Source organism: Choloepus didactylus, chromosome 2 (assembly GCF_015220235.1).
Source record: "Choloepus didactylus isolate mChoDid1 chromosome 2, mChoDid1.pri, whole genome shotgun sequence".
Taxonomy (NCBI): Eukaryota; Metazoa; Chordata; class Mammalia; order Pilosa; family Megalonychidae; genus Choloepus; species Choloepus didactylus.
In genome coordinates, this window is record NC_051308.1 from 153,774,495 (window position 1) to 153,846,583 (window position 72,089).

At 37.6% G+C, this 72,089-nt stretch overlaps 1 protein-coding gene and 2 pseudogenes across 1 annotated transcript; 2 read left to right on the forward strand and 1 right to left on the reverse strand.

Moving 5' to 3' along the window:
- The first annotated feature begins 1,826 nt into the window (after positions 1–1,826).
- Positions 1,827–26,919, forward strand: LOC119527061 (guanylate-binding protein 2-like). Its single transcript, XM_037826696.1, has 11 exons — positions 1,827–2,001; positions 12,885–13,093; positions 13,617–13,744; positions 14,638–14,747; positions 16,955–17,151; positions 17,490–17,732; positions 22,625–22,905; positions 24,262–24,474; positions 24,967–25,069; positions 25,373–25,566; positions 26,557–26,919. The coding sequence occupies exons 2-11, from the start codon at positions 12,904–12,906 to the stop codon at positions 26,665–26,667; spliced, it is 1,770 nt and encodes a 589-aa protein (XP_037682624.1). The 5' UTR covers positions 1,827–2,001; positions 12,885–12,903; the 3' UTR covers positions 26,668–26,919.
- LOC119527066 lies at positions 3,453–4,485 on the reverse strand (annotated as a pseudogene).
- Positions 26,920–47,183: 20,264 nt separating the features above from the next.
- LOC119513654 lies at positions 47,184–65,168 on the forward strand (annotated as a pseudogene).
- Positions 65,169–72,089: the final 6,921 nt, after the last annotated feature.

Genomic DNA, 72,089 nt, shown 5'->3' on the forward strand with positions numbered 1-72,089 from the left:
ACATTTCCAAATTTGTCTACAGACCATAGCTTTAGTTTATCTGAAAAGGGCTGGAGGGTATGTAGGAAATTCAGTTCTTTCAAAGTCAATCCTTTCCACAACACAGAAAAGAAAGAAAACTATTTTATTGATTAAGCAGAACCAAATACATATATGTAAGTAGTCTGCAAGTGACTATATTTATACATCCAAACTCATACAATCCAGTTACACTGCACCATTTTTACCTCATATGGTACATGTTTCTTCAGGATTAACAGTATCCTGCTTTCCCATTAGAGAACTCAGCAACGCCATTGGGAGTTACATCCTAAACTTGGCTGCACATCCGTTCATATAGCTCATCCTGTTCACTTAGAAATTGAGGTTGCCATTTGTTCAGTGAATTGCCTTCATCCCAAAGTATAATAAAACATCTCTCATCCCTGGACCAGTCAATGGCTACAGCCAGGATAGACACCGACCTAGGTGAAGCTTCCAAGAAGGTAGAGCTCTACCTTCCCAGCTGTTTACATTTCAAAAGGAATGGATGGAATTCAGACCTTTGGGGACCTCTCTGGATTGTAAAATTGGCAGTGGTTTTACTTAGCCCCTGGAGAGTTTTATTTACATTCAGAAGTTTAGAGAAATGGTTCAGGCTTACTTATCTCAGAAGAAACACTCCAGAAAGGAGAGAGGTGAAATGGGCTCTTCATAGGCAGAGGAAATTCACTCTTATTAATCCTTACATAATACACAGATCTCAAAAAAATCAAAAACCCTTGGCACAATTTTTGAGTTGTCTGATATAAGCAACAGACTCTATGAGTCAGAAGGAAAAGCAACTGATTTCCTGACAGTTGTCCATTTCCAAGCAGCCCTGCCTTACTTTCACTTTCAGAACTGTGACAAGCGTGATCAGTTAGTTCAAGGCATGTTTGTTTTCTTTTGCTTTGTTTTGAGACAAAGCATTTGTAATTATAGACTTCAAGTGGGGTTTTTACTTCTACAGGAATTTCTGCCAGGGTTTACTTTAACTTTTTAATTAAAGTATAACATAGGAATTGAAAAGGACTCAGCTCAAAAGTATACAGTCAATGAAACATCACAATATGAACACTTCCCTGTAATTATTATCAAGTCAAGGAAAAGAGCATTAACAACAAACAGAAGCTCTCTGGTGCTCTCTTCCAGTCAAAAACCCCTCCCTCCACCTCAAAGATAATCACTCCTGACATTGAACATCAGAGGTTAAATTGCCTGTTTGTGATCATTATATAAATGGAATTGAACAATATTCATTTTATTGTGCATGGTTCGTTTTGCTCAGCATCATAAATGCAAGATGCATCCATGTTATTGGGTACACCTATAGTTTCTTCATTTTCATGTTATGTCATTACCATTGTACAAATATACCACAATTTACTTCTCCATTCTATCATTATTATTTATCATTTAAGTGATAAGTGTCAAGACCTGGGTTATGTACTGAGAATTCCTAAGGGTATAAGACATTCCCTTGGGGTACTTATGATCCTTACTATACACCACTAACCAGGTCCATTGTAAATGGGTCTAATATTCCACAAAATTGTACCTAGAAGAATATTATGTTAAGCTTTCTCACCCCATGCTTCTCAAACTAGCCTCCAAATCTGAGAAAGATGTCATTACATTTTAAATTATCCAATGGACCTTTTTAAATTTTTATTTTTGAAAACAGTCTCTGAGATCTCTTCCAATTATAAAATGTGGAAGTTCTAGTAAAGAAATCAAGGTGGAGCCCTACACCCACCCCTAGCACAGCTACCAGCAATTCCTCTCATATTTACCAAGTCACTGCCTTCTAATCAGTGCTTTCAGTTTCATAACAAAACTATTATATACAGTCACCGGCTCTCTGAAGAAAATCTAGAAAGCCCCTGGACATTGGATGAGTAAGATAAAAGCCAAAAGTTCCAGTGAGGGCATAAAGTAACAGAAACCAGTGCAGCTGAACTCAGCCAAAGAGGAAACAAGGTAGGTACTCTTATAACTTTCTTATTGAAGCTGCTTTCTTTCCATCTCTAAAGGATCTCTTTTCTGGGTAAGACTTGAGCAGGATAGGAGAAGATTTATAAGGGACAGGAAGTTTTCTCTAAAATGGCAAATCCTCAAGACCGGCTGCTGCCGAGCCTGATTAGGACACCAGTTGAGATGGGATCCTGGCATTAGCAGGCCGGCAGCATGTCTAAGTGCCCACTGCTGGTGCTCTGTGTTGAATTAGGCACCAACAGACTTAGAGCCTAAACTAAGAGTTGGAAATGTTTTAAGATTGTCATTTCTTTCTTGACACCTTTGTAAAATGATCTTTGTCTTTTTTTATTATTCAAATACATAATCCAACAGTCATGGGATTTACTTTATGGCATAGAGAAGAAGAAAATTCCAAGTCTTCCTCTGACTGAATAAAGAAATCTTATAATAATTTCTATTTCTCAGAAAACTGAGTTGCCAATTTAAATATTAATTCCAGGACAACAAATTAAATAAAACAATCATGATAGTAAACTTTTAAGGGTTATCAGCAACATTTCTCAGAATATAGCAATCTCTGATAGATGTTTGCCTTGGAAGTCATCTTCTATAACAGATTATAGAACCATTATCAGTTCAATTTCACCTAGTCACCACATTGGACACAGTGATATCCCTATGAAAGTTTTCAATCTACCACTATATCAGAAACAGTTTTATGATGCAGAAGAACCTTTGCTTTTCTGAAGCTATGGGGAAAAGGGAAAAAATTTCTCCTTCTAAGATTTCTGGTTTCTTTTACCAGAAATTGCAAGGGCCTATAATTTCAAGACTCACCATTGGGATTTTGTTAGTTAGCACTGAAAGGGAGAAAAAAAATGTCATGAGAACATGAAAATTTTGTTTACAGGAAGCAAGCAGGCAAAAGAAAATTGTAATGAATTATTAGGTGTGTCATGTTTTTCATATGCATATTTGTTTTTATTACAAAAGAAATGGACTAAACTAAAATAGACGTTCCAGGAAGACTGTGTTTATTCTTTAGCTTCAAGTACCACCAGTTTTGTATGTATCCCAACCACAGACCAGTTGAATCTTTGGTTTGTAGGTTGTTCCCTCCATATGCTGATCCCCCTTCATCTGAAGTGGCGGCAGCCTTAGACTAAACTGAGAAACCATAGAATTTTGACCTTCTTTCCTTATCCCATTCTGAGCTAAAGTCATTCCCTTAACATCCTGCTCATTGGGTAAAAACAGCACCTTTTCCCTTTCTACTGATCCTTAACACTTACTGCCTGTACTATACAACTTAAATTGAGAGTTTATGCAATTTCTGGTTTTATTTTGTAACATATTCCCCTGAAATGTATCAGGATCAAGTGATATGATAGACACAGTATTTTTTTTTTTTTTTTTTTGCCTTTTTCACCTCATCTTTATTCAAAATAAGGTGTCCAATATAATTTGACTTTCATGGAATAAGCAATTTAAACAGCAGGCTTCTTCTCTTCTGTGGTAGGTTTCTTTTCTGCTGGCTTCTTGGTAGCTGCAGCCTTCCTTCCCACCAAAAGCTTCTGCTTCTGTGGCTTCTTAACACCAATAGCCTTCTTTCCTTTCTTCCCCACTACAGGCTTCTTGCCTGGAACCCCCTTCTCATCTGATTTGCCCTCTAGTGCTGCTGCAGTTTTATCCATCCTGAGTTTGTGATTCCTAGCCTGGCGAAGAATGGTGTTTCGGCGCATAGTCTTTGCATAGGGATTCAGTTTCAACATGATTCTCAGGTTTTTCAGTGGATTCTTCTTTAGAACTCGGCGATGAATCTTCTTGCGTGGTGCTCAGAGGGCTCGTTGGATCTCTGGGCTTTTCAAGATTCTGCTAAGGTCTGTATTCATCATCTTGTGCATGGGAAGGCTGTAGTTACTCTTGAGGAAAGCAGCTTTATGCCACGTGCCATACAGTTCACCTAACTTGCAGAAAGCACTTTCAATCCAAATGCAGAAATGTCCCACATGCCCACCAGGAGCAAGTTTCAAAATATTCAGCTTGCTTACATTAAGCAGAGTAATTCCAGGGATATTTCTGAAGGCCTTGATGATACTATTGTCCTCATTATAGATGATGCATGGTCCCTTGCACTGTAGGCGACGACGGTTTCTCATTTTGCCCTTGCCAGCTCTCATTCGCTGAGAGGCATAGACCTTTTTGATATCATTCCAGGCCTTAAGTTTCTTAAGAAGCAAAACAGCCTCCTTGGTCTTCTTGTAGCCTTCAACTTTATCTTCCACCACCAAAGGAAGTTCAGGAACTTCCTCAATGCAATGACCTTTAGACATGACCAGCACTGGTAAGGCTGAGGCAGCCAGGGCAGAGCAGATGGCATATCGCTTCTGTGTTGTGTTTACTCTACGGTGCCATAGACGCCATGTTTTGGTTGGTGCAAACATGCGACCTCCACGACACATATTTCCAAAAGCACCCTGGCCAGATCAGTGAGTCCCACCACCTCAAACTCTGGGGATTCAAGCCACAGCTCTGCCAGTGCCCCAAGACTCCACTGGTTTGATGACCTGCTAACTCACTGACAGCATAGGGCTGTCTGTTGTCTTTGCGCAAGTTGGTGTGAACGAAGTTCACAATATCCGGTCTAATGGGAGCCTTGAACACAGCAGGCAAAGTAACATTTTTGCCAGATGACTCTCCCTTTTCAGAGTACACTGATATCAATGGACAAGCACATGCCACGCTGGGGAGAGGAGAAGGCCATGCTCCTCTCTAGACACAGTATTTTAAAGCTATACAAATGTAAAGTATTTTTACTCCACTAATCAGCCTCATAAGATTTAAGCTAGGAATTTTAAGGGTTTTACGTATATATATATATATATATATATATGTATATATATATATATATATAAATACACACACATATATATTTATATATATGCACATATATTTGAAGTTATTAAAAACAATTTTTATTTCCAAAAAGATAAACACATTGATCATATTCTATAGATTATTAGGAATATTTATCAGGAGTCAAACAGAAGTATACCAGGCATTTTCATTATCCAGCAATCAGTAATATGATAAACTATAATATCTTTGGCAAACTTTTCCTCAAACTCTGCATATTTTATCCACATCTTGTCAGTTTATTTTTTTACTTTTTTTCATTTTTTTCCTCTAATGCAATTTTTTAGATATATTCACACACCATACAATCCATCCAAAATAGACAATCAGTAGTTCACAGTACCATCACATAGCTGTACATTCAACACCACAATCAATTTTCAAACATTTTCATTACTCCAGGAAGCAAAAAAAAAAAAAGAGAGAGAGAAAGAGAGAAACCCCAAAACATCCTGTGCCCCTTATCCATCCCCATCATTGATCCCTAGCATTGGTACAGTATATTTGTCACTCTTGATGAAAGAATATTAAGATATTACTGTTAACAATAGTCCATAGTTTGGAGCAGGTGCATTTTTTCCCATTTACCATTCTATTATTAAATTCTTGTAATAGTTTCCTACATTTGTTCTAGTCCATGGAGGAAATTTTTACATTTGTACTGTTAATCACAGTCACCATCCACTACAAGATTTACTAAGTTATAGATTCTCAGGTTTTAACTTCTGGCTTTACATCTATGACTCTAAATTTCCCCTATCAATTACATTCACACACAATTCTGCACTATTAATTATACTCACAATAACACGCTACCATCATGTCTATCTAGTTCCACTCATTTTAATTCAGCCTAGTTTAAAATTCTGCACATCTTAAGAAACAGTTCCCCATTTGCTAGCCTCATTCTATCTCCTGGTAATCAATATTCTAGATTCTATGTCCATATGTTTACATATTCTAATTCGTCCATATTAGTGAGATTGTACAATATTTGTCCTTTTGTGTCTGAATTATTACACTCAACATACTGTCCTCAAGGTTCATCCATGTCGCATGACTCAGGACTTCATTCCTTCTTACTACTATAAGACTACATCGTATGCATATACCACATATTCTTTTTCCGTTCATCACTTGATGGACAGCTGGATTGTTTCCATTTTTGGCAATTGTTAATAATGCTGTGAACATCGGTGTGCAAATGTCTGTTCACGTCCCTGCTTTCAGTGCTTCTCAGTATATACCAAGTATGGAATTGCCAGGTTGTAGGGCAATTCTATAGTGTTTTCTGTACTGCCTTCCACAGAGACTGTGCCATTTTACATTCCCACCAGCTGGTCCTCTCCAACACTTGTAGTATCCTGTTCGCTTAATAGTGACCATTCTAGTAGGTGTGAAATGATATCTCATTGTGGTTTTGATTTGCATTTCCCTAATAGTTAGTGAAGATGAGCATCTTTTCATTTGCTTTTTAGTCATTGGTATTTCCTCATTGGAAAAATATCTATTCATGTCTTTTACCCATTTTTAATTTTCTTAAAAAGAGATATTTGTCTTTTTATTGTAGACTTGTAGGATTTCTTTGTATATTCTGGATATCAAACCCTCATCTGATATGTGTTTTCCAAATATTTTCTCCCATTGAGTCAGCTGCCTTTTCACTCTTCTGACAAAGTCCTTTGAAGCACAGAGGTATTCAATTTGAGGAGCTCCTATTTATCTATTTTTTCTTTTGTAGCTTGGGCTTTGGGTGTAAAGTCTAGGAAACTACTGTCTATCACTAGATATATAAAAAATACATAAAGATGTTTCCCTATATTTTCTTCTAGGAGTTTTATGGCACTGGCTCTTATATTTATGTCTTTGATCCATTTTGAGTTAATTTTTGTATAGGGAGTGAGATAGGGGTCTTTTTTTTATTATTATTCTTTTGGATATGGATATTCAGTTCTCCCAGCATCATTTATTGAAGACACTGTTTTGTACCAGTTGAGTGGATCTGGGACCCTTGTCAAATATCAATTGACCAAGTATTACCACAAATAGCAACTGTTAAACAAGCTGAAAAAGAGTCCAGACTTCAATTAGAGATGTGAATGAAGTAGATCTGGTTAGGACTAAGGGAAATCAGGCCAAAGGGTAATGGATGACATTGACTGTGTTTTAAAACTTCAACTTCCATGTGAGACCAAGGGAAGAGATGTTTATTTGGTGTGAGATATATATTCTCTGCAGCACACTAAATAATTTAACTTGTACAGTCAGTTTATTCAAACACCATAATTACATGGAACTTTGAATAGGAAGTGAGATCTGGTAGGTTTGTATAGGTTAGTTTGAAATATTGTTACATCCCAAAGTAATTTGGGCAGAGAATAAAAATATTTTTGCAGGGCCCCCATGAGGAACTGCGGAAAAATGTGAAAATGTTGGATGTCCCCATCTGAGTTAATACTGATATTCTCACAAACATTTAGGACTAACAATTTAGTAGGCAGAGCCCTTGATCTTGGGGCTTGCCCTCATGAAGCTTGTTACTGCAAAGGAGAGGCTAAGCCTACTTATAATTGTGCCTAGAGTCTCCCCCAGAGAATCTCTTTGCTGCTTCATGTGGCCTTTCTCTCTCTCTCTAAGCCCATTAGGCAGGTGAACTCACTGCCCTCCCCCCTACATGGGACATGACTCCCAGGGTTGTAAATCTCCCTGGCAATGTGGGCCATGATTCCTGGGGATGAGCCTGGACCTGACATCATGGGATTGAGAAAATCTTCTTGACCAAAAGGGGGAAGTGAAATGAAACAAAATAAAGTTTCAGCGGCTGAGAGATTTCAAATGGAGTCAAGAGATCACTCTGGAGGGCATTCTTATGTGCTATACAGATATCCCTTTTTAGGTTATAGTGTATTGGAATAGCTAGAAGGAAATACCTGAAACTGTCAAACTGCAACCAAGTAGACTTGATTCTTGAATATGATTGTATAACTATGTAGATTACATGGTGTGATGGTGTGATTGTGAAAACCTTGTGGCTCACACTCCCTTTATCCAGGGTATGGACAGATGAGTAGAAAAATGGCAACAAAAACTAAATGAAAAATAGGGTAGGATGGGGGAGATGGAATGATTTGGGTGTTCTTTTTGACCTTTATCTTTTATTCTTATTTTCATTCTTTTTGGAGTAATGAAAATGTTCAAAAATTGATTGTGGTGATGAATGCACAACTATGTGATGGTACACCACAGATGACTGTATGGTATGTGAATATAGCTCAATAAAATTGGATTTTTAAAAAAAATCAGTTGACCATAGACCTGATGCTCTGTTTCTGAACTCTCAATTCAATTCCATCAATCAAAATGCCTATGTTTATGCCAGTACCGTGCTATTTTGACCACTGTGGCTTTATAATACACTTTAAAGCCAGGAAGCATAAGTTCTAACAGTTCATTCTTCTTTTTTAAGATGTTTTTGGCAATTTGCGGCCCCTTTGCCTTTCAAATAAATTTGATAATTAGCTTTTTCATTTCTGCAAATAGGCTGTCAGAATTTTGAATGGTATTCATCGATTCTGTAGATCATTTTGAGCAGAATTGACATCTTAATGTCATTTAGCCTTTCAATCCATGAACATGGAATGTCTTTTCATTTGTGGAGGTCTTCCTTGATTTCTTTTAGCAACATTTTGTAGTTTTCTGTATGCAGGTCCTTTACATCCTTGGTTAAGTTTACTCCTGGATATTTGAACCATTTAGTTGCTATTGTAAATGGAATTTTTTTCTGGATTACCTCCTCAGATAGCTCATGACTAGGAAATAGAAACACTATTGATTTTTGCATATTCATCTTGTATCCCACCACTTTGCTGAACTCATTTATTAGCTCCAGTAGCTTTGTCATAGTTTTGTTGGGGCTTTCTAAATGCAGGATTGTGTCATCTGCAAATAGTGAAAGTTTTACTTCTTCCTTTCTGGTTTGGATGCTTTTTATTTCTTTTTCTTGCCTAATTTCTCTAGCTATAACCTCTAGCACAATGTTGAATAGCAGTGGTGACAATAAGTATCCTTGTCTTATTCCCAATTTTAGAGGGAAAGCTTTCAGTCTCTCACCATTGAATATGATGTTAGCTGTGGTGGACTTTGTCAAATGCCTTTTCTGAATCAGTCACATTGATCATGTGGTTTTTCCCTTTTTAGTTGTTAATGTGGTGTTATTCATTAATTGATTTTCTTGTACTGAAGCCCTTGCATAACTTGGATAAAACCCATTTGGTCATGGTGCTTGATTCTTTTAATGTGCTGTCGAATTTGATTTTGCAAGTATTTTGTTGAGGATTTTTGCATCTATATTCATTAGAGAGATTGGTGTATAATGTTCTTTCCTGTAGCGTCTTTATACGGCTTTGGTATTAGCATGATGTTGGCTTCACAGAATGAGTTAGGTAGTATTCCCTTTTCTTCAAGTTTTTGGAAGAGTTTGGTTAATTGGTATTAATTCTTCTTTGAATGCTTGGTAAAATTCACCTGTGAAGCCATCTGGTCCTAGGCTTTTCTTTGTTGGGAAGTTTTTGATGACAATTTCAATCTCTTTACTTGTGATTGGTTTAATGAGGACTTCTATTTCTTCTTAAGTTAGTGTAAGTTGTTCATGTGTTTCTAGGAAATTGTCCATTTCATCAAAGTTGTCTAGTTTGTTAGTGTACAGTTGTTCACAGTATTCTCCTATGATCTTTTTATTTCTTCAGAGTCCATGGTAATGACCCCCTCTCATTTCTGATTTTATTTATTTGCATCTTCTCTCTTTTTTGTCTTTGTTAGTCTAGCTAAGGGTTTGTTAACTTTATTGATCTTCTTAAAGAACCAACTTTTGGTTTTGTAGATTCTCTCAATTGTGGTTTTGTTTTTTTTTTTCCTCCATTTTATTTATTTCCATCTTATCTTCTTTCTTTCCTTCTGCTTGTTTTCGGAAGTGTTTGCTGTTCTTTCTCTACTTTCTTAAGGTGTTCAGTTAGGTCTTTGATTTTAGCTGTTTCTTCCTTTTTAATGTAGGTGATTAGGGCTGTAAATTTCCCTCCAGCACTGCCTTCAGTGCATCCCATAAAAGTTTTGTGATGTCGTGTTCTCATTTTCATTCATCTTGAGATATTTGCTTATTTCTCTTGCAATTTCTTCTTTGACCCACTTAATTGTTTAATAATGTGTTGTTTAACCTCCATATATTCATGAATTTTGCAGTTCTCTGGCTGTTATTGATTTCCACCTTCATCCCATTATGATCAGAGAAAGTGCTTTGTATAATATCAAACTTTTTAGATTTATTAAGACCTGTTTTTTGCCCCAGCTTGTGGTCTATCCTGGAGAATGCTCCATGAGCACTTGAGAAGAATGTATATACTGCTGTTTTGGAGTGCAATATTCTATATATGTCTTTTAGGTCTTGTGGATTTATCATATTATTTAGGTTCTCTGTTTCCTCTGTTTAGGTGGTCTATCTATTGAAGATAGTTATGTGTTGAAGTCTCCCACTATTATTGTATTGACGTCTATTTCTCCCTTCAATTTTGCCAGTGTTTGCCTCATGTACTTTGGGACACCTTGATTAGGTGCAAAAATATTTATGATTATTATTTCTTCTTGGTTAATTGCTCCTCTTATTAATATATAGTGTCCTTCTTCATCTCTTACTTCATTTTTGCATTTAAAGTCTATTTTGTCTGATATTAGTATAGCTACCCTAGCTTTTTTGTTTGTTTGTTTGTTTGTTTGTTTGGTTACTGCTTGCAAAGAGTATTTTTTCCATCCATTCACTTACAACCTATTTGTATCTTTGGGTCTAAAATGTGTCTCTTGTAAACAGCATATCGATGTATCATATTTTTTTAATCCATTCTACTGATTGGAGAATTTAATCCATTAACATTCAATGTTATTATTGTAAAAGCAGTCCTTACTTCTACCATTTTATCCTTCAGCTTTTATTTGTCATATATATTTTTTCTCTCTTTATTCTTTTAGTTACCCTTACTGATAATCTTCATTTCTACACTCTCCTCCAAGATCTCTCTCTTGTCTTTTTTTTTTTTTTAACTAGCAGAACTCCCTTTAGTATTTCTTGCCTGGCAGGTCTCATTAAAGAACTCTCTCAGCTTCTGTTTATCTATGAATATTTTAAACTCCCCCTCATTTTTGAAGGACAGCTTTATTGGATAAAGATTTTGGTGGGAAATTTTTCTCTTTCAGTATCTCTAGGTGTTTTGGGTGGAGGAGTGAATTCTGTCTCTCCTTATTCCACCATCTTCCCAGAAGTTTTGTCTTTGACAAAACCTGCTTAAAGCTCAGATTCCATCTCTTGCCTTTTTTTTTTTTTTTTTTTTTACCAACTTTTATAATTCTAGGTAAATAGAAGGCAGGCAACTTAAGATCTGCAAAAAGAGGAAACATTATACAATAACTTGAAAGTCATTGCAGTTTAAGAGCTTATGAAATATTTGTGCAGCCACTTTTACTGAGTAAGTCGTTGGTTAATTCCCATTTTATTGTGGGATGCCTCATGATATAAACTCAAATCGATAATCAGAGGCCAGCAATATCTGTGGGCCAATATTGTAAGAGCAAATGGGTCCTGATAATGGAAAAAAAAGGTTTTGGCCATCTTCCACTGAAGAGACAGGAAGTCCAGTTGGCTTTACCCATAAAAGCAAGTGCTCACTATCCAATAAAACAACCAGGGCTTCCTAGAGAAATGGTCAATTTTAGGGCTGAAGAAGGGAAAATGTAAGAGAGGCTTGGAACATATCAGTGTGCCAGAGAGTAAGGAAGTGCTCAAAATATTATGCGGCATGTCATAAGAACATGGGAGTCAGTGAGAAGGAGCTCCCAATGATCAAATCTTGGACAAGCTGAACAATAAAATAAATAGTGGTTGTAAAGTATTATAACCCATAGAATATAAGTATGTAGAAGTACATATAGGTATAAATAAATAGATAGATAGATAAACAGATAGATAGATAAAAGGGCTGCTCTTCCTTTTAGTAGAATTCCAATTTATAAATGTAGAATAAATGATGTTTATTGAAAATCACTACCTTTTGGCAAAGATAATAGTAATTTTTGCAAGCAAAACTCATGAATGCTAAATCCAGTGCCAAAAGTATGATATGAGAGTGTGGTGAGACTTTATCTGTATAGTCTCAATAGCATCTTCCTAGATTATACTTTTTCATTACAGATGGGTAAAAATAACTTTACATTGGTGAAAACTGGTAGACACCACTTTTATCAAGTGATCAAAGTTAACGTCACCAGTAATAAATCATATTGACATCATGAATCCCTTGGTATGGATGCACTGAGATTAGCAGACCATCCCTTCTGTGACAATCTAGTCATGTCGAAACATCGGGCAAATGCAAATTGAGGGATATTCTACAAAATGACTGACCAGTCTTCTAAAGTGTCAGGGTCATGAAAGACAAATAAGGACTGAGGAACTGTCTAAAATGAGAGGAAATCAAGGAAACATAATAAATAAAAACAATGTGGGATGCTGGATTAGCTCCTGGACCAGAAAAAAAGGACATTAATGGGAAAACTGGTAAAATGCAAGTAAGGTGTACTATTTAGTTAATAGTATTGTGTTGATGTTAAAATGCTGGTTGCAAAAAATTGTTCTATGGTTACATAAGGTATTAACATTAGAGGAAGCTGGAGAAGTGGTATATTGGAACTCTCCAGATCCTTTGTGCAACTTTTCTATTAGTCTAAAACTATTTCAAAATAAAAAGTTATGAAAAAAAGGAACCAGTGGACTAATCTATAGGACAATCCTAAAGAACCACAAGGCTTTGTGAAACTGGTAAAGGGAGCAAAATTCAAGGACAAAAAATAAAAGTGTAGTCAACATTGTGAAGTTCTATCTCAGCTAACAGACCGGAAATTTCAGTTCATCCCATCTCTTCCCCTTGCAGATAAAGTAACACCCTGGACATGGCCTCAGAGATCCACATGCCAGGCCCAGTGTGCCTCATTGAGAACATTAAAGGGCAACTGAAGGTTAATCAGGAAGCCCTGAAGATCCTGTCTGCCATCAACCAGCCTCTTGTTGTGGTGGCTATTGTGGGCCTGTACCGCACAGGCAAATCCTACCTGATGAACAAGCTGGCTGGGAAGAAAAAGGGTAAGTGGCATCAGCAAAGCTTAGATGAATCCCTTCTGTCTACCCACACTGCACATCACTCCGTGATATAAGGAGCATAATTCTGGAGATAGAGATAAATATTGAAGGCTAATCTTCAGTCGTAGTTGGGATTTTTATCTTCACTGATCTGGAGGATAAGGGTCAGCTCACTCTCCCTTCCCTCTTTGCTTAACTTTCCCTTTTTAGATGTGTAAATGTTATTTTCCTAGATAGAATAAGGCAGTATTAAAGATCATAAATGTACATAACAATAAATTAAACGATATCAACTAGTATCTTCATGTAATAACAGCAAGCTTCCACTGATCTTTATGGTAAAAAAAAATGTTTCAATCTGTACTGGATGTTTCTGCTTCCCTATTTCTATGATTGCAATTAACATCATTAGTGGTTGTGGCTTCAATTCCCTCTCTTAACCTTGATTTACCTCAACTCATAGGTCAATTCCCTGAACCATCTGCTATTAAAACTCTATCTCCTCATGTCCCCACTCCCTTTGCAGGCTTCGCTCTGGGCTCCACGGTGCAGTCTCACACCAAGGGAATCTGGATGTGGTGTGTGCCTCATCCCAAGAAAACAAACCACACCCTAGTCCTGCTTGACACTGAGGGCTTGGGAGATGTTGAGAAGGTAAAAAATAAGTCTTTTAAATTCTACTTATGTCAGATCATCTTTGCACTAACCATCCTCCACCACCCTGCACTATAGTTGCTCATATTAATGTATTATTCTTTTTCTTTACTAGGTAGTAGTCAAGGTTTGATGGATCCAATTCAACCAAAGTGTGCACAAAGAGCTGATTAGGGAGTCACTGCAATCTGTAAACCCTGAACCCCACCTGACCATCCAGCATAAGCATAGAGAGGATAGTAAGGCCAATTTATTAGGTTTTGCAGACCAGGAAATAATGATAACGATGTTATTTTAGCCATTTTTCTCTCATATTATATCAAAGTGTATTATTGAAGTGCTGAAGGTACCTCTAAACCTGACTAGATATTTTACAAACATACATGACTTTTCACAACAGTGACCCAGGGAGATGGTAAGAACAGTCTCACCCACAGCAGCATTACTCATAAGATAAGTCAGAGTGTAATGACATCTTTCTTCATAAGCATCATATATTATTTTCTCACAAGCCTTGGGCCTAGAAAACTCTTACTGAAGGAGCTTATTTTAACTACCATGATGAATCACAGGAATGCAATGGGATCACAATCCCAGTTCAGGAGATGTATTTGAATTTTAGTAGCTGATCATAATTGCTACTACTTTCAAATGCTTAGGCTCGTAAAATTCTGAGATGCATTTATATAGAAAGTTTTATTTAAGTTTCAACGCACTATAAATTGAATGTTAAACTCATTGTATGGATGGAAAAAATAATAATCCATAGGAAAGTGAGTTACCTAAGTTTTCACATCTAAAAGAGGTGGATCTGAGATTCTGATTCAGTCTCTCAGAATGAAAAGCATGTGTTCTTAGTCACTCTTCAATGTGGACTCTACGATGACTTCCAGGGTGACAACCAGAATGACTCCTGGATCTTTGCCCTGGCAGTCCTCCTGAGCAGCACCTTCGTGTACAACAGCATGGGAACCATCAACCAGCAGGCCATGGACCAACTGCAGTATCCTTGTCCAGAACAGCCATAAATTTAGAAAAAAAAAACACTTCTATTTTTTTCACCAGGTGTAGAAGCGGCCAACTTGGGAAGAATTCATCAAGTCCCTTCCATAATGAATCCCATTTTTCTCAACACCCCAGCTTACTTCAATAGTCCCTAGAAGTCCAAGCCTCCTAGGTCACACATAGAACTCAGGCACCTAGCTACACAAGATTCTGTATATCCCTTATTTGACTTAATCTCCCCTCCATCTTCAAACCTTTGGTATCCTCTAATACTCCTCTTTTCCCTTCAGCAAAATCCATATATCCCTTATTATCTTCTCTAAATGTTCTCTTCTAATTGAAATCTGGCTATCCCGTGAGGACATTCTTTCCCCTACAGACCTCTCAAGTGGTCCTAAGTAGTGACTGTCTTTTTTTCTCCCACACCTTACATGTTACAGATCCCAGAGAAGAGTTAGGTATCCTCCTTATTCCTTATTAAGGCTTCTAGATACTTTCTCATTCCTCTCCCCTTAAAAAGAGAAGCTCTGTTAAAGCACATGACCTCAGACTAACCACCCTTCTTTACTGCAGTCATCTACCAACTTCCCAGTAAACACACCCATTCATTTGTTAAAAACTTTAGCATCAACTTCACTGCCTTTTTTGAGACTTCAGCAACCAATAGATACCCATCCTACACTCTGGTGTCTCAGTTCCAAAACCTTCTCATATCTTTTACATCCATTCTCCTGCATTACCTATTCTTGGTCATTATCCACAACTTTCCCGTCTCCACAAACTCACTCATAAGCGTTGCACTGAATTAGCTTTCATTGAGGTCACTTTCATGTTCCTGTATGTAATGGTCAGTCTCAGTTTTCATCTTATTTGATCTCTCAGCAGTATATGATGCAGTTGATTTCCTCCTCCTTTCTGATACACTTGGTTCTTTTGTTGTCCGGAATACCATGCATTCTTAATTTTCCACCTTCCTCATTGGCTATACATTTTTAGTTTATTTGGCTGTATGGTCTTCTTCCTTACGGCTTCTAAGTAGTATAGCTCTTTAGTTCTTGGGCTTCTTCTTTTCTCTATCTACTCTATGTCCCTAAGTGATCTCATCCAGGCTCAAGGTTTTTGGTACCATCTATATGTCAATAATCACCAAATTTATATCCCCAATTATGATCTCTGCTCTCAGCTTCCAACTTGTACATCTAGCCACATACTAAACACCTTCACTGAGATGTGTAAGAGGCACTTCAAAATCAACATGTACAAAAACAGACTCTTAATTTTCCTGTCCAGATCCAGTCCTTCCCATTCTTCCTATTTCTGTAAATTCCCACAAAATTCACACCAGTGCTCAGATCAAAAATACAGGAATCATCTTCCTTCCCTCATACCCTAGAAACTATTAGTCAGCACATCCTGTCAGCTCCCCTCCCTGAAGTATTTCCCGAGTCTGACCAAGTCTAATCACCACCTCTATGGTAACTCTGGTCTAAGTCCCCATCCCTGCTTACACTCTTGCCTCTTACCAGCCAAAATGACATTTTAAACATAAATATCAGGTCATATCCTTTCTCAGCTCAAGCCAACTTTCCCCAATAGTTTTCAGGTACATTTAGATTCAAATTCAAACTCCTTATCATGACTTACAGGGCCTAAATGGTCTGGCCCTTATCTCTTTTTGAACTTCTGTCCTGGCCACAATGTCCTTGTTGCTGTTTGCTACTTAAGAAGTTGCTGGTGCCGTTACCTCTGCCCTCTAACAGATTTCTGTATGGCAGGCTCTGTCGACCTTCCCCAAGATTTCTGTTCACCTATTACCTTAGAGAGGACTTCCCAGAACAACTATATAAAGTACCACAGAATACAGATGCACACACGGTTGTTTTCTAACCCTTAGCCTGGTTCATTTTTCTTTAAGATAATTGTTAATACCTGAGATTTTATTTTTTGTTGCGGTTGCTTCATTTTTTGTTGTCTGATTCCCTCTCTAGAATGTAAGCTCCATAGTGGTAGCCTTGTCTCATTCATTTCAATATTCTTAGCCCCTAGAACATGGTCTGGCTTGTAGTAGATGCTTAATAACTATTTATGGAATGAATGAGTGAATGAGTTAATGAAGAGAAATTCATTTTAGGTAAACATTGGAAGAAAATATAGCATAAAAAGTGCTATCATTTTTTCTGAAGTTTTCCTAAGTTAGCATCTCAGCTATGTGACAGAACTGACGGATCGAATCAGGGCAAAATCCTCACCTGATGATAGTGGGATCGATGACTCAGCTGACTTTATGAGCTTCTTCCCAGCCTTTGTGTGGACTCTGAGAGATTTCTCCCTGGAGCTGGTAGCAAATGGACAACCCATCACTGCTGATGAGTACCTGGAGCTTTCACTGAAACTAAAACAAGGTACTTGAGTCTGATGATTAGGTAACAGAAAACAGTATCAGTAATGGTTATTTCTGTGTAGGTGCTAAAACTTTACAATTCCCTAACTCTGTTCCCCTGGCTGTTCTGTTAAAGGAAATTAAAACATTGCTTGGATGAATCAATTGTATTCAGTTTTAAATTGCAGTACATCCTTTCCTTGGAGAAAGAATTTTCGTTCTCTAATCCCTTTCCTATGCTTTCATCCTGATCCATAGTTGATTTTTATCTCCTTACATAGCCTTCACGAAAATTATGATGATGAGGGGTCAATTATTTATGGTAATTCGTTCTACCACCTCTAATTTTCCTTCCTCCAGGTAATGATCAAAAAAGTAAAAACTTTAATCAGCCTCGGTTGTGCATCCGAAAGTTCTTCCCACAGAAGAAGTGCTTCATCTTTGACCGACCTGCTCAGAGGAAATTCCTTGTCCGCCTCGAGCAGCTACTTGAGGAAGAGCTAAACTCTGAATTTGTAGAACAAGTTGCAGACTTCTGCTCCTACATCTTCAATCACTCCAAGGTCAAGACTCTCCCAGGCAACATCATGGTCAATGGGCCTCGTAAGTCTCTCTCGCCACTTCTTACCTGAACTTTATTTTGTCTTTTTTAGAGGATAAATGATAGGGGCATGAGGATCACTTCTGATAAATGTATAGTCTATTGAAGCCAAAATGCAACACAAGGATTGCGTTTATGAACTTTACTTGGAAACTGAATCTATTTCCAGTGTCATCCAATATTCATAATAGAAAAATTAAAAAGGAAAAGAACTAAAATTCAATTCCGATATACAGGCTTACCTTGTTTGATTGTGCTTCACTTTACTGTGCTTCACAGATATGGCATTTTTTACAAATTGATGGTTTGGGGCAACCATTCACCAAGCAAGTCTGTCAGTGCCATTTTTCCAACATCATGTTCTCTCTGTCACATTTTGGTAATTCTCACAATATTTCAAAGTTTTTCATTATTATTATATCTGTTATGGTGATCTGTGATCGGTGATCTTAGATGTTCCTGTTGTAATTGTTTTGGGGCCCCACAAACCATGCCAATATAAAATGTCAAATTTAATCCATAAAGGTTACATGTGATCTGACTGCTCCACCAACAGGCCATTCCCATCTCTCTCCCTCTCTTTGGGCCTCCCTAGTCCCTGGGACACAACAACATTGAAATTAGGCCAATTAATAGCCCCCCAGTGGACTCTTTAGTGTTCAAGTGAAAGGCAGAGTCATATTCTCTCACTTTAAATCAAAAGCTGGAAATGATTAAACGTAGTGAGGGACGGCATGTTGAAAGCTGAGACAGGTTGAAAGCTCGGCCTCTCACATCAAACAGTTAGGGAAGTTGTGAATGCAAAGCACATGTTCTTGGAGTGCTACTCCAATGAGAACACAAATGATAACAAAGCAAAGTAGCCTTATTGCTGCTTTGGAGAAAGTTGCAGTGATCTGGATAGATCAAACCAGCCAGAACATTCCCTGAAACCAAAGCCTATTCCAGAGAAACGCCCTAACTTTCTTCAAGTCTATGAAGGCTGAGGGAGGTGAGAAAGCTGCAGAAAAATTCTGACACTAGCAGAAGTTGGTTCAGGAGATTTAAGGAGAAAAAGCCATCTACCTAACATAAAAGTACAAGGTGAAACAGTAAGTGCTGATGTAGAAGCTGCAGCAAGTTATCCAGAAGATCTAGCTAAGGAATTGATGACGGTGGCTATACTACACTAAGCAACAGATTTTCAATGTAGATGAAACAGCCTTCTATTGGAAGAAAATGCCACCTAGGACTTTCATCACTAGAGAAGAGAAGTCAATGTCTGGCTTCAAAGCTTCAAAGAACAGGCTGACTCTCTTGTTAGGGCCTTGTGATGGTTTGGAACTGTGTGTACCCCAGAAGATCATGTTCTTAAACTAACCCATTCCTGAGGGTATAAATCCCATTGTAAGTAAGATCTTTTGATGAGGCTACTTCAGTTAAGGTATGATCCACCTTAATCTGAAAGGATCTTAATCCTCTTACTGGAGTCCTTTATAAGAGAATGAAATTCAGACAAAGGGAGAGAAAGCCATGGAAACAAAAAGCTGGAAGTAAAATGCAGAAGAGAAGGGAACAACCAGCAGACACCACCATGAACCTTGCCATGTGGCCGAGGATCCAGGGACTGCTAGCAGCTGGTTTTGGAGAAGAAATCATCACCTTGATGATGCCTTGATTTGGACATGTTCATGGCCTAAAACTGTAAGCTTGTAAGCTAAGAAGTTCCCACTGTTTAAGCTGAAACCATTTCATGGTATCTGCTTTGAGCAGCCTAGGAAACTAAAAAAGGGCTAATGCAGCTGGTGACTTAATTGAAATCAATGCTCACTTACCATTCTGAAAATCCTATGGCCCTTAAGAATAATGCTAAATCTACTCTTCCGATGCCTTATAAATGGAAGAACAAAGCCTCAATGACAACACATCTGTTTATAATATGGTTTCCTGAATATTTTTAACCCACTGTTGAGACCTACTGCTCAGAAAAAAAAGATTCCTTTCAAAATATTCCTGCTCATTGAAAATGCACCTGCTCAATCAAAAGCTCTGATGGAGAGGTAGGAGGAGACTAATGTTGTTTTCCTGACTGCTAACACAACATCCATTCTGCAACCCATGAATCAAGGAGCAATTCTGAGTTTCAAGGCTTATTATTGAAGAAATGCATTTTCTAAAACTATAGTTGTCATAGATTATGATTCTTCTGATGGATCTGGACAAAGCCAAATGAAAACCTTCTGGAATGGATTCAATATTCTAAACGCCATGAAGAACCTCACGGGAAGAGGTCAAAATATCAACATTAATTGGAGTTTGGAAGAAGTTAATTCCCACACTCAAGGGTTACTTTGAGGGGTTTAAGATTTCAGTGTAGGAAGTAGCTTCAGATGTAGTGGAAATGGCAAGAGGACTAGAATTAACAGTGGAGCCTGAAGATGTGACTGAGTTGCTGCAAATATCGTGATAAAACCTGAATGGATAAGGAGTTGCTTCTTATGGATGAGCAAAGAAAGTGGTTTCTTGAGATGGAATCTATTCCTATTGAAGATGCTATAAACATTGTTGAAATGACAACAAAGAATTTGGAATATTACATCAACTTAGTTCATACAGCAGCAGCAGAGTTTGAGAGGACTGACTCCAATTTTTACAGAAGTTCTACTGTGGGTAAAATGCTATCAAACAGTCCTGCATGCCAAAGACAAATCTTTCGTGAAAGGATAAGTCAATCCATGTGGCAAACTTCATTATTGTCTTACTTTAAGAAATTGCCACAGCCACCCCAACCTTCAGCAACCACCACCCTGATCAATCGGCGCCATCAACATCAAGGCAAGACCCTCCACCAGCCAAAAGATTGCAACTTGCTGAGGGCTCAGATGATGGTTGCATTTTTTAGCAGTAAAATATTTTAAATTAAAGCATGTACATTGATTTCTTAGACATAATACTATTACACACTTAATAGACTACAATATAGTGTAAACATACCTTGTATATACACTGGGAAACCAAAAAAATTCATGTGGCTTGCTTTATTATCATATTCGCTTTCTTGTGGTGGCCTGAAACCAAACCCACAATATCTCCAGGGTATGCCTGCAGTACCCATCTCCACAAACTTCTCAAGTCCCCATTTATAAAAGATCCCTCCAGAAGATTTATGTAAAATGACAGTCAGGAAAAGGCAAAGATTTTTGTGTATATGAGGTTTTTCCACTAACCTTAGCGCATTTCTCTGGTTCATCAATTAAAAAAATTTAGTGAATGCCTGCAATGTAACAACCACTGTGTTCCAACACTGGGTATAAAGACGGATAAAAGGGATGTCATTTCTATCCTCTTTCTAGCATAGTAGAAGTAAAAACAGTAAAAAAAAAAAAAAAATCTATAATGATAAGCCCAAGAAATAAAAAAAAAAAAAAAAATAAGCTGGTTGGAGAGACTAAGTGTGCTAGGCAGTTGAATACAGTTTAGACTAAAGGATAGAGAATAGTGGCCTGTGAAAGTGAGGTTTAATGTGAGAATTTAAAAATGAGTAGTAATGAACCAGAAGAAGAACAAGAGGAATAGCTTTGCAGACCAAGGGAATATCTTATTGGAAAGCCGTGAAGCAGGAAAGAACTTTACAACTTCAGGAAAACAAAAGAAAGACAGTGGGATTGGAACAAGAGTAGAGCGAGGATGAGTGGTGCCCTGGAGACTTCAGGAGATTGCTTCAAGGAGTTTAGTGTTTATTTGAAGCTCAGTGGAAGGATATTGAAGGACTTTAGGAAGAGAGGTGAAGTCATCTAGTTTATATAAACTATCTTTCTGAGTATTTTGTAGATAATGTTTTGGAGGGGACTAATGGAAGAAATTATCCAGCAATCAATGGGAATGAGTTACGCTAAGGTTATGGTGGTAGAGATGGCCAACATAGCCAGGGCCCACCTATACTTTGGATGTCAAATCTATTATAAGTTTGATGGTGGATGCAATGGAGGGAATAAGAAGGAAGAACCGAACCTGTCCCCCAGGTTTCAAGCTTAAGAAACTGCTTGAATGGACGTGTTATTTACCCAGATAGGAACACCTGGGGAATAGTTTTTTCAGAATGGATGAAGTTGTTTCGATTTGGATTGTTGAATATTGAGGTTCCTCCAATATACACAAGAAGGGATATTATGCAGGCATTTAAATATACAAATATGAAGCTTAAAAATGAAGTCAGAGCAGGAAATAAAATGTGGAAGTTATGCATCCAGATGACACTTAAAATTATACAAAAGGGTGAAAATGTGGTATAAGAAGAGAAGGTCCAGGAGGAGTCCCAAAGAACTGCTATATGTAGAGTGATCAACCATTCCCATTTGCCTGAGACTGGTTTTACCCAGGATTTGGGACTTTCACTGCTAAAACTAGCAAAGCCCTGGGCAAACTGAGATGTGCTGGTCATGCTACATCTAACTCTGATACGAGAAGATACAGGAACACCCACCTACTTAGGCCAGACAAGATTAGTGGCTTGCACAACAAAAAGATAGCTAAGTATTTTTCTTGACGCTTTTCACAAAATAAAAATGAGGAAGCAGTGTGTGTGTGTGGGGGGGTGGATAGAGGCAGAGAGAAGGCGGCTAAGAAAAGATAAATATCTAACATCTTGGACCCCAAAATATCTTTATCCTGACCATTCATTATAACATCTTCATTTTGAATGGAGAGGGTAGGAAAGAGAATCTTTAAACTCCAGCAGACCTAGAAGCTAACAGAAAATCCTTAAAACTATTATTTGTGCCTCTTGAAAAGCATACAGAACACTCTGCAGTTGATTCAAAAATAATTAAATCAACATTCTTGGGTCTGAACAGAATCAAATTTGTTCCCCTCCCTCGCACCAGCTGACAAGTCACTAGTTTTCTCCCTTCTGTAGGACTAGAGAACTTGGTGCTGACCTACCTCAATGCCATCAGCAGTGGGGATCTGCCCTGCATGGAAAACGCAGTCATGGCCTTGGCCCAGATAGAGAACTCGGCTGCAGTGCGAAAGGCCATCGCCCACTATGACAAGCAGATGGGCCAGAAGGTGCAGCTGCCCACAGAAACCCTCCAGCAGCTGCTGGACCTGCACAGGGCCAGTGAGAGAGAGGCCATCGAAGTCTTCATGAAGAATTCTTTCAAGGATGTGGACCAGAAGTTCCAAAGGGAATTAGGGGTAAATTTGCTGTCTTAGCTCATGAAATTAGTATTCATGAGAGGCAAGGTCATGCTACAGAAGAAAACTCTGGATCTTTCCTGAAAAGAGTAGTGCTTCCTAGGCCCTTATACAGTAACACTCTGTCATGTGTACCTATTTGCAACCATTATTAAAGGAAAAAAAACATACTTAGCCTAAGTCCTATAGACCAAAACTGGCCAGTTTTTCACACACACACAAAATGTCCCTTTTGTTTTTTCTCCCCTCCGGAATGTATTTTTTAAACAAATAAGTAGATGATACAAATTACATTTTAAAGGAATATTTTAATTTAATTTTTTCTTTTAAAATTAACGAAAAACAAATTGCTTTCATGTTCTCCACTGATAATCTGGGGAGATTCAATTCTTTTAAAAACTCTTAATAATTGATTGTTTTTTTATGGAAGGCAAAGACAAAACATTCAGAAAACCGAGAAAGAGAAAACAATCTTAAGACTATTATTTGAGAATATTTTTCAAGTCTGTCTCCTCCCAAATTAAGGTGGGATTATTGCATGGCAAATGGCCACCTAACAAACGATGATCCTTCTCCTGACTTGCAAGGCAATATTTTATAAGGGATACATTACTGCAATCAGATGTTCTGATGATAATAGTCTATGTCAGCAGACAATTGTTATCCCTCCAGCCTAAAGAAAAGCTTGATGTTTAAATGATCTTGAGTGATCTACAGTAGTCAACTATATTATTCAGCTAGGCTTCCTAAATTCTGAAAATACCTAGGGTATAATCATCACCTTCATTAGGTCTCTATTTAGAAAGTACACAAAAATATTCTCTTATTAAAGAATGTATTAGATGAGCATTCACCCTTTACTGAGGATTTATCGAAAAGGCACTGGCTTAATACTTTGTATCACCACATATAATCCTCAGAAGAAATCTATCACACAGGTATTATTCTCTCTGTTTTATGAACAAGGAAACTTCAGTTTGAAAGGTTGAGTGTCACAAGGCCACAAAGTGGTGGAACTGGGAGCTCCACGCAGGCCTGCTTGATTCTGACATTTGTGCTCTGAACTATTACTGAAATTAGAGATTGAAAATAAAAAGTTTTCAAGGGAAATAGTGTCTGTGCTTTGAGACTCATTCCCTGAAGCAGGAAAACTAGGGGAGAGGAGCTTCCGGGAATCACAAACACGGAAGTAGATACATTTTTTCTTGACAAGCAAACATCCTAGGGCTGTTCTAGGGTCTCACGGTGAGGAGAGGGATGTGCCCACAGTCTCTGCAGCAGAAACATTTCCCAGTGGTCTGTGCTTACTGTACCTCATTGCTTACTGTACCTTCTGTGTCATTTATCACTTTCCAGGCTCAGTTAGAAGCAAAGAGAAATGACTTTTGTAAGCAGAACGTGCAAGCATCATCAGATCGTTGCACGGCTTTACTTCAGGATATTTTTGGTCCCCTAGAAGAAGATGTGAAGCAGGGGACATTTTCTAAACCAGGAGGTTATCGTCTCTTTATTCAGAAGACACAAGAGCTGAAGAATAAGTATTACAAAGCACCTGGAAAGGGGATACAGGTAAACAACCATTCCAGGGAAATTGTTGACATGACTCTTTCAAAGTCCCCCTGGGAACAAGCAAACTGGCCCTCTGGTTGGTGTGTAGTGTCCTCTGCCTTTAATTCGTCCATTCACTTATTCACGCAACAAGAGAGCTGACCAGGAAGCAGATAGCGGGTTCCTCCTTGGAAGCACAGTTTGAGCACTCAGAAATTATTTGTGGAATTCATTCACTCATTTATCATCAGTCTTTCAACAATCACTTATTTAGGCCTAAATATATGCCAGGCATTTTTCAGGTTGATGGGGATAGAGCAGTGAAAAATCAGACCAAATCCATTTTCTCTTAGAGACTTGGGGTTTGGATATGTTAAGATTGAAATGCTCTTTGAATCCTAAAATAAGTTGTCACATGGATGGTTGCATTAAATTGAGTTAAGAGATTATTGTAGGGTTTTGCTTTAACCCATAGTCTCTATTTCCTTATTCTAATTTCTTCTGCATCACTAGGCAGAAGAGTCGCTGAAGAAATACTTGGAATCAAAGGAGGATGTGGCTGATTCACTTCTAAGGACTGATCAGTCACTTTCAGAAAAAGAAAAGGAGATTGAAGGTGAGGAAAGCTCAAAATACTCTAGATAGTTGGAAAGCTCTAGAATTGTCAATGTTAACAGTATTGGCCCACCTGGAATCACTGAGGTAGAGAAATAATAGCACGTACAGTTCTTAGTTCTATGGAATTTTTCCTTCCTGATACATATGGTTATCCCTCTTCTCGTTTCCCAGTGCGAAGATTTACACAAACAGGAAGTTTGCTCTGTGACAGAAGAAAAAAACAAACCAAAAAATGGTGAAGGGCAAAATAAAGGGATAAAAATATAATCTCCATATTTATCTACTTCTTTTTCTTCCTCAGTGCAACGTGTAAAGGCTGAATCTGCAGAGGCTGCAAAAAAAATGTTGGAGGAAATGCAAGAGAAGAATCAGCAGTTGATGGAACAGCAAGAAAAGAGTTACCAGGAGCACGTGAAACAGCTGACTGAGAAGATGGAGAAGGACAGGGCCGACATGATGGAAGCACAAAAGAATATTCTAGATCTTAAACTTAAGGTATTCAAGTCGAGTCATCTCAATGTTCTCTTCTACAGCCCCTAATCAAAACACAGGGGCTACAGCATTATGCTCACAAACACAACTCTAGTTGACTTTCCCTCCCTTTCTGCTTCTATTCCTGTCCATCTCTGGTGACTCAAGGCCTTTTACATGCATTCTGCTACTGAATTGTCATCTAATGGCACAAGAAGTAATATATTCTCATTTTGAAATGAGTACATTGTAATTTCATGAGAGAGGAGTAATTTTCTTGGTTCATACTTCATGGAAATTATCAGAACTGTACTTCCTACTGAGTGGGATCTGTGGTGGCTTTGCTACTGCCATACCTGTTATGATTTTGCTGTTGGGAGCACCATAATAAGTAAGAGAACACCCTAAACTTTTACCCTCTTAAGCACACTGATTAAGTGCTCAAGCTACCAGTACCTTTCTGTTCTCCAAGTTCTTCTCCAAGTCTGTGTTGAGTCTAGATGTCATCCAGAAAAGAAGTGTGGGCCCCTGCAGACCCAGATTTCCTCAACTTATTTCTATTACCTCTACCACCAAAATTTTGGAGATTTGTACTGAATTCCCTGATACCCTCTAATTCTGAGCATCATGTAGTAACTTTGCTGTTGAATTTCACTTATCCTCCTTAACCTACCTAGATATGTATTTGAGAACCCACACTAAAAATGAAAAAAAAGTGATAGGTTTTCTAGAAAGATTGTGTTGAATATAAGTGAAGAGGCCTAAGAATGGAATTGTGTGGTGATAACAGAAGAACATTTCTGACACTAGAGAATAAGGTCCATAAACATTGTAGGCAGGCATAGGAGACTCAGGAAAGAAGGATATAATGGAAGGTAAGGGAGGAAAGCATTTCAGGAAAGAGTGTCAAACGTTATTGAGGGATTAATGTCAGTAGTGAATGGGGAACTAATTTGGCAATTATGGGACAAGTTCTATACTGTGAGAGATTCAGTCTCCACTTTCCCCTTATAGGAACAGGAACGACTTCTCAATGAAGGATTCCTACAAGAGAGCAAAAAACTTCATAAAGAGATCCAGGAACTCCAGAACAGAAGCAGAGGATCCGGATGTATCATACTCTAAAAATCCAAAGGCTGAGTTTTCCTATCAAGCTCCCTCTCCCTACCAAACAAGTTGAACGGACAGCCCCAGAACATCAGACAAATGCCACTGAACTTAAGAGAAATAATGATGCTTGCCCTTTTGTTGAACCATAAAATTTTGTATACATCATGCTTAAATGTGAAGGCAATATTTTACTACTGAGCAATTCATTTCATGCTTTTTAAATTACTAATAAACAATATAATATTTAACTGGATTCTGTATTTGAAATCATTTATAATGACTCGAGAGAAATTTTTGATTATATAATTGTATTTTACAATGGGGAGATAGCAAAGATGTTCTCTGAAGGGTAGACTTTTTCCTCCTCATCAGTGCCACCCTTCAAGATATCCTCAGTGCCATGCTGTTACTCATGGTTTACTTGGGTCCTGGGATAGGGTTGAAGTGTGGTGAATGTAGGGCAAATCAGATGGTACCGAACAAAGCTATGGGGCACAGGTGAACATCACTCCTGTCAAGTGGTCACTGGGTCATGTGCTGGCTGAGAAGAGACAGTTAACTTGGCCTCAGTGTGTAGAGGCCTTGAGTGGAGGCTGCATGGTCTGTGGGCACTGAAGGCACTCCTGGCTGCATCAGGGAAGTGCATGCCGTGGTACAAATTGGATATATAAGTGGAGGTTCAAACTTCTTTGTCTATAAAAGCCTTCTGAGTAACTACTGCCCTATCCTCAAGCCATGACTACATCTCTCCCTTTTAATCTCCTTCCCTTGGTCTCTTCCTCTTCCTAAAGTCCAAAACATAACTTGTACAATCCCAAAAAGGGAGGCTTTAACACAAAACAAAATTCTTCTCTTTTCCTCTCAAGGCTCATGACTCTAATTCCAAAAATACTAAAAAATTGACTCAATTCTCTCTACCTTTCTGTTATGATATCACATTCTGGAACTCCCTGGGGGTAAAGTGCCAAGCAAGTAGGGACCAGATAATAGAGGAAAAATCAAGAACAATTCATTAATTCAAAATATTAATCTATCACAATTGTTTCAGGATGTGTATCATTCAAGGTTTTTTTTTAATTGTAGACAACAGAATATACTCAGAAATTTAAGTAATGGAATTAAATTTTTAAGACTATTAGGTTGCACACAGATTCCCCAGGAGCCAGACTCGACAGCTGTTCAGCATGAAACAACATCACCCACACCATTAAGGCATTACAAGATAAAACACCACACCTACTACCACCTGGAACCATGATTTCTGAAGTAAATGCCAGAAGCTCCACCAACATCCCCTCTAAAGTAGCTCGACACCTCCACTTTCACTTTTGTAGGAAACCAACTCCCCATGAAAATTAACAACCTTCAATTGCTCATATCTGCATCTATGTCTCACAGAGGCGGATGTGCTTGGCAGAGTCTAAATCACATGCCTCTCATCTGGGAGTCTGGGAACAAGAGTTGTCTGTCTTCTCTATAGGGAGCTAGAGACTCTTATAAGGTGGGAAATTTCTCTCCATGTTCAGGTCAGCCGATTTTGCTGGGTAGCTCTCAAGGGCAGCCTACACTTCATGGTAGGAATAAATTAAGGCTCTTATTACTGCTTTCATGCATATCATATACAACAATTTCACTTCTTTTCTCTTTGCTATGCCATGTTATCTCAATATTCTTTTTAATTTTTCTACTAATAGTTTGTAAGTTACACACTTTATTAACATTCTTTAGGTTACTCAACATTATTTTTAGAATTTTCTCTGCAGTTCTATGTTTTATCCGCTAATTTTTACTCTTGTAATATACACATCCTAAAGTTTTCTCTTTTAACAACATTCACCTATACAGTTCAGTGCTGTTGATTACATTCTCAGTAACGTGTTATGTCATCACTATCCCTTTCCAAACCTTGACCATCAGCCTAAATAGAAATTCTGTGTAAGTTAAGCATCAGCTTACCACCCCCTAACCCCAATCTATCTCCTGGTAACCTATATTCTAGATTCTAACTCTATGAGCTTGCTTATTATAATTAGTTCGTAACACTGAAATCATACAATATTTGTTCTTTTGTGTCTGGCTTATTTCACTCAACAAAATGTCCTGAGGGTTCATGCATGATGTTCTATGAATTGAGACTTCATTCCTTTTTACAGCTGAATAATGTTTCATCATATGTATATACCACATTTTGTTTATCCATTCATTGGTTGACAGACACTTGGGTTGCTTCCATCTTTCGGCAGTTGTGAACAATGCTGCTCTGAACATTGGTGTGCAAATACCTGTTTGAGTCCTTGCTTTCAAATTTCTGGGTACATACCTAGGAGCAGGATTGCCTGATAATATGGAAATTCTACAATTAATTTCCTGTGGAACTGCCAAACTGTCTTCCACAGTGGCCGTACCATTTTACATTCCCATCAGCAATGAATGAGTGTTCCTATTTCTCCACATCCTCTCCAATACTTGTAGCTTTCTATTTTTATAACAGTGGCCATTCTAGTAAGTGTGAATGGTATCTCATTGTGGTTTTGATTTGCATCTCCCCAATAGCTAGTGATGTTGAGCATCTTTTAATGTGCTTTTCATCCATTTGCATCAAAAGACTGTCATGAAATTGAAAAGACAATTAAATGCAATGCATGAGCCTGGATGGAATCTAGCAAAAGAGGATAAAAGTCTCAAGGGGACATTACTGGGACATATAAAAAATAGAATATAGACTCTAAGCTTTATATCAATGTTTAATTTCTTGAACTCAATCACTGTACTTAAGGTGGTAACATAAGTGGATACCCTTGTCCTCAGGAAATGTACCTGGCAGGATTAAGTGTTCAAGGAGCATGCTGTATACAATCTACACTCACATGTTCAGAAAATTGATTGATTAAAGAAATAGAGAGACAGGTAGATTCTCTGCATGGGTTTGGATTATTTTTGTAACTGTCCTATACTTTTGAAAGTAGTTCAAAATAAAAAGTTTTTTTAAGTGAATAGCAATTTGGAAATTGATATAGAGAAAAGAACAATCTTAGAGAAAAAGAGGAGACCTGCGAGGATAGCTGAGTGGACAAATTTCCCACAATCCTCAAATTTTAAGTAATGTTTAAACTTAAACACAACTGTCATTTTAATAACCCTCCAGGAAAATAAAGGAATTACAATAATATACATGCTGGATAAAGGGAACAATGACAGCAGATGGCACAGATAAGGAATATTCAACAGACAGGAGAGCCAAGATAAGGTGCATTACAATATCCACTAATTCTTACATCTTAAATTTTTAGTTCCTTTGCCAATGGTTCATATGAAGGTGAATTAACTCTTCATAGGTCTGCTGTTCAGTATTGATACACAAGTGAAATTTATTTTTGTGACAACTGAGCACTCAAATCTGTATGGCCACATCTATCAAAGTTAAAATTGAGCTGAGCAGCTTGTGTGATGCAGTTTAGCAGAGACTATGACTTGCTGAGGATAAAAGTAAAAGGGAAACTTCGGTGTAAAGCAACATCTAAAGAAAGATAGGTCTTCTCTACAACATGTTGAAAATGCTGCCTGCCCGGGATGTAAGAGGGCATGGTCAGGGCAGTGAACAGTTCTGCAACAATACAGTGCTGGGGAAATCAGTGGACTAGGATGCTCATGAATGCTTTTAAATCTAACAGGACAAGCACACCAAATTCACACACTTAGGGAACAAAGAGGGGATATGTCTTCTACTTTTTTCAGAATACAATCAAATCTCACAAAGTGGTCATTTAAAGGCTTTGGTATTTCCTTCAAGGAATAAACACAGTTTTTTTATAGTATAATATTCTTTGACTGTGAAGCTGAATTTTTGAATCAGTGAAGACAGAAATAGGGAAGCAAAGTGTAGAGGTACCAATTTCCTCACATGATAAAGTTGGCGGTTAATAGATAACTCTCATAGGCTGAATTGTATGCCCCACTAAGATATGTTAAATTCCTAAACCTGTTACATGCGAATGTGACCTTATTAGAAATAGGTTCCTTGACGATGGAATCAAGTTAGAAGGAGGTCATACTGAGTTAGGGTAGGCCCTGATCCAATATGGCCTGGTGTCCTTTTAAAAAGAGCAGACGCTGACATGAGAGACAGAGAGGAGAATGCTTTGTGAGGACAGAGACCAAGAGGGAGAAGACAGCCCCAGGAAGACAGAAGCAGAGATTAGAGTTAGGCTGCCATAACTCATAGGGCCCCCACAAGCTAGAAAGAGGCAAGGAAGGAGACTTCCTTGGAACATTCAGAGGGAGCACGGCCTTGAGGCCACCTTTATTTAGACTTCTCAGCTCTAGAATTATAAGACAATAAAATTCTGTTGTTTTGAGCTACCCAGTTTGCCGTAATTTGTTAAGCAGCCCTAAGAAACTATTTCACTATAGTTAACAATTGTTACTTTCTTACATTAAGAATTGTAATTGGTTTATGGACTCATTTCATTCCATCTGCGGTCCCGAGCTGTTAGAGGACACGGGAAAATAAAAGACACTTAGTACAGAACAGTACCTTTCTTTCTCAGTACATTAAGCCTACGTGTGGTACTCAGAACTGAGGCAGAAACATGAGGGGAGACAGCCTAATAAAATCAGAAACCACAAATGAGGCAGTGAGAGGAGAGAGTAGAAAGAAATCTGGATTGTTAAGGATGCTCTTGAGCCACACGTTTAACCAGTAGGATTAAAGGCTTACCAACCGACGTCTTTGAAGGTTGGTTTATAAATGTCTTTAATTTAGGCCACTTTAAGTTGTCTCCTAATTTTGTAGGCTAAATTACTATTTTTGTGTGTGCTTGCATCATTTTTATAATTTAAAAAATAATTCCAGAGAATGGAAAAAATATTTTTAAATTCACAGAAAAATTGAAAGTGTGGAATTCGGTCTCACATTGTCAAAGAAAAATACAGCTTTCCAGTAGCCAAAATTATACCTAATGGTGAAGACCAGTATCATGTGGGGGTCTTAGTCCATATATTGGGTCCCCAAAATTCTGATTGTAATTTAATTGAAGTTGTACCCCCAGATCTTTCTCTTGTTCTAAGACACGCACAGGAAATTCGGCCTTACCGACCCCTTTAGTGTTATATTGGGGCCACTTCCTCAGCATCATGTGGTCATTTCCTCAGTGCTCTGGGCTCCAGAATAGGCCATCAGTTTGCAGATTAATATTTCCAGTTATTTTACCCCAATATACACAAGGAGAGGATGGATTAGGAGGGGCCACTCTTCCCTGTTTATCCTGTTGCCTGTCTGCAAAACACAAACACAGGAATCACTTTATGAAAGGTCAGGATTGTTACCATCAGAAAACACAGTCTTCAATAGCTAGATAGACCCGCCTGACCCCGCATTAAACAGAGAAGCAAGTCTGTTTGCTTTGGTGAGAAGGTGCATTTTACTCCAGGTGCACATGTAAGGAACTGGAGGAGATCATTTTCCAACACTACTTTAGAGTGAGGAGGGTGAGTTGGAGTTTTGTAGCCCAAACAAAGAAATGGCCAGGACCCAGAAGAAAGCAGAAGGAAAAAAAAGAAAAGAAAAACAAAGAAAGAAAAAAAGAAAGAAGGAAAAAAAACAGTTTGGTCAGCATATCCTGTTACCTTAGATGTCCTCCCCTCATTCAGGCTTTCAGCCTGACCTTCTGCAAGGGGGAAGGTGCTGGTATCAGCCCATATGGTGTTTTCATCCCACTTTGGATATTATCTTTATCCCTGAAAGCAGAGCTGGAAGGTATCATTAATGTAAAGGAACAGAGAGTAAACTTTTGAGATTAATGACAACAAACTATGCCAACGAGGACGTTTAGGTTTGAAATTAATCCAAGCTGCTTGAGAGAAATGACTATAATAAACATTTCTAGCTCCCAAAGACTATACTAAGCATTTTCCAGCTAAAGGGTGGGTTATACTGACTATTTTTTCCTAAATGTCCAGTTGTCAGGATGATTTCAAAAGGCAATTTCAACATAGGAGGGAAAGAGGCTGAGTTTCTGACAATTACTCTTTCTTCAGATCAAAGGCCAAGGGCACATGCCTTTCAAATGAAGATCCTCTCATGACCTGCCTAACTCCTTGCCCAGGTTCATGAGGACTTACCCAATCACCTGCTCTTCCAAGCTTTTTCATTTGAATGTCTTCAACTAGATACTCGGGACATCTACAGACAAAAACTCCAAAGGAGCATTCAGGGAGAAGAGGCAAGAGGCTCTGGTGCTCCAGATCTATATGGGTATAGGTGGCCTGGCTTAGACTTCCTTGCAGGGCTTTCTTTAACAACTAAACCTGTTAGAGCATATAATTGTACTGCTCTTGAGGACAGCTAAGCCTGAGTAGTATAATGTAGCATCGATCTATATATAGAAGGTATTTTTTAATTAGCAAAATGCTCCATTTCTCTTGAAGTCATTTTTATGTGGAATGGTATTTGGTTCCTTTTTAGTTTCATGGACCTAAATATCCCTTTAGCTGTTTCCCGCTAAACAGCTAAAAGATGGGCTCTTTTAGTGGGATATAATGAAATCATGTGATTCTCCTCCCTCTGAGTAGGGAGGGGAAAAAAGAGGCAAAAGGATTGGACAATTTTCTCAAGTTACATAAAATATTGAACAGCAGGAAACAAATTATGCCAAGACAAGTAACTAAAAAGCTACTTGGAATCAACTAAAACGTCCAAAAATTATAAAGGCTATTAAAAAAGTAAATACCATAAGTCTTTCCTACATAAAGATAATCGTCAACTCAAAGACTAAATAAACTAGAAAACTGGGCTAGCTGTAAGATAACAAAGAAGTGAACTGGAAAGGACACGCTAGGTCTAAAATCACGTAATTTAAGCCCTTTAAAAACAATACAAATGTGCAATGGAACTCAGCATCATGACAGAGTCAGCCTGTGTTGTAAACCACCATCAACTGTACAGAATTCAAAAATTTTTAAATGTAACAATAACCTTAGCAAGAAATTTGAATTTGAATAGAAATGTAGAAAACTATCAAATAAATACTGAGAGACTTAAAAACGGTTTTGAAGAAGTAGAGTTCAAAACATGCTCCAAAATGGAAGCAATCTACTAAAATATTAATTATCAATTAATCAATTTATATTTGCCTGCTATATATAATATATAATATAATCCCAATAAGAATTCTGGAAGAAGTTCATAAAGTGGCCCTAGTGCTTACTCAGAAGAATTGGTTGGTGAGCAGACTCAAAACAATCTATGGGAAAAAAATTCCAATACCAGATATTAAATGAAATACAAATGATCGTCATTTTAAAGTGTAGTATTGTGTTTAATAAGAATAGACAAAAGAACAGAATGGATGGTTAAGAAACAAATTTAAATATTGTTCCAGCTTGCTAATGCTGCCGTTATGCAAATTGCCAGAAATGGATTGGCTTTTATAAAGGGGGTTTATTTGGTTACAAATTTACAGTCTTATGGCCATAAAGTGTCCAAAGGCACCAACAGTAGGGTCCCTTCACTGAAGAACGCCGATGGCGTCTGGAAAACCTGTTAGCTGGGAAGGCACATGGCTGGCTTCTGCTTGCTCCTAGGTTGTGTTTCAAAATGGTGTTCTCCAAAATATCAGCGCCAGCTTTCAATGGCCATCTTTAAAATCTCTCTCTCTTAGCTACAAGTGTCTGGGCCTGTGCAGCTCCTTTTCAGTTACTCCAGTAAACCAATCAAGACTCACCTTGAATGGGCAGAGCCAAATGTCCATGGAAACATTAAATCAGAGTCATCACCTACAGTTGGGTGGGTCACATCTCCATGGAAACAATCAAAGGATTCCAACCTAATCAATACTAAGACATCTGCCCCCAGAAGACTGCATTAAAGAACATGGTGTTTGGGGGGGACACAATACATCTAAACTGGCACAAATATAAGTAAGAACAGTTGTCTAATTGTTTTAAAAATGGATCCATTTCACATAACTGACATCAAAATAAATAACCCATTAATAAAGTTTTAAATGTTCAAACAATAAATGTTTCAAAAGCTCCAATTGGGAGGCTTGAGACTCACTACTTTGGTATTCAGTGCTCCTCCTTCCCTGTACTCTCCTTCCTTTGTTTTTGTTATTTCGTGCAAGTTGGTCTTAACCATGAAGTCAGTGCTATTTAGGACCATGACTGTGTCTAATTAATGTTCATACACACCTAGGCACCTAGTATAGTGCAGTTCACACAGTAAAAATACTCTCTACATGCACACATATTGTAGACTGCATTTCTAGCTAGCTAGTCTTGCCTCCTTGTGTATGAAAAACACTAACCCAAGCTGAATAAATGAATCTCTGCAGCCACACACCGTAGTATAATGAGAGTTTTTTTATGTGAAAAGCAGCTTAACATAAAAACATCCTACCACTCAGTGTTCTTGGTATTTTAAAAATCAGGACCATGTTTGAAACCATGCTGTGTGTTCTTTCTACAATGCATCCTAATTTGTGTAATTCATCCTTCAAGTCACATGCCTTTCCTTCTACTGCAATTTTAACAACTTTAGCACTGACCTCGTAGAGATGTCCCCCAGAGCTCCCAGAGTAAATGTCAGGTACTGAAATAATCTACATTTAAGAAACAGGTTCCTATACTTTAAGAGATACATGTTCCAGCCCTCTACCATAGGTTTTACCCTTGAGAAGACGGTTGCTGTAAAGGAGAGGCTAGGCCTCCCTATAATTGTGCCTAAGAGCCTCCTCCTGAATGCCTCTTTGTTGCTCAGATGTGGCCCTCTCTCTCTACCTAAGCCAACTTGAAAGGTGAAATCACTGCCCTCCCCGCTACGTGGGATCAGACACCCAGGGGGGTGAATCTCCCTGGCAACGTGGAATATGACTCCCGGGGAGGAATGTAGACCTGGCATTGTGGGATGGAGAACATCTTCTTGACCAAAAGGGGGATGTGAAAGGAAAGGAAATAAGCTTCAGGGGCAGAGAGATTCCAAAACGAGCCGAGAGGTCACTCTGGTGGGCACTCTTACGCACACTTTAGACAACCTTTTTAGGTTCTAAAGAATTGGGATAGCTGGTGGTGGATACCTGAAACTATCAAACTACAACCTAGAACCCATGAATCTCAAAGACAATTGTATAAAAATGTAGCTTATAAGGGGTGACAATGGGATTGGGAAAGCCATAAGGACCACACTCTACTTTGTCTAGTTTATGGATGGATGAGTAGAAAAATAGGGGAAGGAAACAAATAAACAAACAGACAAAGGTACCCAGTGTTCTTTTTTACTTCAATTGCTCTTTTTCACTTTAATTATTATTCTTGTTATTTTTGTGTTTGTGCTAATGAAGGTGTCAGGGATTGATTTAGGTGATGAATGTACAACTATCTAATGGTACTGTGAACAATCGAATGTACGATTTGTTTTGTATGACTGCATGGGATGTGAATATATCTCAATAAAATGAAGATTTAAAAAAAAATGAATAACAACAACCCAGCTATGTGAAAAGAGTAAGCAGCTTAAATATCTATCAAAAATAGAACAGTAAAGCAAACTGTGGTATACTTGTGGGATGGAAGAGTATAGACTAGTTAAAATGAATGAACTAGGTCTAGGTGTATCGACATAGACCTGGGAAACAATTTATAAAGAATCAGGCAAAGTGCTAATGGTATATATGAAAAATATTCCAAGCCCATACAGTGGCCTTCATGACCCATAACATATATCTCTGTCTCCGTAAACATTTCATAACACTCTGTCACTCAGTTATTCTGACATAATCACAACTGACCTTCTTGTAGCAACTTGAATCTGTCAGGTGTGCCTCTGTGCCCGGGTCTTTCACTCTTCCTGAAGCAGACTTCCTTCAGATCTACCATGGCTTGCTTAACTTCATTGAGCTCTTCACCCAAAATCACCTCTGCACAGAGACTTTTCCTCACCACTCTCTCTTATGCATCCTCTATTAGGCTTTATTCCTTTGTATGCCCCCATTTTTATTCAAAACACTTATCCTATTTGATATTTAATTATATATTTAATGCATATATTTGCTTACTTCAGTTGCTTTCAATAGAATGTATGCTTCAAGGGGACAAAGCAAAATCCTTGCACAAAAGAGATACTCAATATTTGTTGAATGAATGCATAAATCTGATGCTTTTTCAATATATTTCAGTAACCATGTATTAAATCTTCTTTAGAGATACAGGCATATATAGAAAAGGGTGAGGAGGTAAAAATATCAGGATTTCTTTTCCCTTCCCTGCCATCTCAGAGTCACATTGATGAGATAGACTATGGAAATGTCCACATGGTTAGGAGGGATCCTGAGACTTCAGAGGCTAGACATCCTCTTCCCCACATCTGGAGCAGCAGGACATCTCAGAGTCTGAGATAATGCTCCTCATTCTCCCCAATGTGCATGGGATATACAGGGGCTCCTTGTTCCCTGGTGAGGAAAGCAGGAGTGTTGAGCCAGTGGACCCTCAGGACAGAACCAGGAGGGATTTCAGAGTCAGAGGCAAAGGGCAAGGCAGGGTGAACCACACGTCACCAGACCCGAGTCTAAGGACCACTCCAGGCCAGACCCCCACAGCTCAGGCAGCTGATGACAGAGGCAGGGAAGCAAAATGAACTGTCCAAACATGGCCATAGCAATATCTCTCAGTCCACATGCTCTTCTTACAATAGGACCTTGACAATATTCTCTTTGAGAGGTATGAACTGTGGCCCCTCCCCTTCAATGTAGGTGAGCTCGTAACTTGCAACCAGTGCAATGTGACAAAAGTGATTTTGTGTGATTTCCAAGGCTAGGTCAGAAAAACTGGCACAGCTTCTGTCTTGACTGCTGGGATACATACTTTTGAAGATTTCAGGCTTTCAAGGAAGCAGTTACCTGCTCTGAGGCCACTATATGGAGAGGAAGCTCAACCTAACATGTGGAGAGAGCACATACAAGCATCTGAGTACTACCAAAGAGTGGGAGAGTGGGAGAGAGTCCTGGACAGCTCTTTTCCTTTGCTTTCCCAGCTCCAGCTACCACCAGCATGCAAATTCATGAGGGACGCTGTGTCAGAAGAATTCTCCGACTCCTAATGCATAGAAACCATGCGACAATAATAAATCACTAATAAAGTACATGCTATCTGAAGAAACACACACACACAAAAAAGAGATACATGTTCCAAATAACATGAAAATCTGCTCATCCATTTTTCATGATGCTACAGCAGCAAAAGAAACTGTATTCTTTTTATATAGAAAATAATGACCCAAATGCATAATAGGAGATATAGGAATATACATATGTATTTATATAAATATATGTAAAGAAATTCATTACCATGTCAACAGTAAAGGAATAAAGGTGATTTGCTTGATAGGCATCAGAAAAAGTAAATCTCTTTTCTCCTACAGTCTACATACAATCTTTGCTCCTACGTTTGTACCTGTGTGTGCAAACAAGTATACAACAAGGTTTATAAATTGCTCTTTCCCCAGGAGACTAATGGGCAAAACATTTTAACAGAAGTGTTAAGAAATACAAACAGACAGTGACCATGCAATAAGATGTTCAGAAATCCTTGTACAAAAAAAAACTGTTTATTGCAAGGACAGGATATCACTTTCCCACCAGTTTTAGCAAGATTTGAACAACTGATGCTGGGAAGGATGAAGGAGAATGTACACTGGAGGATACTTTTCCAGGAGCAAATTTGATAAAGAGTATTGAAAAAGAAGCTAAGTTATTTTTGTTCTATTTGAACTTTTCCTGTACATTTAAGTTGTTAAAATTACCACTAGGAACAGTGTCATGAAATCTAGGTTGAGAGAGAATATGATAAATAAATATGAGAACACTCGGAATTTGAGTAGAAATCATTTCTGACAACAAAAGCAGAATAATACTGCCAGTGCCATATAATGGAAGCCTAAGGACACCATTCACACTGTGCATGTATTGAAGAAAATGCATAAAGATGGGGTTCCTACTCTCATGGAGATAGACAGTTTCTCTGTATTTTAAAGTAGCTGGAAGGGGGAGAAGTCTAAACTGAAATGCAATATGGGACATTATATTGTAAGCTAACTGTGCCAAGATTACTCCAATTGTTATTATTGGTCAAAGTTTAACTGCTTCATTTTTATTTTAAAAGGGTATAATGAATGTCAGAAAATCTGTAATATGTTTAACAGATGTAAATAGTGTATACAAACTTGTATGTGATGGGATGGGAAATATTTTAATTCTAGGTTTGTTTTTTTTTTTTTAAGGAAGAAACTGAATGTTTATAAGAAAAAATTAATAAACAGTTACATTTGGCCATAAAAAAAAAAAAAAAAAAAAAGAAGCTAAGAAAGATTTCTAATTTCTTCCTTTAATCTAACTGGCTGTCTCCAATATTTTTCAGGAAAAAAGGGGATCCCAAAAATGAAGGGCAAGGAGGGGAGAAGTGAAAGGGCAGACTTCACTTTTACCAACTTTCCGAATCCCACTTGTCAAGTCTAAGCTTGGGGAAGGAGAAGCTATGAACTTTGAAACTAGACTGAATTTGCCTTGATGGAGGTATTTCACAGTCTGAAAAGATCAGAAAGCTCTAGGACCTGTGAAAAGTATGATCAAGGGTTGAAAATAAAAAAGTGATGTGGCAAGTTTGAAGACAGTGCTTGAAAAAATGCTAAGCCTTTCCATGTTGGTGCTACACATAGGTTTCATCTGTGCAACACATTGACCAGTGTCTTTTTCTTCCTCTCTCTTCTTGCTTGAGCTGCCATTTCCAGCTTAATCTTGAGATATGAATCTCACCATGGGGTGTAATATATGGCTGGTGCTTAATAAAATTTGGAATGAATGAATGAATGAAAATGTTCCTGGATGCCATTTGTGATGGTTAGGTTCATGTGTCAACTTGGCCAGGTGATGGTACCCAGTTGTCTGGTCAAGTAAGCACTGGCCTAACCATTGCTGCAAGGACCTTTGTGGCTGGTTAATAAACCAACAGACTGGTTTATTAAATCATCAGACAATTGGCTGCAGCTGTGACTGATGAGTCAATGAAGGGTGTATCTTCCACAATGAGAGAATGCAGCTGGCTGGATTTAATGCAATCAATCAGTTGAAGACTTTTAAGCAAGACAGATAGAGGACCTTCACTTCTTCCTCAGCTGCCCAGCGAAGCGTTTCCTGAGGAGTTCCTTGAAGTTGCCAGTTTGTTTCCTGAGGAGTTCATCAAACATCTTAATTGGAGTTGCTAGTTTGCTGCCTGCCCTACGGAATTTGGACTCGTGAATACCCACAGTTGCATGAGACACTTTTATAAATCTTATATTCATAGATATCTCTCATTGATTCTGTTTCCCAGAGAACCCTAACTAATACACCATTCTCACATATTTTTGTGAATTAAATTGACTTGCTATTTTGGTACATATTCTTCCAGGCCTTCTTCTAATCACAGATACATAAACATATGTGGTAGATTGAATTACGTACTGCAATTTAGACATGCTGTTAATCATAATCTGCATTCCTGTGGGTGTGAGACTATTGTAAATAGGACTCTTGAAGTTGTTATTTTCAGTTAAGGTGTGCCCCAATTGGATGAGGGTTTTAAACAGAAGAAACCAGAAGCTAGTAGTTAGAGAAAGACACAGGAAGGAGCAAGAAAATAGAGGATACGTGGAAACCAGAAAAGCAGAAAAGAGAGGCATCGCCATGTGAAGCAGTGATAACAAGCCAAGGAACCCCATGGATTGCTGGCAGCCAGCACCAGAATGCTACAGCCTTACAGACTCTAGAAGAAAGCAACTCTCACCAAAATCTTGATTTTGGACTTCTAGCCTGAAAACCATGAGCCAATAAATTCATCTTGCTAAGCCAAAACCAGCTTGTGGTATCTGTGATAGCAGCTCTGGGAAACTAAGACAACTGATTTTTTTGTTTTAATGTAAGAATCCTAAACTGTGAAGAATGTCACCTATGACCATTTATTAGAAGGATATAAGGATCTGAGAGACAACAACTCAAAGTAAATGGGAAAGTGGTGAGAATTAGCTTGTTCTTATGCAGAGTTTAAAAGAAAAAGTCCCTAGAAAAGTATTCAAGCACCCTGACTTAAAACAAAATGTACAAAACAGTTCAAAATTAGTTGTACTAAAACATCATGAAGCTCTTTTCTTACCACCTAGTCCATTTCCCAGAAATGAAGAACTCATTCCTACTTTCACTTTCAATTGTAAGTATATTTAGAACACAGCTTTAAGTTGTCCTGAATTGACACCAGAAATTCTTTCCCTCATGAAAAAAGTAGAGGAGGGCCAGGGACTTTTTAATTACAAAAGGAACAATCAGATTATCAGAGTGAGTAAAGGAAGACATACTATACCAGATTTTCTTGTCCATTTTTGCAAAATAAGGAGCTCTGATTGAAGTTAACCTTCCTCTTTTAGCATGCTGTCTCATCATTTGGGAAATTCCAAATCAACCAACTGCCAGGAACTTGTGGCTTATAGAATTGTATCAAAAAGCCATTAAGACCAGTGACATCAGCAAAAATAGGGGCATGAGCAGCTCCAAATTCCCATCCCTCCACAGAAACATGAAAGAACAGGCAGAAACTGTCAGAACCTTATTTGTCAGAACTCTGGGAGACAGTCCGTGGCTTATGGCAACCAAGGAAATGCTGAATCAAGAAAAAAGAGAATGTAAAAACAAAAGGAGGCTTTGTGACTTTTTTGCTTACCCCATCCCCTCTCCAGCTCATTGGCAGAATTGAAGGTAGCAACCACATTTCCAGTGTGGGATCCTGGTCACTGGTTCCAGAGGAAACAGAGCGGACCTTAGTCACACATTATCGTATTCTTCTGTGCCAAGCTGTCTGAGGGCTACCTGAAGACTGACGCAAAACACTCTTGTCTCTCGTTCTCCTAACTTAAACTTAGTCAGGGCAGAAAAGCAGCTGGAAGTGCTTGGAAACACTATAAGGAAAATGAAAACCCTAGAGCTCCCTGGGGCAAAAGATCACGGTTGCTCTGTACAATTGGATTTTCACATGCAGAAGAATGATATTGAACTCCTACCTCACAACATATTCAAAATTAAGCTCCAAATTAATCAATGACCCAAAAGAAAGGACTCAAACTATAAAATTCTTAGATGAAAACACAGAAGTAAATCTTCATCACCTTGGTTTGGGCAATGGTTTGTTAGATACGATGCCAAAAGTATAAGCAACAAAACAAAAACTAAATTGGACTTCATCCAAAAAATTTTAAAAATTTGTGTGTCAAAGGATATTACCAAGAATATGAAAAGACAACTTACAGAAAAGGATACAAGATTTGCAAATCATATATCTAAAAAGGGTTTGGAATGCAAAATATGTAAAGAACTTGTTCAACTCAACAATAAAAAAAACAACCCATTTTTTAAAAGTCAAAAGATACAAATAGACGCTTCTCAAAAGAAGACAGTCAAATAGCCAGTGAGTACATGAAAAGATATTTAACATCATTATCATTAGGGAAATACAAATCAAAACCAAAATGAGATACAACCTTACACCTGCTAGGATGTCCATCATCATCATCATAATCATCATAATAATAATAAAACCTGAAAATAACAAGTGTTGATGGGGATGTAGAGAAATTGGAGCACTTCTACATGAATGGTTGAAATGCAAAATGGTTAGTTCCTCAAAACATTAAACATAGAATTACCTGATCCAGCAATTCTACTCTTCAGTATATATCTAAAAGAATTGAATATAGGGACTCACCCAGGGATATTTTATGCAAGTGATCATTGCAGCATTATTCAAAATAGCCAAAACAACCCAAGTGCCCATCAACAGACGAATGGATATACAAAATGTGGTATACTCATACAATGGAATATATTTCCATAACAGGGAATGAAGTTCTCATAAATGCTACAACATGGAGGAACCTTAAAAACATTATGCTAGAGGAGTAATAAAATAAAGACAAAAATATATAAATAATAGGGAGGAAAGGGTATGAGACATTTTGGGTACCCTTTTTTATTTTTATTTTTTTTCTTCATTTTGGAGTAAATAAAATTTTCTAAAATTGATTGTGGCAATGAATGCTCAACTATATGATGATACTGTGAGCCACCGATTACATACTTTGGATGAATTATATGGTGTGTGAATATATCTCAATAAAATTGCATTTAAAAAATAAAATAAAATAAACATTATGCTGAGTAAAATAAGCCAGACAAAAAAGGTGAATATTTTTCAATTCCAGATATATGAAACATAAATTCAAAGGGACAAAAGGTAGATTAGAAGTAACCAGGGGCTAAGGACAGGGGAGAATGGAGAGCTATTGCTTAATAGAACCATAATTTCTGTCTGGGGTGATGAAAAAGTTTGGGAAATAGAAGTAATGATTGCATAAAGTTATGAATGTAAATTAATACCACTGAATTATACTCTTAAAAAATGGCTCCAATGGCAGATTTTATGTTACATATACATTTTCCCACAATTAAAAAAAAAAACTATTAAAAGGCTTTAAGATGTATTTACTCATTAGTAAAATGGAGATAATACCTATATCATAAGCATGTATTAGGAAGTAAATTATGAATAGCACCTGTAAGGAATTTAGCACAATGCCTGCCATATAGTAGGTGCTAAGTACATTTTACTTCTTATTACAACACTAACTCAGACTTCAGTGTTTCAAGGAAGCCAATGTACTATGAGATGAAAATATGGTGAAAAGTACTATGTGAAAATATATCCCATTTCTGTAATAGTCCAAAAGTGCCTATTAAAATAGCATTCCATTTCCCACTGGTCAGTTTTGTGAAGATTAAAAAGCATGACTCCACCAATTAGGACAGATTTGAAAGGACAAATACTCTGATGAATACTTGGAGGAGTAAGCAGGACTGCAAACATTTCTAGAGGCAAATTTAATAATATGTCTCAAAAAATCTTAAAAAAAAACATCATTTTTGACTGTCATGTTCCACTTCCATAGTTTTTATTCATTTAATCAAAATATGTGTTCAAGGGCAGGTCCTGGATTAGGTAGCAGATATTCCTAAGTGTATATGACGTGTCCTTTCCATCATTACTGCATCTAAAAATGACTAATCAGGCCTCTTGTGAATATGCCAAATATTTCAGAAAATTAGACCTACAAAAATAATGCTTTTTCATCCTTTGCATCTCAAAATGATGCACAAACCTGAAATGAGATTGTATTCCATGTGATCCAACAGAACTTTGTTTGGAACAACACAAATGTAAGATCTCTTCCAAAAGTAAAATTTGAAGATGCTAACCTACTCAACAGCCCAGCTCCCAGCAATTCCTTTATGATTGTGAGTCACTGCTTTGCACTCAGTGCTTTCAGTTTCATTTAACTAATTCCATTACAGTCATTGTTTTTCTTCTAAAGAGTCTCTGAAGGAAATCCGGAAAGGGCTAGGACATTGGAGGGGGGTGAAATAAAAGCATCAAGATCCAATGAGAGACAGAAAAGTAATAGAGACCATTCCACCTAAACTTTCTCATAAAAGCTCCTTTCTTTCCAGCTCGAAAGAACTCTGCTCCAGGACCCAGAGCCTAAAATAATATTGGGGGCAGGGAGATATGGTATTTAAAAGGATCAGTTAGTTTTCTTAAAAACAACCAGCACCAAGATAGGCTACAGCTGAGCCTGTTTAGGACCCCAGTTCAGCTGAAATTCTGGTGTAACTGGGCAGACACAACCTCCCTAAATGCCCACTGTTCTGCATTGTGTTGAATTAGGCACCAAAACAGAGGTGGGGTCTAAACTAAGAGTTTCAAATGCTTTAGGATTGCCTTTTTGTTTCTTGACATTGTGTCAACTGGAGAAAATATTAAATTACTGTTGTCTCCTATGGCACTTGTTCAAACCGCTCTGACTTCAGCTAAGAAACAAAGAGCTACAAATGTTTCATTTGAATGTGAAGAAAAGAACAGGAAATGAGAGGCTGTGTAAACAGCCCACTGACACTGTTAAAGACAAAGAAACAAAGAACTGAAACCAAGAGGGAAAGATGAAGATTCACAAAAATGGACTACTTTTTAAGCATAAGCTTGTACTTTGTTTGAAAGTGGTTTTTTCCTTGGAGATAGTCCTGACTCACTAGATCTAATTTCTTTGTGCCCACTCACTTCTTAACTTATTACATGCAAAATTCTGCCTCATTACTTTAATGTGTCTCCCTCTTTAAAGAATCTAACGTAGTGTATCACTAAAGGTAGCATCTTTACCTTTCTATGCCTTTCTGCAATTTTGATGTCTTCTAGAAACTCCTTTTTCTGAATTCCTTGGCAGGGCACTAACTTGAGTCATCACCTACTAGTCTGACCCAGCTCTAGTTCTCATTTGTCAGCTCCTTCTCCCTATACTCCTCCAAGCAGGAAGAAAAACAAGAAGAAAACAGAAAACCTAGAATTATATGGCAGGAAATATATTTTCTTTGAACACCTGCCTATCTAGTTCTACTAATCTTTTCCTTCTCTTTCAGTCCTTGTTTCTTACATTCCTCTCCACATTTTTCTCTCCTCTTGCTCTCATTATAACCAAGAAAAATAATGATATTCATTATTTATTTTCAATCTCAACTTAAGCCTGAGAACTAAGTGTAACTATTTCCATTTTGTAGAAAACATGCTTAAAGATGGTTAGGTGACCTGCCAAATATCATGCAACAACTAACACTTGCTCCAAATGGATACTCAGTAGCCAATATACTAACTGTACTTTTTGGTCCCTCTATTCATTCTTGCATCTATGCTAATGCTTTAATTTTCTTAGGATCTTTTTTACATCTTCTATTCCTTTCCTTAACTTTTTAAACATACACAATACAGTTATATTAACTATTTTAATGTCCTTTTATGCTAATTCTAACATCAGGGTAAGTGCTGCCTTGGTTTTGATTGATTGATTGATCTCCTCATTATGGGTTGTATACTCTTGCTTCTTTGCATTTCTGGTAAATTTTGATTGGATTCCAGACATTTGAATTTTACTTCGTTGGGTGCTGGGCATGGGCATTTCTGTAGTCCTATAAATACTTTCTGAAATACTTGAAAACAGTTTGATCCTTTTAGGTTTTGTTTTTAAGATTCATTAGACAAGAACTAAGCAGTGCTCAGTCTACGGTTAATTACTCCAGACCACTGAGGAAAGACTCCTTGGTGTACTCTTCTCAGTGCCCTGTGAATCATGATGTTCTAGTCTAACACATGGAAACAAGAAAAATTTCCCATCATCTATGAGCCCAGGAACAGCACCCTCTAATCCTTTTGGGGAGTTCTTTTCCCAGTCTTTTTTTAGTTTCCTGAGATGCATGCACTAATCAGTACTCAGCTGATACTTGGGGGAAAACTCTTCATTTTTTGGAAGTTCCCTCTCTGTGCAGCTCTCTCGTCAGTAAGGTGGGACAATCGTAAGACTGCCTTGTTTGTCAAATCTCAGATCACTACCCTTTCATGTCTGATGTTCTTTGTCACTTTGGATGGACTGTACGGCATGTGAATATATCTCAATAAAGCTGCTAAAAAAAAAGGAAAAAAAGAAAACTGGTGTTTCATATATTTTTCCCATTCTTTGATTGGTTCAGTAAGGAGGATAAATCTAGGCCCATTTGCTCCATCTTGTACTGAAGCAGACATTGTAGCAGATTGTTTTTATTTTAGAATAAAGCAGGAAAATAAAAAGAATTCCTAAGCAAAAACTTACTTGAATTGTAAAGAGTGAACATGCTATATTAGGGGCAATTTGGGTTGCAGAGATTGAGATGCAGGAATTAGAAGAAAATACAAGTTAAGGCATTACTAACAGAGGCCTTTATTCATTTCTTGCCATCCACAATTATTAAAAAAAAAAAAAAAAAAGAAATGCTTTAAGCCCTATTAAAGAGGTCACAAGAACAATTTTGCATCAAACTTTTCAAAATGCAGAGTTCAGAGAAGAAAACAACCATGATTCATCAGAGAATGCTTCATGATCACCGGGTCAGCAAAGAGAGCAATATGCCCTGCCTGAGCACAGAACTTCAATAAGAAGTAAGCAAACGGATATGGGGTTAATGCAGGGCTTATATTAACAACTATTAGAGGTAAAGGAGAATCAATCTAGAGACAAAGGGAGGTTAGAAATATAAATATATGAAAAACTAAACAGAATAATAGCCAGTTTAGAGAAAGTATGCCTGGCTTAGCACATGGGAAATGAGGACCCTGTTCCACACAAGTTGAAGAGCCAGTGCACTAGCCCATAGAGCAGGCCTAAAGCATCAGGGATCTTACTGAAACAGGATCCAGGGACTTAGGATCAAGGATAGAAAGCACAGAAAATGGTCATGGTGCAGAGTTATGTGAGAGATTCTATTATGTAATCTATACCAGGAGGTACATTAGATGTAAACATAGTATTGTTTGTGATTTTATTTTACCTCACAACCAGATTAATAGTTCATTGATGTTAGAAGCCAAGACCTAGCATTTCGTCTATGAGTAAGACAAACCTTTCAAAACACTTAGTGTACACAAAAGGTACACAAAAAATAAGTCTTTGTTCGATGAAAGACTTAATGAATGAACACTGAATTTCTTACATATATCCAGTATATAAAGTAAATTTCTACTCTATTTTCCTCTTAAAGCATATTGTAAATTTCTTACTGAGAATCCCAAAGAAAAGTTTTCCACAATAAATTACATGGAAAATTTTCGTCATGAGAGTAATAGAATGTTGGCAAATCCCTGTCATACAATATAACACTATTGCCAATCACCAGGCTAATTTGTGATATTTCTGTAACTTTCTAAAAGAATACAAATATTCTTCTCATCATTCTCACCAATGCATGCAAAATTTTTGCCCATACTGGGGAATTTTATGATTCTACCTTCTGAAAGCAAATGACCTGGTAAAACTTCTTGATCTAATTAGAGACCAGAAATTCCCATTTATCTATCTTTTCACTAGCAGAAAAAGTAACACCTTGGCCTCTGGCCTGAGAGGTCCACATGCCAGGCCCAGTGTACCTCATTGAGAAACTTAAAAGGCAACTGAAAGTTAATCAGGAAGCTTTGAAGATCCTTTCTGCCATTAACCAGCCTGTTGTCATGGTGCTATCATGGGCCTGCATCGCACAGGCAAATCCTACCTGATGAACAAGCTGGCTGGGAATAAAAAAGGGTAAGTGGCACAAGCAAAGCTCTGCCGGGTTCCTTCTGTGCACCACACTGTACCCCACATGATGTAAGGAGAGAAAGTTTAGAGGCAGAGATAAATATTGAAAGTGGTTCACGTCACAGATGGGGTTTTCATCTTCCCACTGATTTGAACTACATGGTCAGCTCATTCTCTCTTCCCACTTTATTTAGTTTCCTCTTTAAAAATCTGTTCTTTTCCTGGATGGAACAAGGTAATAAAGAAAATTAACATAATAAACCATATAGGACATTTAGTAATATGTTGATGTAATATCAGGAAGGATACACTGATCTTTACAGCAAAACAAGGAGTTCCCATGTGAACTTGATATTTTAATTTCCCTATTTCTCTGGCTTTAATTAAGATCAATGCTTATATGGTTTCCTCAACGTTAATGTACCTTAATTTACCTTCATTCTTATGTCAATTTCCAGAAATGCCTGTGATGAAAACTTGACCCACTTATCTCCCTGCTCCCCATTGCGGGGTTCTTTCTGGGCTCCACAGTGCAGTCTCACTCCAAGGGAATCTGGATGCAGTATGTGCCTCATCCCAAGAAAACAAACCACACCCTAGTTCTTTTGGACACCAAGGGCCTGGGAGCTGTAGAGAAGGTAAGGATGAAGAAATTACTTTTGGTGAAACCCCTCGTTTATGAATATCCTCTACACTATTCAGTTTTTCCTTAAATAAGAGTTTCTGCTTAACCATAAGATACCCTTTTTATTTCTGTTTACATGTTATGAAGTCAAGTTTAGCAACCAAAAGTAAGGAAAATATTCATAAACCAGAATTCTAGTAGAAGAGTATTCTAATCATTAATTCAGGCTGTGAACTAAGCCATTTAACATACATAAACATAGTACATATAAATTGAATGTTATGAGTCTTAACCCATAAGGAATGTTAGTTAAGGATTTGGGTTTCATAGTGTTGACAAGTTGTTTTCAAATCATGGCTCTGTTACTACCAATTCAGCAGTTTTACCAAGTTATTTGGTTTATCTTTTCACCTCAGCATCTGATCTGTAAAATGAATGTCATAGATCTTTACCTGCCACATAGCATAGTTTTGTGCATTTAACAAGATAAGTAATGTAAATTTTCAAGTACATAATAACTGCTCAATAAAATAGCTACAAATATTATTAAGCTTATATAGGACAATTTTGCTTTACACAAAGGAACATCTTTGTTTTAAGATGTTGGAAAGCTCACCAACCTTGACTATTTATTTTAAAATTCTCTACCAATGGTCGTAACAGGCCAAGTAAGCTGGTAAACTATGAATCAGTGTAACCCAAAAATACTAATGGGAAAATGGTTCAAAGTCCAAGCCCTACTAACAAGAATTTTTGTTTGGATTTAGGTGCCTCTTCTAGGCCATTAGTATAGAAAAACTCTAATTAAGTGAGCATACTTTTACCACTGCTAATCAATAAAGTACCATAAGAATGGAACACACTCCTGGCTTACATGCTTTCTGACTTGCAGAATGACTCCAGGATCTCTGCCCTGGCAGTCCTCCTGAGCAGCACCTTTGTGTACAATAGCATGGGAACCATCAACCAGCAGGCCATGGACCAACTGCAGTATCCTTTTGTGGCTCAGAACCTGTTATAACAAACCAGACGCTTGACTGTGAATCCTGGTAAATCAAGCAAAAAAAAAAAAAAAATTTGGCTGCAGTTATGAGACAGAACTGACCGATCGAATCAGGACAAAATCCTCTCCTGATGCAAATGAGGTTGAGGATGCAGCTGCTTTTGTGAATTTTCCAGATTTTGTGTGGACTCTGAGAGGTCCGACCCTGAAGCTGGAAGCACATGGACAACCCCTCACAGCAGATGAGCACCTGGAGAATTCCCTGAAACTAGAAAAAGGTAGTAGGAACTGATGACTGGGAATTAAAATCAGGAATAACTTATTCATGGAAAATATTCCCAGGAATTAAAATTTTCATGTGGGTTCTTAAACTTTTTCTTTTCTATTTATATTCACCAGGCTTTTCCTAAGAAGCATTTCTTGTTAAGTATCTGAAATTTTAAATTGCATTATTCCCCAGTTTGTGAAGCTACTTTCTTTTCCTTTTCCTTTCCTGTACTATGATTAGGCTGCTTTTATCTCTCTGCTTAGAGTTTCTGATACTGGACATAGCCAAAGAATATGGGGTAGAAGGGACTTTTATTTAAAGAAAGTATTTACAGTGACACATGCACACTGTACTGTATATATCTCCTTTTTATCTTTCTCAAGGCAACAGTCAAAATGATAAAAAATATTTAACCTGCCTCAAGTCTCTATCCAAAAGTTCTTCCCAAAGAAGAAATGCTTTGTTTTCCATCCACCCACTGACAGAAAGAAATTTGCTGATCTTGAGATAGTACATGATGAGGAGCTAGATTCTGAATTTTTGCAACAAGTGGCAGAATTTTGTTCCTACATCTTCAGCCATTCCAAGACTAAAACTCCTTAAGGAAGCATCAAGGTCTATGAGTTCTCTTCCCATTATTCCTCTCATTGTCAAGAATGTTGGAGGCTTGCCAATGCTGTTAAGAACTTTTTAGCCAGAAAGACCCAAAATATTGTAGTCATATCTTTTGCACCCCTCAGTCAAAACATTTAGTCATTTACTTTATTCCTTGAAATTATCACTAGCAGCTGCTACCTTCTTTCTGTTCCTACTGCTAGTTCCCTGGATTGGAACTCACTCTTGAAAAGTTTAAACATTTCAAGAGGGTCACAATGTCCCCATAACCAAACCACAGCCTTATTTCCAGCTCTAACACTAACTACACCACTCAAGAATTCTAGCTCTGGTCATGTTGAACGGCTCACCATCCAAGGAATATACCTTTCATTTTTCTATTTTTGTTGCCCACGTTGCTCTTTTCTGCTAAGTATAGCTGCCTAGGCTCTTGTCCCAATCATCTATTGACAATATTCTGCTACTACATAAATGGTATAGTAATTTTTATCTGTCAATGGAAAAAAGTTACATGGTGGAAATTATAAGTTTATGGCTAGTGTCAATCCCTACCCAAACTCTTGAATGGTTTGCTAAATAGATAGTATATGAGCCCTTAGAAAAGGAAGTGTTAGTTAATATCTGTCAGCTTGCATTCACCAACAAAAGTTATGCCAAAGTCATGTCATTTCCTTTCATGATGGAATGATTAGACCATAGTCTCAGAAAGAGAAACAGAGAGACAGAGAGAGAGAAAGAGAAAGAGAACAGGAGGGTAGAGTAACATCTGCATAGTTTCATTTTTGAGAAATGAATGGCTATTATTTTGCTACATTCCAGATGGTCTCAATGTACCTGTTTTATTAGTTAAGTCTCTCAGGTGGTAAGAGAAAGGGAAGGACAAGGAAAAGAAGATCTATCCTTAATACTGCCCTAGGAAGCAATATTAAATGTAAATTCATTTAAAATTAATTTGAATTTGATTTAAATTCATTAAAATTAAAGAAAATTAAAAATTCAGATCATATGGCATATTTCCAAGACTCAATAGCCATATATGCCTATTGACTACTATACTGAACAGCACATACATGGAACATTCCCATCATCACACACAATTCTATTGGCCAATGCCGACCTAAATGGAAACAAACTGGACTCCTATTGATTGAGATTGCATCATTTGTTCAACAATTATTTATCAAATATTTACTATAGGCCAGGGTTCAATGGGTTGGTAAAAAGACAGAAATGAGAGAGGAAGGATTCCTCTCCTAATGATGCATGGGATTAAAATGGGATTAAAATAGATAATAAACAAACTTAGACACTTCTCTATAACAGGAATTCTCCACCTTTGGTGTGCATATATAGCACCTGAGATCTTGCCAAAGAACATGTTCTGGTTCACTGTGTTTGGGGCAGGTCCTGAGAGTCTGCATAGCTAGCAAACTTCCTTGTGATACGTTATAACTACACAGAATAAGATGTTTCCTTGCCCCACCTGCAATGAATATCATAATTTCTTCTTTATTTGTAGATCTAGAGATCCTGGTGCTGACCTATGTCAATATCAACAGCAGCGGGGATCTGCCCTGCATGGAGATCGCAGGCCCAGATGGAGAACTCAGCTGCAGTGCAGAAGGCCATTGCCCCCTGTGACAAGCATATGGGCCAGAAGGTGCAGTTGCCCACAAAACCCTCAAGTCACTGCTGGACCTGAAGAGATGGCCTTGAGAAAGAGGCCACCAAAATCTCCATCGTGAATTTGTACAAAGATGTAGATCATATATTTAAAAAAGAATTAGCGATAAGTTTTCTCTGTGATTTATATGAATTAGGGTCTGGGAAGGCAAAATAATACTAGGAAATGAGGGAGGTCTTTATTTTAAGAGAAGCAATTCTAACTATAATTTTAAATGGTGACAACCACCTATTTGTAATCATAAGAATCAAAACCAATTTTATCATCATGGACTTAAAGTTTGAAACAGCTTTTCTTTCGTGAATAAACTCATAGTCTTCTATTTAATCAAATGCATACATATAATAATCAGAGCTTCTATTTAGATTACATGGCCTCTGTTTTTAGACTGATTTGTTATTATACTAAACCAGGGCAAAGACTGTTGTAGTCTTAGTAATCTTGAGCAGTTTATGTTGTAACACATTATTCCATTTATGGTAATCGTTGGTCCAATTTCAAAGTCATAAATTTACTTGTAAAATTGTGGTTTAAACCTAGCAATCTCCTCTCTGAACATGAAAACCAAGGAGAAAGAGACTTCACTAGAAAATCCTGGGCAGGAAAAAACATAGCTCTATTGATGTGCATGTATATAGGATTCATAGAAGTTTTTGAAGAAATATTTCCAGAAAGTATAAGACTTTGCTATCATTTCTCTGTTGTACTCTTTACTCCCTATTTCCTATTAAATGTCCAGTAGGAAAAAAGTGGGATGGCTTTTCTAAACACAATATGACAGCATCATCAGATCATTGCTCAGCTTTACCTCAGGATATTTTTAGTCCTCTAGAAAATGTGAAACAGTGGATTTATCCTAAAATGGGTATATCATCTTTCCATTCAGAAGACACAAGAGCTAAAGGAAAAATACCTTCAGGAACCCAGGAAGAGGACACTGGTAACCAAGATTTATCTGTCGATTCTGGGAAGCTACCCAAATGCCTCTTTGAAACACCAATGTAACCAAGTGTAATTGCACACAGATGTGACTTATTGCATCCCAAGCATTCACTCTTTCATTTAATAAACATAGACAGATATGTCCTAGGTGCCAATCAAAGAGAATTTACTCAACAAACGTTTGAGACATAAATTGAAATATTAGGTTAATCACCAGGTTGTTGTAAACCACTATTAGACCTGGATCTTTTATGTTTCAAGGGACAGCAACCTGATGATGGTTGTTTAATTGGTCATTTATCAATTTAGGCTTTAAGGATAGCCTGATCCAAGGCTTCAATGTCTTCGTCCCTTTCTCTGACTATTGGTCTCCCTGATCCATCACCTCCCTCCCACTCTTCCTCTCTCTATTTCCATTCTTCTGATCTTCTCTCTCCATGATGGTATCATTCCCCAGCAAGTGCATCACGTAAGGGACAAGAGAACCAAAAATGATCCAAACTTAAACCCCTCAGTATAAAAAGGACAGACTCTCCTTTCTGCACTTTTTATATCAGTCCCCTGTAGAGGTCTCTGCTATCGGAGGTGCTCTGATTGACAGTCTGGAGCAGGTACCCAAGTCTATGACAAGAATAGCCACAGTCCTATCAAGATCAGGAGGAACAATTACTAGAGGAAAAGATGGTGGGTATACAAACAGGAAAAAATGCTTATAGCCATTTCCAACTGCCAACTCCTTGTTCTCTGGGTCGTAAGGTGGAAGAGATGCTGTAGAAATTCTTGAAGTCTAAGGAGTTTGTGACAGATACAAGTCTACAGACAGACCATACTCTTACAGAAAAGGAAAAGGAGATTGAAGGTAAGGAACAAGTAAAGAGACTAGAGAATAATAAATTATATCAAACATTTACATGATTTGGCCAGGTAAACCAGGGATCATTAATCTACAGCAAGAACTGCAAAAATGCATAGTAGCTCCTGAAGCTATTTTCGAGTGGCACAATACAGTCAATGGTATTACGGTTATCCCAAAGGAAAATGGTCTAAGAATATTCTCTATGAAGTAGCAACAGTAATAAGTGCAGAGGAAAAAAAGAGGTAACACTACAATCCTACATAAATATTTCTTCTTCCTTTACCTACACAGTGGAATGTGAAAGCTGAATCTGCACAGGTTGTAGCAAAAGGTGAAGGATATGCAAAAGAAGAATCAGCAGATGATTGAACAGAAAGAAAAAGTTATTGGGAACAGATGAAACAAGTGATTGAGAAGATGGAGAGGGAGAAGATACAGTTGATAGCAGAGCTAGAAAGGACCTTCACTCTTATTAAACTTCAGGTATTCAGTTGTATCATTTCAGTTTTGTTTCCTACTTCCCTGAATGGAGAACACAGGGTAGGTTAAAGCATTGCACCCAGAATAAGGACTTTTCTAGTCCAGATACTTTGGTAGGCTTTTCATTCCTTTACTTCCTCTATCCATGCCACACATGGTTACTAAACCCCTTTTACGTGCAGACGTTAGGTGAAAACCTTCACTGTCACATTATCATATCACTCAATATACAGTAGCTATAAATTTCCAGGCACTGCACAAAATGCTTTAGAAGCATTCAGTTATGGAATTATTACCTAGTAGCAGAGGAGTTTCTATATTCTCATTTTTCAAATGAGGAAATTGTAATTTCAAGAGAGATAAGTAATTTTTCTGGGTCATACTTCGTAGAAAAATATCTGGTCTGCATTTCAACTAAGTGGTGCCCTGTGTGGTTTGGTTTCTGCCACCACTGATAAGACTTTATCTCTGTAAGCACCCTAATGAGTAAGAGGACTCCCTAATCATCTACCACTGAACCACACTGGTTGCCTTCCCAGTCTGCCACTACCTTTCAATTCTTAGGCCCTACTCTGTGTCTATGTGGAATCTGAATGGCAGCCCAGAAATGTGTGGGCCACTGCAAGCCTTAATCTCAATCAACTCTTTTCTCTTATTGCTGCCTCCAAAATTTTGGAGGCTTGCACTGAATTCTAAGATCAGAGATCTCCCCTGATTCTGAGATTCACGTAGTGACCTTCCTGTGGGATTTCACCCATCCTTTTTATAGGTATATATATGAGAATCTATATTATACAGGTGAGAGTTGAAGAATGCATGCACACACACACACAAATAATAAACTGTGACAATTTATGGAGAATGGCTTTATTCGAGGTGGATTCAAGGATACCAGAATGGAATTCTAGGGCAATAATATTTCAGAGACTATAGGGAGAAAACACTTCTAAAGCTAGAGAAAAATCCTAGAAGAATTAAAGCCAGGCATAGGAGACTCAAGAAAGTATAATAAAAGAGAAGCTAAGGGAAGAATGAATTTCAAGAATGTCATATATTCTTGCAAAATTAATGGAAGTACTATAAAGATAACTTATTTGGCAAATATATTCAAGTTTAACAAATCTATCTTATGCTCTGTGAGTCTCCCTTTAGCAACAGGAATGATTTCTCAGGGAAGGATTCAGAGATGAGAAGAGAAAACTTCAGGAAGAAAACAAGGATATGAAGATGAGAAGGAGAGAAACAAGCCAATCAAATCACAGAGATTTCCTCTTCTACAACCTCTCACCAGGGCAAAAGTTCAACACGCAACTTCGAAACTACTGAAAATTGGCACAAAATTAAATTTGAAATCATGATGCTTGTACTTTAGTTGAGCCATAAAATTTGCAGATATGAAGCTTAAGTGGGAAGGCTGTGTGTTACCTACTGCAGCTAAACATTTCATGCATATTTGTAGTACTACAGATTAATATCATCTTTAAATGGATCCTATATTTCAGGACATGAGTATCTAAAGAAAGATGGTAAATTACATAACTGAGATGCATTTAACAGTAAGGAGAGAATCAGGCAGTTCAATTCAGGATTGACATTTTTTCATCAACTATAACATAACTTAAACATCTTTAGCCCCCATGATCTGACACACAGGTTTGTTTGCGCTTTGGAATGGGTTAGAGTATTGTGAACATAGGGTAGATTAAACAGGCACTGAACAATATCTATGGCACAGTTAAGTCTCAGTTCTGGGTCACATGCCTGCTGCAATTAGAGGGAAGTCCTCATCAGCCACTAATGGAAGGGACAGTATACTGTTAACAGTTAATCAAGGCTGTAAGTTCTGTGGGCACTGATGGAACTCCTGGCCATTGGCAAGAGAATTGCTTTCCTCCATGCAGACCTGATAAGTGTTTGGAAGCTCAAGCCTCTCTAGCTATATAAGTCCTTGGTGTATTGACTGCCTCTCTCCCTAGATCTGATCTACCTGGGATCATTAAGCTATAGCAAAAATGGCAAAGATGTGGTTAGGTCCTGAAGCCATTCTGAGTGTAGCATAATGCATTCAGCAACACTCTAACTATTGCAAAGGAAAAATGATCCCAGATAAATTCCCCAAGTAACAACAACAAATAACTTTATAAGGAAAAAGAAGTAGTCCTTCAAAATTACAGGAATTTTTCTGGTTCCTTTTCATCCTCAGTGGAAAATCCAAAGTAGAATATGCAAAAATGAGAGAAGAAATGCCTAAGAAGAATCAGCAGATGATGGAGCAGGAAGAAAAGAGTCACCAGGAGAATGTGAAATAATTGACAGAGTGTGGAGAAATACAGGTCCCAATTAAGGGTAGAACAAGGGAAAACTCTAGGTCATATACTTCAGGTGTTCAGTTGCATCACCTCAGTTTCTCTTCCTCTGGCCAGGATCAAAAACACAGTGTAGAAGTTAGAGTATTAGCCACAGGAAAAGGACCCCTGTAAAGACACTCCCTCTGCTATAGTTTTCACTCCCTTCATGTTTCCATCACTGACAATCTGTGATTGGTAAAGGCCATTTACAAGTAGACCATGTACCATGGTTCCTAAGTTGACAATCACTCAAGATACAATAGCTTTAGTTGCCAAGCCCTACACAAGTACATGCATTATGTATGTGGATCCTCATCTGATGTCACTGAAACTATTGTATCCTCATTTTTGAATGAAGAAATTGTTCTTTTGTGAGACATAACTAGCTTTTCATGTTCACACCTTATGGAAAAATATTTGGCCTGTCTTTCTTAGTGAGTGTGGTCTATAGTGATTTTGTTCCTGCCATCCCTGGTATGACTTTATCTCTGTAAGTACCCTACTCCTCTATCCTCTTAAGCACACTAGTTAACTGCCCAGGCTGCTAGTACCTTCCAGTTTTTACACCATCATCCAAATTGATATTTAGTCTGGATGTTGATTCAGAAATACAGTATGGGTCACTGCAGAACCTGATCTCCTCAATGTTTTTCTGTTGTCACTGCCACCAAAATTTTAAAGAATTGTACTGAATTCCAGGTCCAGATATCTCTCCTGATTCTGAGATTCATGTCGTGATCTTCCCGTTTGATGTCATTCATCCTTTTGTGTATATATATGAAAATTAATATTATATAGTTGAGAATTGGAGCCAAAAAATGCATCATTTTTCACAGAATTATTGTGTTCAAAGTGAATTCTAGGGCAACAGTATTTCAGAGGCTATAAACATGAGAACACTACTGAAGCTACAGAAGAAGGCCTAGAAAAACTAATAGTGGAGATAGAAGACTCAAAAGGGTGCGATATAATGGAACTCTTCAAGAAAGAGTGTCAAAAGCTTTTGAGGAATTAATGAAAGTCCTAAAAGGGAAACTAATTGGGCAGTTATGGAACAAGATTAGTGAACATATTTAAGGCTGGGTCACTTTCAGTATCCTCTTTCCCTCTTTAGGAACAGGAATGGCTTCTCAAGGAAGAATTCAAAGATGAGAGCAGAAAACTTCTGAAAATGATCCAGGGTATGGAGAAAAGAAGCAGAGAAATAAGCCTATCTTGTATTATAATCTATGGTGTGTAAATAAAACTGTTAAAAAATTTTTAAAAATCCAAAGAACAGAGTTTTCGTTTCCCACACCCTGACCAGGACACCAGTTTCAATGAGCAACTTCAGAACTTGTGAAAATGACCACTAAACTAAACTGAAATTGTTGAGCCATAAATATTTGCAGATATGAATCCCAAGTTCAAGGTAGTGTGTGACCTACTGAAGGTATTCATTTTGTGCTTAACTGTAGTACTAATAAATAATAATAATTAATATGATTTTTAATTAGACCCTACATCTCAGGTCATGCACATCTCTTCAAGAGAGATTATAAATTGTGTCATTGGGATGTATTTTACAATGTAGAGATGTCAAGCTGGTTTGGTTCAGTTTAAACATTTTCTTCCTCTTTTATACCAGACTTGTTGATATCCTCAGCCCTATATCTATAAATCCAGGGTTTCCTTGTGTCTTGGGCTATGATTAGGATTTTGTGAACATAGCATAAGTCAGATGGGAATTGGGGAATTGTTTAGCTCCACTCCTAAGTGGTCAATGGGCCATGCCCCTGCTGCAATTAGAGGAATATCCTCATATGTATGGGACAGTTAACCCACCTTCAGATCGGTGACAGTATGCAGCTCACAATTGGGTGCAAGATGCATGGTCTGGAAACTGAAGGGGCTCTTGGCACTGGCAGGGGCAGTCCTCATATTTGTGGAGTATGCATACATAAGTGAAGGCTCAGACTTTTCTGTCCATAGTAGCTCTTAGTTAATGTCTGTCCCTCTTCCCATTCCTGGTCCACCTGGGATCTTTAAAATAGAGTAAGAGCCACAGAGATGCATCTCAGCTCCTGAAGCCACTTCCAAATGTGGCATAATACTGTCAGAGACAATATTTCCAGGGAATTTCCTCAATGAAGTAGCAAAAATAACAAGTGTGCAAGGAAGAAGGAAGTAACACTGCACTACTATGTGAATTATTCTTCCTTCTTTTCCTCCACAGTGGAACGTGTGAAAGCTGAATTTGCACAGGTGACAGCAAGAAGTTTGGAGAAAATACAATAGAAGAACCAGCAGATGAAGGAACAGAGAGAGAAGTCACCAGAAGCAGTTGATTGAGAAGACAGGCTGAGACAGGGCCCAGTTTTTGTCAGAGCAAGAAGGACCTCTAGCTGGTACACTTCAGGTATTTGATTGCATCATCTCAATTTTCTCCTCCATTGGCCTTGCATCATAAACTCAGACTATGACTCCCAGAAGAAGATCCTTTTAGCCCAGGCTTCTGTTCCAATTTTCATTACCTTCAACTGGAATTCCATGCTTCCTGCCTCTTTGGAGACTTAATGTTTTAAACAAATATTTACATTGCACTTTTTACAAGGCATGATTTTATGTGCTGTACAAATATCATCTCATTTAATCATAGCAGTCACTCTGCATGTATTTACTATTAACATTCCCATTTTTTTCAGATGAAGAATCTCAGGAAAGAGTTTAGAATTTTGCTTAGTCACACAGTCAGTAAGAATAGATCCTGTGTTTAAACTTAGGTTCTCTGGCCCCAAACAAAATATATCTTGCTGCCTCTTTAGTATATCATTCATCCCTTTCTTTCCAGGAACTTCAGTTAATATTCTCTCTCTTCCCAACACTCCCCTTCTCTCCCAACAACCACCACCACCCAGTTCTTCCATTCTCACTCTTGCTCCTGCTCTGGTTCTAGCCTTTCTAAGTGCTGCTCTTTTAACTGTTATCTAGATTTTCAGTTAAATCTCTATTATGAGCCTGAAAAATCCATGCATATTAAGCACGCAATTACCAATTCTTTGTATCACATCAGGAACATATGGACAATATTGTGTAGTCTCACAAATTGTGGAGAAAAACATATAATGTTGAAAAGGAGGCATTCTTTATTCAGAAATTATGCCTGCTTGCTGTTTAATATTTCATTTACTATCTCAAAGGAGATAACAGGGTTCTTATTGCCTATCACCATTTAACCTGCCCCAGGATTGTGCTTAGGTGTTACATCGCTCACCAACAATGCCATGGGAGTGGTGAGAACGCCTCCCACCTGTGACCCAGATACTCACTTGTGCCATGCAGCTCAGCATTCATTTGTGGGCATACCATTGTGTGGGGCACCTTGTACAAGACAGCTTATCCCACTGGAGTTCCAGGACTGTAGAATGCCGGTTCCACAGGACCCCACCTTAGGCAAAAGGCAGGAAGCAGTGTGGGAACAGGGGAATGTGCATTGTTGGAGACACAATAAACGGACAGCTAAAGCCGTTTGACTGCTCTCTGTCTCTGGGTGTACTAAAGTGCCCCGTCCTCGCAATGAAAACAAAGTAGTCTCCCCCAGCTTGGAGAACACTGTCAGACATGGCAGACCCTAAAACATCCTCACTACTGGCGCTCTTCCCAGTGAGTCTATGAACAAGAAATATCCTTTTCTTCCAGTTAAATAAATTAATTCCTGGACCCATCTATTTTTCTAGGCTCTCTAAAGACCTTTCCCTCACCATCACTCCTCCATCCAATCTGACTCCTGCTCCCTCCCGTTCGCTAAATCTCTCCTCATCAAGGTCACCGCTCGCCTCCATTTTGTCTCTTTCTTGGTGAGACCTCCCCAGACTATCTTACGTATACATGTAACCCCACCCCTTTCTATCCCCATTCCCCATTTATTTTTTCCAGAACACTTACCAGCTAACATTTATTTTGCTTATGTAGTCTGTTCATTATCTGACTCCTTCCACCAGATTAGTACTCCACAGGCAGGAATTTGTATGCATTTTGTTCTCTGCCAGAGACTGAACACCAAGAATGGTGCCCAGCACATGGCAGAAACTCAGTAAATATTTCTGGAGTTAATGAATATTGACAAACTTAGGGATAGCTTTGGTTCCTGTCTTCTGTGAACTCTCTCTGTGTACATAATAATGTTGGTCACTTCCTCCTTCTCGATACTCACTCCACTAAGGCTTCTGACTTACATGTACTCCTGGAACTCCCGGAAACTTTTCTGACCATTCCTGCTCAGTTTCCTTCATGTTGCATTCTGCTTTACTTACCCTAAATACTAGTGTTCTCAGGGCTCCATTGTCAGTCTTTTGCTTTTCTCATTCTATTTATCTTATGCATCTGGTGGGCAAGTTTATATAAAGATATCTCTGTAGGTTCAATATATATACTACAGTTTCTCAAACATAACTTCTCAGGTAGACTTTCTGTGGAGCTACATATCAATTCAAGTGAGCAAAAGTTAATTTAGTATCTAGTATGTGCTGAGCACTGGGTTCACGTTAGTGAGCAAGAGGGACATTTTCCCTGTCCTTCAAAGATAAAAAAAAAAAAAAATTACTATGAGAAACTATGACAAATTCTTTATTTGAATGAGACACTTGTATTGAGGTTTGGACAATCCCATTTCAATGTCCTGTTAAGTATACCAGAAACCAACAATTTCAAAACAAAATTCATCATTCCCTGGAAATACGTATGTTATTACTTTTTGACAACATCTATTCAGTTACCAAAGCTAAACACTAAGGAGTCATCCTAAATGTCTCCCTCTAATTTTAATCTTATAAATCATTTCACATGTCATTTCCTCTCTTTCTCTAGCTCTAACGTGCTCTCCAGGGGGACCCCAAGAAAGACTCGTGGATCTTCGCGCTGGCTGTGCTCCTGAGCAGCTGCTTTGTCTACAACAGCATGAGCACCATCAACCACCAGGCCCTGGAGCAGCTGCAGTATCCTCAGGACCCGCCACAAGGCTCGCCGTGCTTATGGGAAGGGAGGCTGAGTCAGACAATGCTTCTCTGTCTCTTGGTTGCCTTTGGTGGAGCAGAGGTGGCACGGGCAAAAGAGAGTGTTTATATTAATGTTTTCTAAGGGAAATATGGGCATTGTGGGGCGGGAGTTTCTTTCCCTTAACCAAGCCCTTAATACGTGACTGGGCTCACAAAGTTTATAAGAACAAAGTCCTCCCTAAGACCTGATGGAATAGAACATGCCACAGAGTTTGTGAGCTTTTTCCGGAGCTTATCTGGGCTGAACAGGATGTCACCCTGCAGCTGAAATGGTCGCTGTGCCGGTTTGAATGTATTGTGTCCCCCAAATGCCATTATCTTTGTGGTCTTGTGGGGCAGAGATTTGCTTGGAATGTGCCCCACCCAGCTGTGGGTAATGATAATTTTGATGAGATGTTCCCATGGAGGTGTGGCCCCGCCCATTCAGGGGTGGGTCTTGATCAGTGGAGCCATATAAAACATGCTGACTCAAAGAGACTAAACTGAGTGCAGCTGTGAGTGATGTTTTGAAGAGGAGCAAGCTTGCTAGAGAGGAATGTCCTGGGAGAAAGCCATTTTGAAACCAGAACTTTGGAGCAGATGCCAGCCATGTGCCTTCCCAGCTAACAGAGGTTTTCTGGACGCCATCTGCCATCCTCCAGTGAAGGTACCTGATTACTGATGTGTTACCTTGGACACTTTATGGCCTTAAGACTGTAACTGTATAGCCAAATAAAACCCCTTTTTATAAAAGCCAATCCATCTCTGGTGTTTTGCATTCCGCAGCATTAGCAAACTAGAACAGTCGCCCTGTCACAGAAGTGAGTACCTGGAACATGCCTTGAAGCTGAATCCAGGTGTCAGAGCATGGTCTAGACATTGAATGATTCAGTTGAGAGGGATTGTACTAAACACTGTCCATCATCACTGGTTTCCATATATATTTGAGACAAGGTTAAGGTCCATAAGAATGGTGATTGGAAGATGGGTTGAAAAGATCTAGAGGCTAGAGCTCAAGCTCTGTCAACAGGAGAAGAATCTAATGAAGAGCACAATTATTTAAAACCAATTTGTACTTCATACAAATTGTGAAGTATATCTTACCACCTAAATTACAGTGAATGCTAAAATATTCTAAAGACCAGACGCTAGTGTTCTCAATTTTGCCTCCTATTTTTTGGTGTTGAGGAAAATAACTAATCAGATATTGGTTACACATTAAATCACAATGGAAACCTGATCTAATGAAAATATATATTTCACAGAATTAGATCTTATTCTTCTCAAGGAGAGATATAACTTTTTAATGCCTGTTTAGTCATTTCATCTACAAAAATGACTATATGTTCTAAATCAATCTGTAATAGCATGTGTCTTTTAAAGCTACACCTTTTCAATATTCCTGATAATTTTCAGAACATTTATTTTACTTTCTACATCATAACTTCCTCTTCATTCCAACATATTTATCCATGTTTTAATTTCAAGGTAATAATTTCTATAAATGGGGCCACATTTAGGTGATGAGTATCTGATGAAACCTTGAGAAAAATATCAGTTTTCATTTACTCATTCTTCCTGTCAATATCCCATATATAATATTTCAAAATATTTATTAAGCAACTGGCTAAGCACAAGTACAACACTATCAATTCAGATAAAGTCCCTGACTTCAAAGAAGTTATAGAACAGTGGAGAAATCTTCCAACTACATTTTGGGTTAGAGTTAGTCTTCAGAAGTTTTTGCTAAAAAGTAGCTAAAACTGTCCTCTTGCTAATTTTGCTCCATTATCCTGTTTGTCATTCTGCTTCTTTGTGATCCCACAGATCGATTTCTATAGGAAATAGAGCAGATCAGAAAATATTTGACCTTTCATTCAGTCAGCCATTCATTCAATAACCATCTAACAACGTCATACCTAGCGCCATGTTCAATTTGGGGATAGCAACCATAGGTTTCTTTACTTGGGACAAATGTCTCCCCAAATTTCTTTTCAAAGGTTTGTCATTGGTATAGGTTTGATTTGCAGAGAAATACTGAATGTTTATGTTAAATGAGTTCTAGAAGAATAGAAGACTGCAAAGGTATCTTACCACCTAAATTACAGTGGATGCTAAAATATTCTAAAGACCAGACGCTAGTGTTCTCAATTTTGGCTCCTATTTTTTGTTGTTGAGGAAAATAACTAATCAGATATTGGTTACACATGAAATCAGAAGTTTTCGCTACAAGTAGTCATAAGAATCATTACCTCCCTTGACTCAAGGCTGTACCCACTGTAATCTCTATTTCCCCTTTACTCAGTCAACAGTCCCAAAGTAGAAATAGCCAATCTGCCTAGAGAGTGCATCAGGTATTTCTTTCCAAAATGAAAGTATTTTGTCTTTGACTAACCAACAAAAGACAAAGAGCCCCCAGCCCCTATTGAGGATGGGTCAGAAACCAACTGGACCCTACATTCCAGGACCAAACATAATTTCTGTTCTTACATCTTCATCGCTCTAAGGGCCAAGATTCTTAAAGAAGGAATAATGTTCAATGGGAATTGTGAGTCTCTTTTTCACATATGTGTTAAATATATCATATTATTTGTGTGTCTGTTTTTGTATTATTTTATATAGAAGTATGGAGATACAGATATTTGTACACCAGGAAAAAATGTATGTATTTTGGTAATTACATCCCATTTGGGGTTTACAGATCCCTCTCCAGTACTGCAAACATTTTCACTGAATCTCTGGTTTCCACATATTGGAAAAACCCTCCACTGATGAAAAAATCAATCAGTGTGTATAAAAACAGACTATTGTGTTTTCTCAAGGAACAGCCTATGTGACAATTGTTCTTTGCAGAGAGAATACAAATGTTTTTTTGGGAGATTAAAGTGGTACAGAAATAAATATTAGACCTCAAATCCCTGAAAATCCATTTAAAGCTTACAATTAGGAATAAATATAATCTGATTTACCCTACTTCATCTGTCTACCAGTGTAGTTTATTTCCCTTTTAATTTCTTTTAATGGGAAATTATTTTTTCTAGATACCCCTGAAGGTGTTACATGGAGATAGATTTTTTTTTAATTGCTGTGGGCTGGAGAACCATAGAATGAATAGTCAATAGGAAAATGAAAATGATGGTAGTAAAAAGAAGAGGGTGTGTGTGTGTGTGATTTTAGAGATGTAGTCTCAGAATCTTGGATCTCATTGTGTGAGAACTTAATATATATCCCTAAGTTTCCTGCCTCATTTAAGGTTACAGTAATTAACAGTAGAGTGGTGCCCTGTTTGGAGAACGCAGTGATCACTCTGGCTCAGTGTGAGAACTCAGCAGATTTGCAGAAGGCAGCTGACACTACAGAGAGCAGATGGCCCAGCAAGTGGGTTCCCCACAGTCTTGCTCCGGAAGCTGTCGCAGATACCCTGAACCACTCCTTCAAGGACAACAAGCAAGAGTTCCAGGAGTGAAGTGTGTGGTATTTTTTCTTAGCCTTTACCTTCATGACACATCCCCTTCAGGAATGAGACCTAGAGGTATCTTTATTGACCCAGTGGTTTATCTCTCACTCGAGGATAATGTAGACTGCATCCTCCTGGAGAGAGAGAGATTTTATCCAGAAATTTTTCTCATCCTGAAGCAAAATCAGTATAGGTATCCTCCTTAAGTGAACACTTAAGATTTAGATTCTAAACCTTGACAGAACGCTCAAAAGTCATTCCTGAGACGGTTGCTTTATCTATGCACACTCTCCCATTCCTAGGAACAAAATGCTCATTCCAGGCCATTCTTCAACTAGTGATGCTCCTGTTGTATCACTGTATCATTGAAGATAGAATCACTGAGTGCTACAGCTGCAAATAAACATGGAGATTATGTAATGCAATCCCATCATTTCACAGATGAGGAACCTGAGGTTCAGGGAGGTTGAGTTTTCAGATTAGAATTAAATCAAATCTCCTGATTCCTGTTTCATCGTATGACCTACTCATTAGGATGACTTCTTCAAGAGGATCACAGTTAGATCTACTCTTCTACCAGATATTCCAAATTTTGATTTCCTCAAGTAACTTTTTTCTTGTAACTTTTCTCTGTATTTCCCTTGCAGGGATTAGCAAAAATATTTTTTATTGTGGGGAGAAGAGGGCCAACAGGCTCTAATTCTAGAACACCGTAGAGGTGCCACGACCTAGTGGGCTTTCCAGAGCTTATGTCTTATTGGCTATTGGGTACTGGATCCAAAGGTATTGGATCCTGTTGTTTTTAAATCAATTACATGCTTTAAACACTGCTGACCTCATAGTTTCTACCAAACCATATGCAAGTTAAAAACCTTTTGGAAGGGAAACCAACATCATCAAGAAGGTGGTGTAAGACATCCTGGTAAACATACCTTAGAAACAGCAAAATAAAAGGGAACTCTGAAACCAGAATGAAGGCTGAACCCAAATATTAGTAGCTCAGACAGACCATGGAAACCATCTCAAAACTCTGGAAGACAATAGAAACTAGAGAACAACTCAAAGAATGCTGAAGTGGAAAAAAGTTTTTTAGAAGAACACCTAACAATGGTAAAAGAGCAATGGGACAAATTTACCCGCTGGGCCCCTCTCCCATGCTTGGATCTACATGGCAGTTGTGCAACCCAAGGCAGTGGCTCCAAGGCCCAGGCATATTCTATGGCAGGTTTGCTGTTTTCCTCTATTAATGGTGTCTTTGGATGAACAAAAGATTTTAATTTTAATATAGTAAAATTTGTCACTCTTTACTGTTATGTTTACTACATTGTATTTTACCTAAGAAATCTTTCCTTACCCCCAAATACTTGAAAATATTCTTCCATATTATCTTTCAGATACTTTATTGTTTTCACTTGTATAGTTAATTCCACAATCCACCTGGAACTGATTTTTGTATATGGTATCAGGTGGAGTCATTTCTTATTTCCTTGTGGTTATCCAATTGACCAAGCACCTTTAGAAAAAAAAAAAAAAATCATTGTTTCTGCCTGCAACATATAAATGAATTTGGCTGCTCTTAGATTTGGGCACAACTCTGGAATCTGATTATAAGTTTGGGATGATATTTTAAATGTTCATTCACTACAGCTTTAGTGGTATGATTTGTTCAGTCCACACACGTCCTTCTCCTCCACTCTCAACCATCCTCATCCCCATTGTTTTCAATCTTCCCATTTAGTTGTTTATATTTGGCTCTCTCCTCAACAAGGGGTAGGTTCAATTTAAGATAAAGATCATGTTTTATTCATATTTATATTATATTTACATTTGTGTATATTTATATACCCATACCCATGTGGAAACTCAACGATGGAGAATGGAATGAAAAGCAAAGAAAGTAGTAAATATGTATGAAAATATAGATTGAAAACAAAATGAAAATTGACTTTTAAAAGCAATAATAATATTGTTCATGGAGTTTTAAATGTAGAGAGAAGAAAAGAGCATGATAAAAACATATACACTGAGAGAGGATTAAACGGAGGCAAAGTAATTGAAGATCTCTTCAATCTCTTGGAGGAGAATAAATGTACACATTAATTCTGGACTTTGATAAGGATCAACAATATAATTCCCACAGTAACCACTAAGTGAATTGAACTGGACTGTTTAACTTTTAGACACTGGATGAGAAGAGAGGATAAAATGATTAGCAATAATATTAATTGGTCCAAAAGAAGGGATCAAAGGAGAAAAAAAGAAATGTGGAATAAAGAGAACAAATGGAAAGCACATGAGAACACAGTAGGCAAAATCCAAAATTAAATTTAGCACAAATATTCTAATCTGCATTTTCTAATAAGGTAACCATTAGCCATATGTGACTTTTGAGAACTTCAAATGCAACCGGTCTGAACTGAGACGTGCTGTGGGTATGGAATACACATCAGATTTTGCAGACTTATTACAGCAAAAAAGAATGGAAAATGTCTCACTAATATCTTTACATATTGATTATATGTTGAAATGGTCATTTTTGGCATACTGAGTTATTAAAATTTATTTCATCAGAGTTTTTTGTTCTGTTAATGTGGCTACTAGAAAATTTTAAATTACATATGTGGCTTGCAGTAGTCTAAATGCTGTAGAAAAACATTAACAGACTGGATAACGAAACCAAACTCTATGTTATATATTAACAAAATTAATTAATTAATTAATGAAAGGATGGAGAAAATATATCTGTAAATACTAACCAAAAGAGAGCTGGATAGCTATCAATAACATCAGACAAAATAGACTTGAAGGCAAAAAGCATTACTAGAGATAAATATGGTCATTTCATAATGAAAAATGCTTCAATTTGCCAGAAATACATAAAGAATTTGTATTTCTTTATGTTATATAAATTAGTTATATAAATAAATAAATAATATAATATATATAATAAATAAAATTAGTTATATAAATTAGTTATATAAATTTGTATATAACTAATCATATGGCTACAAACTAAAATGAAACAAAAACTTATAGAACCAGATAGTAAAAATGATAAATCAACAATCATTCTGGGAAATGTTAACAAAATTTTCTAGTACTTGTTAGAATAAGCAACCAAAAATGTTTTAAAAATAAACAGCTAAAGAAATTGTGAACAACATCATTAACAAAATTGGCCTAATTAATATACATAGAATACTACACCTAACAACTACAGGGTACACATAACTTTAAAGTACATCAGAAATATTTTTAAATATAAATTATATATGGGGGAACTGGAAGTTATTGCTTAATGGGTAGAAGATGTTCTGTTTGGGGTGATAAAACCATTATGGAAATAGTGGTGATGGATGCATAACATTGTGAATAAAATTACTGCCACTGAATTGTAGACTTAAAACTGGTTAAAATTTTATCTTTACATATTTTACCACAATAAACTTTTAAAAAGTAGGACATGAGGGAAAAACTTAAGTCTTAAAAAAACAGACCATATATTAGGCCATAGGCCATAAAGTGAGTCTTAACAAATTTTATAGGATGAAAATCAGAGTGTGTTTTCTGACTCAATAAAACAATGTTAGAAATCAAGATAATTAGAAAATACACTGTAAGTATGAAAATTAAGAAATTAAATCACTGCATATCAAAATGTGAAGGATGCAATTAAAGCAATTTTAGATGAAAATAATTTATAATTGTAAATGTATATTTTAGAAAAGAAGATAGGAAGCTAATATTATAAGCAATCCTCTTTCCCTTTCTTCCATATCTCTTTTTTTCTCTCTTTTTAAGCACTTTACTTCTTTCTCTTCTTTTAGAGAGAGTGAGTGTAGAGTGTGGTTTTAATTAAATGGATTTTAAAGTTTGAATCACACTCCATGATTGTTACCTTTATGTAGTAGAAAATTACCATATAACCCCAAGAAAAAAAATATATTCTTAATCTTACTCTGCATTCCTGTAAGTGTGAACCCATTGTAAGTAAGACATCTTGAAGATGTTATTTTTAGTTGCGGTGGGGCCCGATTGAATGAGGGTAGGTTTAAATCCAGATCATAGGAGTCCATTTAATGAGGACAGGGAAGTCACAGAAGCTAGGAGGGAGAAGACATAGCCATGTGACAGGTGGCAAAGATTAAAGTCTAGGAACTCCAAGGATTGCAGGTAGCCAGCTCCAGTATGCTACAGTCTTTGGGGAGGAAACAAGCCTTACCAACATCTTGATTTTTTAACTTCTAGCCTAAAACTGTGAGCCATTAAATTCCTGTTGTTTAAGCCAACCCACCGCGTGGTATTTGTCATAGAAGCTTGATGAACTTAGATGTTTGGTGTAGCTCAGTGACTTAACATAGACATTTATTTACCTCCCTCTGACTCTTTATGCTAATTGGGCAATGGGGATAATGAATACTCCCTGTCATGAAGGATTATTTTGAGGTTTACAAGAGATATGTAAGGAGTCTAGACTTAGAAGGCAATCAATAAATAGGAATTATTACTGTTGTTATAGCTCACTCAACAAACAAAAGGCATTATACTGAAGTGGATGATAGCATGAGATCTGGAGCAAGACTGCTGGGGTTCAAATCTTGCATAGTAGTTCTGTGATTTTAACTCATTAAATCTTTCTGTAATATTGTGGTAAATTGTTTGTGCTGAGAATTAGAAAAGATGACCTATGTGAAGAACTTATCACTGGACTTGAAACAAGTGTGCAATAAGTGGGAACTATCTTCATTATTATATATTATTTATTAAGTGCTAAATGCCAGTCCCTTGGTTAGGTGCTGAGAATTTGTAAGGGTATGAAACATGGTAATTCCCATGAGGCACTTAGAGTCCTCACTTCCTATGCAATTCTTACACAGGTCCACTGTGAATGGGCCTAATATTCCAGGAAATTGGACCTACCAGAAAATTACATAAGATTTTCTTATCCCCATGCTTGTAAACTGGCCTCCAAACCTGAGACAAAATTGTTACTTTAAAAGACTCATTAGCTCTCATCAATGGATAGAACATCTAGACGGAGGATCACTAAAGAAATGGAGATGTTGAATTGTACAATAAATCAACTAGACTTGACAGACATTTATAGAACACTACATCCAACAACAGCAGGATACACTTTTTTTTCAAGTGCTCATGGAACATTCTCTAGGATAGACCACATGTTGGGTCACAAAGCAAGTCTCAACAAATTTAAAAATATTGATATTATACACTTTCTCAGACCATAATGGAATGAAGCTGGAAATAAATAAAAGGCAGAAGTTCATAAAATTCACAAACATATGGAGGCTAAACAACACCCTCGTAAAAAATCAGTGTGTAAAAGAAGAAATTACAAGATAAATCAGTAAATACCTTGAGGCAAATGACAATGAAAACTACAACTTATCAAAACTTATGGGAAGCAGCAAAGGCAGTGCTGAGAGGGAAATTTATTGCCCTAAATGCCTATATTAAAAGAGAAGGGAGAGCAAAAATTGAAGAGTTAACTGTTCACCTGGAGTAATTAGAGAAAGAACAGCAAACTAACCCCAAAGCAAACAGAAGGGAAGAAATAACAAAGATTAGAGAAGAAATAAATGCAATTGAGAACAAGAAAACAATAGAATCAACAAAACCAGAAGTTGGTTCTTTGAGAAAATCAATGAAATTGATGGATCGCTGGCTAGTCTAACGAAAAAAAAAAGAGAGAGTGGATGCAAAAAAAATGCAGTCAGTAATGGGAAAGGAAATATAACTACTGACCCTGCAGAAATTAAGGAGATAATGAGAAGATATTGTGAGCAACTATGCACTAATAAACTAGACAACTTAGATGAAATGGACAACTTCCTAGAAAAGCATGAACAATCAACATTGACTCAAGAAGAAATTGAGGACCTCAGCAAGCCAATCACAAGTAAAGAGACTGAGTCAGTCATCAAAATGCTGCCAAAAAGGAAAAGCCCAGGACCAGATGGTTTTACATGTGAATTCTACCAAGTATTCAAGAAAGAATTAGTACCAATCCTGCTCAAAGTCTTCAAAAAATTCAAGAAGAGGGAAAGCTACCTAACTCATTCTATGAAGCCAACATCACCCTAATACCAAAATCAGACAAAGATACTACAAAAAAAGAAAATTATAGACCAATTTCTTTAATGAATATAGATGCAAAAATCCTCAACAAAATACTCACAAATCAAATACAGCAACACATTAAAAGAATTATACACCATGACCAGGTGGGATTTATTCCAGGTATGCAAGGCTGCTTCAACACAAGAAAATCAATTAATGCAATACACCACATCAATAAATCAAAGCAGAAGAATGACATGATCATCTCAATCGATGCAGAAAAGGCATTTGACAAAAGTCAACATCCTTTCCTGATGAAAACACTTCAAAGGATAGGAATAGAAGGGAACTTTTTCAATATGATAAAGGTGATATATAAAAAACCCACAGCTACCATCATACTCAATGGGGAGAGACTGAAAGCTTTTCCTCTAAGATCAGGAAGAAGACAGGGATGCCCACTATCACCATTGTTACTCAACATTGTGCTGGAAGTTCTAGCTAGAGCAATTAGGCAAGAAAAATAAATAAAAGGCATCCAAAGTGGAGAGAAAGAAGTAAAACTTTCACTATTTGAAGATGACGTGACTCCATATGTAGGAAATCCAGAAAAATCTACAGCAAAGCTACTAAAACTAGTCAATGAATACAGCAAAGTGGCAGGCTACAGGATCAATATGCAAAAATCTGTAGTGTTCCTATACACAAGTAATGTGCAACAAGAGGAGGAAATCAAGAAAAAATCCCATCTACAATAACAACCAAAAGAATCAAGTATTTAGGAATAAACTTAACCAAGGACACAAAAGACCGTTACACAGAAAATTATAAGAAACTGCTAAAAGAAAT

Bases quoted from the DNA above. Each gene is read 5' to 3' on its own strand.
- LOC119527061 (XM_037826696.1), top strand. From the start codon at position 12,904: ATGGCCTCAGAGATCCACATGCCAGGCCCAGTGTGCCTCATTGAGAAC. The intron at 24,475-24,966 runs GTAAACAACCAT...CTGCATCACTAG, and splicing joins CACCTGGAAAGGGGATACAG to GCAGAAGAGTCGCTGAAGAA. The intron at 25,070-25,372 runs GTGAGGAAAGCT...TTTCTTCCTCAG, and splicing joins AAAAGAAAAGGAGATTGAAG to TGCAACGTGTAAAGGCTGAA.